The 55,837-nt window shown below is 41.1% G+C and overlaps 3 protein-coding genes across 6 annotated transcripts; all 3 read left to right on the forward strand.

Moving 5' to 3' along the window:
- Positions 1-966: 966 nt before the first annotated feature.
- Positions 967-17,074, forward strand: LOC125405899 (membrane-spanning 4-domains subfamily A member 12-like). 3 transcript variants are annotated; one of them, XM_048442690.3, is made up of 7 exons: positions 967-1,120; positions 4,360-4,641; positions 13,073-13,210; positions 13,723-13,779; positions 15,671-15,787; positions 16,440-16,550; positions 16,713-17,074. In XM_048442690.3, exons 2-7 carry the CDS (start codon positions 4,366-4,368, stop codon positions 16,827-16,829), a joined length of 816 nt encoding a protein of 271 aa, XP_048298647.3. In that variant the 5' UTR covers positions 967-1,120; positions 4,360-4,365; the 3' UTR covers positions 16,830-17,074. The 3 variants fall into 3 exon arrangements, with proteins under 3 accessions (XP_048298647.3, XP_085549763.2, XP_085549762.2); XM_085693637.2 differs by having other exon boundaries at positions 16,440-16,490; XM_085693636.2 differs by lacking the exon at positions 967-1,120 and adding an exon at positions 1,363-1,443.
- Positions 17,075-28,953: 11,879 nt separating this feature from the next.
- Ms4a13 (membrane spanning 4-domains A13) lies at positions 28,954-54,525 on the forward strand. 2 transcript variants are annotated; one of them, XM_048442685.3, is made up of 7 exons: positions 28,954-29,147; positions 30,716-30,831; positions 31,292-31,432; positions 35,949-36,008; positions 37,416-37,535; positions 48,766-48,861; positions 53,941-54,525. In XM_048442685.3, exons 2-7 carry the CDS (start codon positions 30,781-30,783, stop codon positions 53,998-54,000), a joined length of 528 nt encoding a protein of 175 aa, XP_048298642.1. In that variant the 5' UTR covers positions 28,954-29,147; positions 30,716-30,780; the 3' UTR covers positions 54,001-54,525. The 2 variants fall into 2 exon arrangements, with proteins under 2 accessions (XP_048298642.1, XP_087764239.1); XM_087908113.1 differs by lacking the exon at positions 30,716-30,831.
- On the forward strand, positions 33,724-34,296 carry LOC148121410 (large ribosomal subunit protein mL42-like). The gene has a single exon (XM_087908114.1). The coding sequence runs from the start codon at positions 33,746-33,748 to the stop codon at positions 34,169-34,171; it is 426 nt and encodes a 141-aa protein (XP_087764240.1). The 5' UTR covers positions 33,724-33,745; the 3' UTR covers positions 34,172-34,296.
- Positions 54,526-55,837: the final 1,312 nt, after the last annotated feature.

Below are 55,837 nucleotides of genomic sequence, written 5' to 3' on the forward strand. Positions count from 1 at the left end.
CAGGCTACAGTCCACAGCCCAGACCATATGGATTTCCCTGGGACGGGGAAAAGAAGAGATCTTCTAGATAAACTGGGGGTGGGGTGAGGGATGAGAACATGAGAGATCCGACTGAGCAGGCTAGGAGCTAAACTGAGGGGGAGAGTAATGAAATTTGAGACGTCTTGATGAGGGGGGATTTCAGGGTTAGGAAGAAACCTGGTATCAGAGAAACTCCCAGGAATACACAAGGATGACCCCAATTAAGACTCCTAGCAATAGAGGAGAGGGTACCTGAACTGGCCATCTACTGCAATCAGATTAGTGACTACCCTAATTGTCATCAGAGAGCCTTCATTCAGGAACTGATGAAAGCAGATGCAGAGATCCACAGCCAAGCCCTGGAAGTCCTAATGAAGAGAGGGAGACAGGTTTGTACAAGCCAGGGAGGTCAAGGTCATGAGAGAGGAACCCACAGAGATAGCTGACTTGTGGTACCTTACAGACTCTGGACAAACAGCTGGGAGCCTGTATGGGACCAAACTAAGCAGTCTGCATGTGTGTGACAGTTGTGTAGCTTGGTCTGTTTGTGGGGCTCCTAACGGTAGGATCAGGACCTGCCCCTGGCTTTAAACTTGCTTACGGGAACCTATTTCCAAGCTGGGTTGCCTCGCCCAGCCTTGATGCAGTGGGAGGAGCTTGGTGTGTCCTGCTTCCTTGACCCCCCCATGGGAGGTCTGCCCTTTTCTGAATGGAGTCAGATGAGGAGTGGATGGGTGGGGGGAGGGAATGGAAGGAGAGGAAGGAGGGGAAACTGAGGTCAGGAGTAAAATAAATGAAAAAATAATAATAAATTTAAAAATGTGTTATTTAAAACAAGACCCGGAGCACACTTCCCAGCGTAACTGAGAGGAAACTGCAAATTACAACACAGTCCCATGATTAGAGTGAAACCGGGCAATAAAAGGACTTTGGAATTGTGTAGAGATGGGATAGGCTAGTTTGAAGCAAGGAAGTAAAGGTACTTATAAACTCCAGATAAATATCTGAGGCCAGAACAGATTTTGGAGCTGAGAAAGAAAAGCCAGAGGTGCTGGGAAAGCTGCGAAGTCCACTGAAACCACCCTGCCTCCCTTTCTCAGTGAGTATGAAATGGGGCTGGTCTGACGGGGTGGGTTTGCTGCCACATTCTAGTCTCTGGGCTGGAGTCAAGTCTTGAGTCTGTATTGAGACAGCTGATGAATGAGGGAGAGAGAAACCCGGAGACAAAGACAATTACTACAAAACAAGTTAGAGGCACTTCAAGTATATCTATTTACATATGCGTATCTATAAATCTCATGCTAAGAACAGTGGGTGCAGTTGTATAAAATTCCAGGGACAGTAACCAACAAGTGGGAATCCTTGGAAATAACGTGGTGACCATGGGACCACACTGAACAACAGAAACACTGAAGCACTTGGGTAAGACATTAAAGATGCTTCTTTCTGGAAAAAGAAGGTGGGGAGGGGGGTCCTTCACTGGGTCAGCATTTTATATTTGCTGAAAGATGATGCCTTTAGATGTATGTGCTGCATGATCCTGTGAAAATATCTGTGTGTGACTCTGATGTTTCATTCTATGCTGTAACACATTGTAAATGATAGTATCAACTCCACTCTGTAGTACACTGAATGATAGTGCCAATTTTACCCGGTAATACATTGTAAATAATAGTATCAACTCCACTCTGCTCAAAGCAAGACAGCAAAGAGGAACAAAGAAATTGCAATTGTGGTTTTCCCACCTTTATTTGAAATTAGCTTATTGGCTAGTTTTTCTCTTATTGTTGTGGTCCCCATGCATGCTTTAGAGTTCATGAAAACTTTGGTGTTTTATGTATTCATGTGCTTAAAAATTAGTTGTGGTAGTTCTCATTTTTTTAAAAAAGACAACTGATAATAAATAGCTTATCAATTGCTAAGTGAAAAAACTGAGCTAACTCTATAAAAAACATGACTCATGACTGAACTTACTGGTTTTCCCTTCTGTGCCTCCTCATTGGGACTGGATAATCAGTTAATCGTCATCCTGCCATCACTTGTGCTTGTGCACATCATATCTATGCATTACGTCATTTTGGTATTAACCAAAAAGTACAGACTGGGTCATTTCTTATCATTTTCTAAAAAATAGCCTGATATGACACAAATACATCCTGAGGCCAGCATGGGTTTTATAGTGTCAGATAAAGAAATAGAGTCTGTATTATGTATGAAACTTACATATGCAGAAACTAGGTAACAGATATAAAATCAGAAATAGATGATAAATAAACATCTTGAAAATTGCCTAACAAATGTAAATGATATATTTAAAAATATATGCAAAAATATGCAATAATCTGCAACAAAGACAATAATGTTCTCTGTGTGTCTGTCTCTATCTCCACCCCTATCGCTCTTTCTCCCTCACTTTCTCTCATAGGGCAATCATTTCAATGGATTCAGTTTTTAAGGCCAGGAAAATTTTTGTCCTGACTTATTACTGTACCCCATCTCCTGTCTCCTCCCTCTTTGCACTGATCTCTTGAAATCCAACCCTTCTTGCCAAATGGGCTTCCATTCTCTACATGAAATATGACTTTGGGTTCTAATTCCACGATAGTCGCGGCTGTTTTTCAAGCTCTTGCTCTGTGCTGGCAAGTCTTCAAACGGCTTTATGAAAACTGCCATCCTTCAAACTTTGTACCAACTATTTAAATGGCAACATCTGTTGTTTTACAGCTTAGATGCAGGAGCTAACAGGGATTTAATTGAGAAAGATGCTCAAGGTACCACAGTTAGTGAAGTATCAGGTTGGAGACTAAAAAGATCTGGAATAATATTTAGTCTCAGAAACTCAGTCTTCACATGCATGGTTCCTGTTTCAATAGTTATTTGCATGTTGTGAGGAATCACTCCTCGTAGCCCTAGAAGAAAGATATTCTTTTATTGCTTTTCGCACCATATTGCAGAGAAATAGCAGAAAAGAAAGTTCAACAAAACTTTAGCTAGTGTCAGAGCCAGAATTCTAACCCCAAACTGATGCTTATAACTGAACACAGTACACACCTCCTGTAGTATGTAATGAATGTTATCCTAAAGAGTTCATTTGAAGTCTGAGGAGAGGCTTACTCTTACTGCTAATCTGTTACAGCAACAGATAGAAAACAATATTGATATCAATAATGCAACTCGATGGCAAGGAAGGTGGTCCAAGATTAAAATTATTTGTTAGGGAAAGTCACTAGCTCACATATGGCCACTGATGTTATTTTATTTAGATAAACTACTCTTGAGGGTTCTTATTCATTCAGTATCTCAGACCCAATGTGCTGTTGGAATTCCTTTTCCCTTCTCAGGTTTTTGATAGGACTGAAGACTAGATAGTTGTAGTTACTTTTGTCTCATGACTTAGTCAAGCCATTTCTAGCATAAGATTTAGAATCCTTAGGATAGAATAACTATTGAAACATTTAGCATATGTTTCTTGATTGATATTGTTTATGCTGGTTGGAATTTTAATTTTTATACTTGGTATTTGTTCTTATTTTATGTAGTTTTGTATTGGGTTTGGAACTCTCTTATTTAGACAAAAGGGGGAGGTGCTGTGGGACCTCCTTCAGCCAATGGCCTTTGAGGTGCTGGTCCACTTTGGAGGTGGTCTCAGGTCCCATTCTGGGCTAGTGTGGAACTATTTTAAATTCCAATACCAATGTGGCCAAGGAAACTTCGATGGAAGTAAATCTCTATGATTAAATGTGGACAAAAGTCACTAGCAATCCTTAAAGAAAGAAGAAGAAAACTGCACACCAAAAACATTGTGTTCAGTATTCTTGGATTCATTTTTGAGATCTTTTCTGCAAGCCATATTCTTGTATTCACAGATGTCAAAGAGCCCTGGAGAAGGAATGCCTTTATCCTTTGTCGAAGTATAAATTATATAACCAACCTACTGATATATCAAACCACGGGCATTTTAATAGGGGCAACTGTTCAGACCATGTGTTCAGAGTCCTGATACTTCAGTCCCCCATGCCTTCTGATGCCCTTCAAAAGCAATGAACTTAGAAAAACACACATGCATGTGCACATGCACATGTACATGAACACACTGCAAAATTCAATATGAAGAACTGAAAACGAAATGTATTCCCATCATCCCTCCTTTACTTCTTTTGAGCCCCAGGATATATGGGATCCCAAGGTCAAATGAGAATTATATTTTTATTGCTTGTCACTAGCCAGTATCTGCTCACTTTCTCTCTCCCATTTGCATAGAAAACTGACACTTGACAAAGTGTCCTTTCATTTCTTATCTTGGTAAATGTGTTATTTTGTATATTTTCTGCTTCTTAGGACATAATGACGTCTTCCCAGACAACTACCTACCCTGGAATGCATGTCACCATTCCCAATCCTTACCCACCACCAAGTTCCATGGCTCTTCATCCTCAACCACCTTTGGGTTTTCTAAACATAGGAAACGAAGTACAGACTGGGCAAATTTCTTACATTACACCTCCAGGAATCCTCACTACCCATCAGCTCGGTCTGGAAAATGTGCCAACAGGGCATCCAGCTTCAGGAACAACAACAACAACCAACCCCAAATTTAAAGATGCAGCAATAGCTCTTGGGGTAAGTGTATTTGCCACTAGAGTTTAAATGTTTCATTTGCAAGGTTTTCATGCATCTGTCAGTGACAATAGCATATTGTCAAATGAGCAAAAATATTGGAAGATTGTTCTGATAATTGTATCTCTCCCTGAAAGAAAAGTTCAATCTGTGCATGAGTTTTTCTGGGTTAATTTATTTTAGATTCAGTCATGAGTCTAACAGTTGATAGAAGACATTTCCTAGCAGGAAGATCCTGTAATCGTGATGTAACAGGAGCCCAACTACTTCTTGCTTGATCTCACTGCTGTGAAAGTCTTTTTAGACAACCTCACCTCTGTCACAGGATTGATTACACATGTATATTTCTATAAAGATGAATTAACTTTAAAGAGATCATTTAAAACTGTCTTAAAGGGAATAGAGCTACTAGCAAACTGTCTGGAGAAAGCAGAATGTGAAAAACCCTTGGAAATTTATGTCTCTGTTGCTTTACTTCACAAAAGTTGATTTGAACTGGACACCCACAGTCTTGTTTCTATCAGCACTGGAAAGCAAGCCTGACTTGTAGTAAAGTCTCCACGTGCTTACCCAGAAGTCACCACCATTTGTTACCTTTCCCCGTACCTCTTCAGACACTCCGGCAATGTGTCATGTCTCTTCCTGGGTACAGCTCCAAAATCTTGGCTACGGGAGTCAGTAGACAACAGGTGCCTACTATGTATTTGAATTCTTCTAGCCATCTTACCAGCTAGTGCTTTTTGGTAATTTAGTCAAGTCACCGTGTTTCAGGCAAGTAAAAATAAACAGTACTCCACCCCACAGTCCAGCAGCTATTCCACACTGGGAAGGTGGCTCCTTGGATCTCACCCTGCCAAGTGGAGTACATTCCCTGCAAATGCATAGCTCACAATGCCACTTCACACAGTTGCTGAAAATATCTGGGAGGACAAAGCAGGAACAGCCTCTGCCTTCAGGGCACCCATAGCCACGCTGGGGAAATCGGGCTGCACACACAATAAAGATGCAATCTAGAGAGTGTGTGAGAAGGTAAAAAAATAATACACAGATATTGACTGAGGCAACCCAGACTAAGGAAGACAAAAATCTGTGTTCTCTCTCATACGCACATCCTGTCTTTTACTGTTGGGGGGTGGCAGTGTGTGAGGAGGTAGAGAGGAGCTCACGAGAAGAGAAAAAGAGGTGCTGAGGAAAGGGATGGGCGATAGGGCACATGGAAACAGAAGGGAGGCTTGTAGGAGCAGAAGGGTATGCAGAGGGTGCAAAGAAACAGATGAGAGGAGAGGAGAAAGAAAATATCAATAATTTCAATAATTTCATTTGAAAATGTCATAACAAACCCTAGTACTTTATATGCTAACAAAACTTAAGTAATTAACATACAGAGTGTAAGAGGGAGAAGAAGAAGCAGGCAGTAAATGGGTCAAAACCTGAAGTTGATCAAGACGGGCACTCCAAAAGCATGAAGTTCAAAGTGAACCACACAGCTATCAGGACAAAAAAAATGACCAGTGTAAAGGCTTTAGAAGAACATTGCATGTGGTGTATTTGATGAGCAGGAGGAGGCCAATAAAATAGAGCAGACTGCACAAAGGAAGGAACAGCTGGAAGGAGGTCAAAGAGGAAGTGGGGGCAAACCTGGTGGTACATCTGGAGCAGACAGATGACTTTTACTATGTGGAACAAAGATTCATTTGAAGCATTCCTCCTGGCAGAAAAAAACATATGCAACCAAAATATATTTAAAGAAAAGGCGAAGTTCTGCTAAAAATAAAATAAAATAAACACAGTTAGCAGAAGCTGGGTCCTCGCCACGAAGACTCTGAAGCTACACCCCAAGTTACCACAATACTTTGGGGACCACAGACGGTGGGGGTAGAATATTTGGTTCCCTCTGCTCAACACCTCTGTGATAGTTAGCTTTAACTGTCAGCCTAGAATCACCTGAGAATAGAGACTCGATGAAGGATTTTCTGCATTGTGTTGCCCAGTGGGTGTGTCTTTGAGGCTTTGTCTTAATTAAGTTCATTGATAGGAGAGAACCCAGCCCACCATGGGTGACACCATTCCCCAGGCAGGGATTTCTGGGCAATATCAGAGTGGAGAAACCAATCTGAGCATGAACAAACAAGCAGGTATGCATACATTTCTATCTCATGTGATATGATTAACTTTTTGAAGTATCTGCCTTGACTTCTCTACAGTAACAGACTATAACCTGGGATTGTGAGGTGAAAATAAACCTAATCTAAATTACTTTTTGCCTATGATATTTTATCACAGCAACACAGGAAACTGGGGATGAAATCAGCTGGGACGATCACCAAAACCACAGAACAAGTTGAATGTGTAAGTGGTTAGGGCTGTAGGTAATTTTAATCAATTAAGTGTAGAGCCAGGGTTATATGGGCAGAAAGGAAGTCAGTACCCAGATTGTGCTCCTAGAGAATGACTTGTGGAAACAAATCTCAAGTCATATGCAGGAGTTTCCAGTCTGAGATGTAGCATTGGCTAAAACGGGTCACCAGCTCTCAGAAGCTGTGTCTAAAGGATGATGAACATATGTAGATGTGCAAGAAGAATTGTTCAGAGGGAAGGTTCATGGCTTTCACAAGTCTCAGTGCATTTCAACAATGTATTATTATTATAGCATATTTATGAAATTGTTGTTTTCTTTTAATTCATTTTAATTTTATTCATTACTATTCATTGAGAAAATAAACACAGAAATTTCCGAGGCTCTAGTCTTCCTGGATAGATAAGATCAAGCATAAACTTGAGAAGAAATGAACTATGGATATGGCACTGAGCTTTGAACCAATACAGCAGCTGTTGCTTCTCAGAAAACCATGTTTACTCTACAAAAGAAGTAGTGATAAGAAAGTAAAAGGTTTATCCCTTATCATTGGTGAAATCCCTCTCACCTGGTGTGAGAAAAGTTGCATATCAGTATTTTAAAAACACATAGTACAAGGCCTAGAACGATGGTACTGGGGTTAAGATCACGGGTTGCTCTTGCAGAGGACCTCAGTTCCATTCCTAGCACCCACTTGGTGGCTCACAGTTGTTTGTAACCCCAGTTCCAGGGGATCAGACCCCACTCCTCAGGCATTCTGGAGCACCACAAGGCATCCTGGAGCATCACCAGGCATACAGATGCTGCACAGACATGCATACAAGAAAAACACCCAGACATAGAAAATAAGATAATAGTAACTTTTAAAATTAAAAATATGAAAAATATAAAAGCAAATTATGCCATGTGGTTTATATCTTAAATCTTAAAATAAGAGGAATTTACAAAGCAAAGGTTCATTTGACTAGCATAATGACCAAGACAACACAGAATGGGTGGAACCAAGCTAAGCCTGAAAGGACAGAGTCCAAATGTGTTTTGGAGTCAGTCCACTGCCATGCATTCTGGACATCTGCCCCTTCATAACTGTGTGCCCTTGGGCACTTGATTTCTTATGGCTTTGCATCTCCACCTAGTTGTTGGTAGAGTGACAGGCAAGATGTTTAGAGCATTGTCAAGTGTATGATTGATACTCTAGGAGTGACTTCATCTCTATTGACTCCTTTTCTCATGACGAGCACTGGCTGGGCAGGAAACTGTGCTACTTTTGCAAGACAGTCACTGTCACCCCAATCACAGCATTCTTTACAAACTAATAGACTCACAGCAGACACTACGAGATGCTTAAGGACTCACATTTTCTAAAGATTTCTCTGGAAACTATTCGGAAATCAAACAAGGTGCTTCTTAAAAATGTTTAGTGTGTGTGTGTGTGTGTGTGTGTGTGTGTGTGTGTGTGTGTGCAAGCACATACATGGAGGTCAGAGGGCCTCCTTGCAAGACTCAGTTCTGATGTGGGATTCCCCTCTGTATGCTATGAATATGTTTCATTACCATTGATGAATGAATAAAGCTGCTTTGGCCTATGGCAAGGCAAAATATAGCCAGGCTGGAAGGGATAGAGAGAGAGAGTAGGCAGAGTCAGGGAGACGCCATGTAGCTGTGAAAAGGAGAAAGACACCAGACCTTACAGTAGGCCACAGCTTCGTGGTGATGTATAGATGAATAGAAATGGGTTAATCTAAGATGTAAACATTAGTTAATAAGAAGCCTGATCTAATAGGCCATGCAGTATTGCAACTAATACAGTTTCTGTGTGATTATTTGGGTCTTAGAAGTCAGAAATGAACAAGCAGTTTTGGTTTACAAAATGGCATGCCAACGTGAGGCAACTATATCCACATAAAACCTGAGAGAGCTTGGGTAGGCACAAAAGAACAGAGTTAGCCAGGCAGTGGTGGCGCACGCCTTTAATCCCAGCACTTGGGAGGCAGAGGCAGATGGATCTCTGTGGGTTCAAATTCAGCCTGGTCTAGAAGAGCTAGTTCCAGAACAGGCTCCAAAGCCACAGAAAAACCCTGTCTCGAAAAACCAAAAACCAAAAAAAAAAAAAAAAAAAAAAAAAAAAAAAAAAAAAAAGAACAGAGTTAAGCACAGCTTCTTGGTAACAGCATTTTCTTGGGTGGGCTCTGTTTGCTAGAAGGAAACAGAGGCACAGATCCTTTAAGAGAAGGCTTCCTGACTCAGTGGTGGCAGCAAAACCTGCGCAGCTTATTTAAGAAGGCTTCCTGGTATGGGCTGAGTTGCATGGACAGCGATGGCTCTTTCAGAGGTTCTAAACTGAAATTGTGAGCAGCGTGCTAGTTGCTTAATGGCGACACAGACCAGCTGCGTTCCTGGAGCTGGGGCAGGGAGCGTACCTCCACCACATTGCATGAGGAGGAGCAAACAGACAAAGCCACGGAGTAGATCCTAGCCATGGCCCCTTAGCGTTAAAAAGAAAGGTCAGAAATTGATTAAAGATACACAATAAAGACAGATTCAGACATAAAAAACCTCTAAATGAGACACATTGTATTTTTAAAATGTATGAATGCTTGGGAGAGGAAAAAGAGTATACACAGTTATAGGAAGAAAGAAATAGTTTTAAAGAGACAGTAAAAGTAATATAAGAGTCCAGACAGTCATATATTAAAAGAGTAAAGAAAAATGAGCCATGTAAATGTAGAATATACACAGAAAGTCTGGATTATGCATATTACTGTGGGGTTTTTTCTTTGAATTTTTTGACTTCAGAAAGATATTTGATTCTGGGGGCTGCAAAGTTAAACCAACATAAAGGTATCCTGACTTCAAAATTTAGGTCTAAGAATATGTTGCTTTAGAAAAGAGGTTTTGCTTTCGTTTCCACAGAAGATGAGAATCTGTGGATTTCTTCCAGGCTAATGTGATTTTATGAAAAATAAAATCCCCCCAAAGGTCTCCATGAACCCTAAAATTACTTTGCCCGACAAATAGCAGAAAGTAGTTTGAAAAAAACTACACCCAAATTCCCAAAATGATTGTTTATAAATGTTTATTTTCATTTAAAGGAGGTTAATTATAAATGATTAATGGTTACAGTCAATTTCTAAAAGAAAAAATAAGGGGCATATGATGTACAGTGATGAATATATTGGTATGGACTTTGGTCTACTGATACAAATTTAAGGTCAATGTGTTTCACTGTGCATATATATTTCTGCTCTTGTTTAAAGTGTTGTGTTTGTGCAGTTCATTTAAAAGTAAAATGCATAATTAAAATACAGATTAATAGATAGTCATTTAGAATAGTCAAACTTGTAGTTATGTTAGTTAGGTTTTCTAGATATATAGAGATATGTTTCACTTAGATAGATATTCTTCAAACCTTTCAAAGACTTACAGAATATGGCATTTAAAATGCTTTAAGAACTTAGATTTTTCTCAACAGTGGGACATGTCTACTTCTGGCAGTACCAATTACTTCAGAGAGGTTGGTGGGTATTGAAGAAATTCATTATGGAATTTGCCCTCAATGGGACAAGGTTGGCCATTTGAGCACAAAACTGTTCTTACCAGGACTGGGTAATGTTATGCTAAATAAACTGGACATGCAGGACCCACAGAAAAGTGACTGCTAAACTTTCCGAAAGATGGAATGGTCCTTCCTGCTTCATAGACGAAACTGCCAGACGTTCTGCAGGACACAGAAGAAAGCAACTGATAAACTTTGCCATCACAAGGCAGAACAGATCTCACATTCCCTGCTTTGTGGAAAAGTCCACTGGATACTATGGGCCTGTAGGCTCAAGATGGATGCCCCAGTGGTACAGAAGAACTCTTGGTGACTTTCCAGGCAGTGAGATGTTTCTGTCAGTTCTAGAGTTTTAGAAGTCGCTTACAATGCATTTCCTGTTAACTGAGATAATATTACATCCTTCTGGAGTCTTTGATGGAGTTGAAGATTAGATGGTTATAATTTTCCTCAGTTATGACAAAGATAAGTTAGTTATTAAACTTTAGATTCACAAAAATAAAATAGATGATAGAATATTTCTTTAATTTTGCCAGGTACAAATAGACTAAATATTATAACCATAATTCTTGCTTGATGTCTATTTTGTTATATGTAATTTTACTATGGTAAAGTTAAAACTTTCCTTTTATTTAGACAGAAAGGGGGAGATGATGTGGGATTCCCCTCTGTAGGCTATGAATATGTTTCATTACCATTGGTTAACGAAGCTGTTTTGGCCTATGGCAGGGCAGAATACAGCCAGGATGGAAGGGATAGAGAGAGAGAGTAGGTGGAGTCAGGGAGACACCAAACAACTGGTGAAGAAGAAAGATACCAGACCTTACTGGTAGGCCACAACCTCATGATGATACATAGATTAACAGAAAGGGTCAGCACTCAGGGGCTGGACAGCCCCGAAGACCAGGATAGAATCAAACATGACTGGCAAAAAAATAGTCAATGAAATGATTTCTAATAATATTCTGCTATACTCATAGATCATTGCCTAGCCCCATTGTCATCAGAGAAAGTTCACCCAGCAACAGATGGAAACAGGTACAGAAACTCACAGCCAAACATTCGGCAGACCTCAGGGAATCACATGGAAGGGGAGGAAGCATGAGAGCCAGAGGGGTCAAGGACAAGAAAACCACAGAATCAACTAACCTGGGCTTGTAGGTTCTCACAGGACTGAACTGGCAGCAAAAGAGTTTTCAGGAGACTGATTTGGGCCCTCTGTACATATGTTACAGTTGTGTAGCTTGGCCTTCTTGTGGGACTCTTTAACAGTGAGAATAAGGGCTATCTATGACTCTGTTACCTGCTTTTGGGACCCTTTACTCCTACTTGGTTGCTGGTAGTAGGAGAGGAAGTGCCTAGTCTTCTAGATAGATATCTAGATTTGATATACCATGGCTGGCTAATATACATGGGAGGTCTGCCCTTTTCTGAAGAGAAAGGAGAGAAAGGGGGTAGAGTTGGATGGGGTAGAGATTAAAGAGAGGGACTGGGACGCAGAGTGGGAGGGGAAACTGCAATTGGTCTGGAAATTGACTAATTAAATAAATAGACCCTGTTTGAGGGGCCAGTGAGATGGCTCAGTGGGTCAGGAATTTGTTGTCTAGTCAGATGACCAGAGTGTGATACTTAGACCCCATGTGGTGGGAATAACTGTGTAAACAGAGACTGCACATCCGTTTCCCAGCTGCCCAGACTCGAATAATCACACAGAAACTATATTAATTACAGCACTGCTTGGTCTATTAGCTTAGGCTTCTTATTAACTAATTTTTACATATTAGATGAACCCATTTCTGTTAATCTATGTATCATCATGAGGTTGTGGCCTACCAGTAAGGTCTGGTATCTTTCTTCTTCACCAGTTGTTTGGTGTCTCCCTGACTCCACCTACTCTCTCTCTCTATCCCTTCCATCCTGGCTGTATTCTGCCCTGCCATAGGCCAAAACAGCTTCGTTAACCAATGGTAATGAAACATATTCATAGCCTACAGAGGGGAATCCCGCATCATCTCCCCTTTTTTAAAGAAAAGTCTTTATTAGACTTTTCTGTCTAAATAAAAGGAAAGTTTTAACTTTACCATAGTAAAATTACATATAACAAAATAGACATCAAGCAAGAATATAGCTGGGTCCTGAAGCAGGTCAATTCTCAGTTTTCTGAGAAACTGCCATATTGATTTCCAAAGCATCTGTTCATGTTTGCACTCCACAAGCAACAGAAGAGTCTTCCTCTTATTTCCACATCCTCACCAGCATGAGCTGTCACTTGTGTTTTTGATCTTATTCATTCTGATGGAATCTCAGAGTCATTTTGATGTGCATTTCTCTGACAGCTAAGGATGCCAAACAAGGGTTTGACTTGAGGCCCTTCCTCCCCCGCTATTTCAGTATACATCAAATCATTCACTGTTTGGGTGAGTTCTCAGAGATTCTGGCAAGATGGACAGTAAATAAACAGGAGTTTCATGGACTAGAAATAAAGAAATCATTTTAAAATACCTCTTTGTTTTCCTTTTCAGGCAGTCCATATCACAACTGGATTGATGCACATTGGTTTTGGAATTGTTCTTGGATTGCTGAGCACCAATTACCATATGTCTTGGGGATTTTACTCTGTTGCTTTTATTGGTGGATATCCATTCTGGGGTGGACTCTCTGTGAGTAGATTGCTAGGACATCTCTCCCTTATAGCCTATTCACAGCTCAGTTCTTGATAGATGATGTGTCTGAGGGCTAGAGAACTTTGAGAAATAACAGCTCTGCTTGAGCAGGAGAAAGGAGGGCTGTCACTCCCCACTACAGACTGACAATTTAAACTCACTGTAAATGCAAGAGCAGATCAAGAACCAATATGCTGGATGGAGAGTCGTGAGAGGGAGTGATCAGAAACATGGCAAGACTAGGCCATTGACAAGATGAGGTTGAGAACAAGATGAGGCTGGGCAGGAGGCCCAATCATCCATGCAAACTCAGAGCCACCTGTAACAGTTCTTTACATGCAAGAAAACAGGGAGGGGAATCAGAGATGTATCCCCAAAGTGAATCTTAAAATAACTGAGTGGTGTGTGAGGGAAACAAAACATAGGCAGCTAGGGCAGCCTCCTGTCTAAGGAGACAGTCCCAGGCACAGCAGAGAACCTACCGGTCACGAATCTGTCTGTTTCTACAGTTCATTGCTTCTGGCTCACTCTCCGTATTGGCATTCAAGAAGCTCGCCCCCTCTCTGGTAAGTTAGAAAACAGTCTACCTTTAAATCCTTTTAAAGACTGGTTTGATTTACCAGCAAGGACAACTTGAGAGAGTAGATTCAAAGAGTGGGGATGGAAGCTTGTTCTCAAAATATCTGCCAGCTGCCAGGTAATGTCTGTGCTGGTGCGGGGGAGGGGTACAGTTTGCCACCAAGAAAGGCAGAGCCCCACATCCAGGCTCTGGAAAGCACAAGAGTGGGCATGAGTACAGGTAAGTGTTGTTTAAGCTTTAGCCCAATGGCTCCCTGGTTCTGTTGGGTCACACAACATTCAGGTCCAAGGAAGAAACTAGGAACCAAAACCCACTGACATGCCTCTTCAATTACAAAGACCCGGGTGCTCACGGCCAGTTCTCAGCTCTGTCTTGTATTTTAGGTGTGTAATTCCTATTCTTACTCAAATTGTCTCTGTTGTCAGTTCTTTAAACTGCCATTGAAAACATCTGGTTCAAAGGATAAGAGCGCACAGAAATGTCCACAGAGATGGGAGTTCAGTTCTCTCAAGCCACAGCATGCCCCTTGTTGCGATTTCCTGGCTTAACGGCAAACCAGGAGAGAGATATTTTTCCCCTAAACCTAGAGCAGAAGTGGTTTCGAGATATGAAGCTATGTGCAAGAACAAAGATAGGGGAGATGGGAAGATGGAATCATGTTGTCTGTGCACTCCAGATAAAATAGTGGATCAAGCTAGAGGTAGACCCAGCCTAGCTCTGATTAGTCATATCCACTGAAATCCACAAACGAAACAGCATCCTTCTCTGTATAGGGCCCTGCCACTCAGAGGTTGTGTAGAAAGAGAGTCTGTCTTTGGGGATGATGCAATTAGATAGGAATGTGTAAAGTTAATACTGGGACTGCCTCCTGTGTGATAGCTATAAGAGTTAAAAGTGATATCATTTTAAATATAGAACAAAATACCTATCAGAGAATAATGCCCATTAAAAGTTTGCTCTTGTGACTGGAGAAATGGCTCAGAAGTTAAGGTCACTGACTTGACCACTCCTCTATAGGGCCTGTGTTTCATTCCCAGCACTCACCCAGTGACTCATAATCTCTGTAACTCCAGTTCCAGGGGATTCAGTGGTCTCTCCTGGCTTCCTTGGGCACTGCATACTCATGATACATAGATATAACGCAGGCAAACACCTACAAATTAAAAAAAAATAAATCTCAAAAAATAAAAATCTTGTTTGTCCTTTTATTGTTTTTACAAAGTAGAGTTGCTTTTTATTTTTATTTTTATTGAGACAGGGTTTCTCTCCATAATAACCCTCACTATCTTGGAACTCACTCTGTAGACCAGGCTGGCCTCAAACTCACAGAGTGTCACCTGTCTCTGCCTCACAGGTGCTGAAATTAAAGGTGTGTACCACAACACCTAGCTGATTTTTAATTTTTTACTTTCATTTTTTTCATACAATATATCTAAGTATATTCTTTTATCCCCAAATTGTCCCAGATATTCCCAACTTTCCTACTCATTCAACTTTATGTTCTTTCTCTTTCATAAAAAAAAGGAAGGAAGGAAGGAAGGTAGGTAGGTATCGGGAACAAAATAACAAAATTGTCCCTCTAGATCCCTGACCCCTGAGAGGAAGGTTTTGATGAAGACTTCTCATGTAGAGTTGAGCGTTCCAAAGTCTCTCACTCTCTGTCCAGTTGTGGATCTCACAAATGTTGTTTCATGCTAGGGACATACTCAGTGGTAGAGCATTTGCTTAGGGTGCACCAGACCTTGAGTTCATCCCTCAGCACAATGAAAACTAAAATAAGATGTCAAGGATTAAGAACCATTAATTCGGATAAACTCCCACTCCCTTTAAAGTCACCTGTCTTCTATATGGTTTTCTGTTCTTACTGCCTCCAACAGTTGAAAAGCACCCTGGCAACGAACATTATTAGTGTTATCTTTGCCTCTGTTGGCGTGATTCTGTTTGTGTGGGATCTGAACATCAACGGCTACTATTATCAAAACTACTGGATGGTGGTGAGTATCCTGCCATGGACCATGATGACTGCTCTCTCCTCAATGCCAGTGTATATCTACCGTCTCCTATTTACTATACAGCAGCTCTGTTGAGAAAATTCTCTGTGTTTCTAACCCTACTCCCAGGAATGTGATCGCTAAGACACAAGGTGAGAAAATTACATTTGCAGATAGATGGCATCAGAAGACCAACCCCGTGTCCACCTCAGGAGCACTGGGTAGAGGGTGGCAGGGTGTCAGCTCCTCCAAAATGCGCAGGATTCCTTTTGAGCACTTTATAATTCTGCATAAATAAGGTATCAAAGTGTGAAGTGGCTTTTGTAGGATGGAAACAGAGGAAGATTTCTGCTCATGTGCAATCAACTCCCTCTGAATATTTCCTTATTGTCATCAAATACTTATTTCAGAGAAATACAAATTAATTTTGATTTTTTTAGAAGACTTTTCCTCTCAGCAAGTAGACTGTTTAGGAATATTAGAAAATGAGTATGTGGGGTTTTTTTTCTTTGTAATGGTCTCCTTGCTGTTGTGGAAAATATCACAGAGTGAGTTGAACATGAGGGAGGCAGCACTTTTGATGAGTCAAGACATTTCTGAAGTCTGTATTAGATCCTCCCGTTCAGTCTAACATTCTATATTTTTCTTATTTCAGCTTTCTGGGAGAGGAATTGTAGGCGTGTTGGCAATATTTTCCGTGTTGGAGGTCAGTATAGCATGTGTCATGGTCCACTTTGCCTACCAAACCCTACTCCATGGCAAAAGGGTGAGTTGAGTCTCTTTTTTGTAAAAATAGCATGAATCCCTGCTGCAGAAATGCGGGTTGTAGCGTGGGCTGCTTCCAGAGCTCTCTGTTCTCCAGTGCTGAGACAGAGGCGAACGAAGGGACTGTGCTCATAATGCTGCCTGTTTTCCTTATCCATTCTAGTCTGCCCTGGCTGTTCCAACCGTGCATGTGGCCAACCCCTTGATGCAACAGCCTTTCCCAGATCCTGCAATACACGAGAGAGTACCAGCTTATGCTCCTCAACCATATCAGGCATAAAGAATCACTGGGACAATTTCATGTAGTAAACCTTCTCTGAAAAAAAAATTAGTGCTTGTATTTGGAATTTGTTCCTAAGCTAACAGGCACTGGGTCTTCAGTCTGTGCCTCTTTCTGCTTAGCATTACTGTGCCTGTTAAGGGGGAAGGACAAGAGAGCTGAAAACCGACTCTGCAATGCTCTCAGCATTAGAAACCTTCTGCTTGTGTTACCTTTTCCACAATAAAAGGTCCTGAAGAACATAAGCCTCTTTCGATATCTTTCTGACCAACACTAGCAAGGCTGACATTTCATGGATGGGCGTTTACATAGTGTCCAATCACTGGAGTTCCTTAGTCATCTTCCCACATTCTGTTCAGAAACAACAGGTCCAGTGGCACTTGTTGGGGGCCACTTTGTTTTACACATCAATATTGCCAACAACAGCTGACTGGTATTTATATTTTTTATTATTTTTTTATTTTATAAATTATCATACAATTGCTTCTCAGCCTTTTGGTTAAGATCAAGTATAAATTACCATAGAAGGTATTAGATATCATTATGGAATTTTGGGGGGGTGTTTTTAATACATCTTTAATTAAAATATAATTACATCACTTTTCCTTTTCTTTTCCTCTCTACAACCCCTTTCAAGTCCCCTCCCTCCAACTTTGTCCCCATACTCTCAAATTGATAACCTCATTTTATTATTGCTGTTACATATATTATATACACACATATACAAACATATGTATGCACAAATACATAAATATAACCTGATTAGTCTGCTTGGTTTGTTTGTGTGTATATGGTTTCAGGGCTGACCACTTTGTATGGATAACCGATTAGGGGGTTCGTTCATGAAAACAGCTAATTCTTCCTCTCTGAGTAGTCATTAGTTCCCTGTAATTCTGTGTCTAGGAGTAGGACTCCATGAGATCTCCCCCTTCTACATTAGCATGTCAGTTGATGCTGCTGCCGTTCCAGCCCTGTTTACATAGCCATACCACCAGAATTGCTGCACAAGCTGCTAAGGGAAGGAAGCATTTAACAATCCTACCCAGCTGTGACCCTTGTTAACCACAACAATGACCATCATGGCAAGATATCCACAAAGTAGAAGAGAGTGGCACGTCAGTGGAAGCCAACAGCTGTGTAACTGGACCGAGGCCCACTCAACAGGAGGCAAGTCATGCCTACCACTAGAAACTTAGCCATCTTCTCAGGACTGGTGAGGTCGTGGATCTTAGAAGAGAATCAACTACCGTTATTTTACTACGCCAGCATAATTCCTAACTACAGCCTAAATCTTATGCTTATACCCACCAATAAGTGCACCTCCCTCCCCAATCAAAAAATTTATAGCAAATGAAGACCATCACAGAAAACCACATCTGGACACAATGCAGAGATCAATGGTTGGGTGTCCCCAACCCCACTGGATGCACCTTTATCATAGATCATACATCTGAGGCTCAGGGAACATGGTGGAAGAAGGGGTGGAAAGACTGTAAGAACCAGAACACCAGGAAGTCTGCTGTGAAACAGTCTCTCTCTCTCTCTCTCTCTCTCTCTCTCTCTCTCTCTCTCTCTCTCTCTCTCTCTGGCATTTTTGAACAAAGTATGTTTTAATAGTCTCCTTCCCCTGATCTCTCCCTCCCACTACCCTTGACTCCTCCTTCCAAGCCCTTCAGTCTCTTTGCCTCTTTCATGTCCCGTGTGTCCTTTTGCCTGCACCCATCCTTCCTTTTCACTTACCCCTCATCTCCTTTCTTAGTCTCCTACCAAGTTTTGAAAGCCTTACTCACAATTACATCTGTATTGTGGTGGTATACATTTGGACATCACAAGTCAGGATCTGCATATGAGAATGTGTGGCTTCTGTCTTTATGAGTTTGGTTATCTCATTTAATATTGATCTATCCAAATCCCAAGCTCCCTTTACTTTATGCAGATGGAAGTCACGGAAAGCAAAGGGTGGCTTCTTCAGCACAAGAAGTTCTGGGTCTTCGAGAGCCCAGGAGCCATGGATGGGACTAACTGATTCAAAGACCTATACCTCTTAGTGCTAAAAAATAGACGATCATGAATCCAAAGGAATAGACATATGGGTCTAGGGGCTTACAGCTCTGTGTCCACACTGTCAGCAGCGTGGACACACTCAGGAACTAGCAATCGATGGCACTAACAGGCAAAACCTAGTGTTTTGGTTTTCAGATCCCAAAGCTCCTAAAAGCAGTTGTCATTACAGCTCTTTGACCTCAGAGATTATAACTTTGGCCCCTCATGGCTTGCTGCCTCCAAGTTGTGCCCTCAGTCTCTCAACCTTTAACTTTCACAGCCTTCTACCTTCCATGATCTCAGCTTTCTAGTTCATTTTTCTTTCTTCCACCACCCTGCTGTCTCAGCTGTCTCAGTTGTCTATGTGGATCAGTTTCTGCCTTTGATCATCCCCTGGAACTTTGTTAACTGTGCTCTCTGCTAAGTCCCCTCTTCTTTTCTGTTATTAACTTAGCAGGCTCTGCTCATGATAAAGGTCACAAGCAGACAAGATAAGATCGTTCTAAGAGAACTGTTTGATGCAGTCCTACTGTTAAAAAACAAGGGTACAGCCTGTACTGAGGAGCTCCATCCAGAGGGGTCCTTGGCCAGCAAGAGGACCTACTCCTGCACTGAGGGGATCCATCCAGAGGGGTAAGTGTGTGCCCACCAGGCCGGTCAGACACACAGGGAACAGAGTACAGGACTCCTTCGATTTCCTAAACGTTTCTGGCCATCCAGCGGGGTGTCTCCCAGCTACTGGTACTGGCTTTCTCTTTTTATCCCATCCTAGCTTGTCCCCAAGCACCTATTTCCAACTGTGGGGTCCTAGGATCCCCCAACTCAGCCTACTTCAGGGCTGAGGGTCTGGAGACCCAGTGGTGAGTGCTCTGCCTCAGGGGTTTCTTTGTTCCACACAACCCTGCCTGCCCCAAACCTACCCTTTTGTCTGTGAGGTCCAGCAAGAGGACCTGCTCCTGTACTGAGGAGACCCATCCAGAGGGGTAAGTGTGTGCCTGCCCAGCCGGCCAGATGCCCCGGAAATGGAGTACAGGTTCCCTCCAATTCCCTAAACATTTCTGGCCATTCAGCAGGGTATCTCCCTGGCTACTGACTTTCTCTATTTCCCCCATCCCATCTTGTCACCAAATACTCCTTCCAATCTGTGAGGTCCTTAGATCCACCACCACAGCCTGCTTCCAGGCAGAGGGGATCTGAGAGCCAACTCCAGTGCTGAGGGGACCTAAGAGAGGGCAGACCAAGAAAAACCCTCAAGTACACAGACACAGACAGAACCAAGACACCAAGACTCTCCTGACCGCATTTGAAAGAAGAGATGGGCAGGCGCCAAAGCAAGAATTCCTCCAACAACCTCAAAAGCAACATGATAACACCAGAATCCAGCGAACATGCAACAGGAAGACTTGAATAACCTAATCCAGAAGAGGTAGAAGAAATCGACTTTAAATGTAACATTATGAAAGTGATAGAGATGCTTAAACAGGATGTGAAAAACTCCCTTAAATAAATGGAAGAGAAGACAAACAAAAAGTTGGAAGAAATTAATAAATCCCTCAAAGATAACCAAGAAAACCAAGAAAAAACAATCAAACAGGTAAAGGAAACAGTTCAAGACTTGAAGACCGAAATGGTAATGAATGAAGAAAACACAAACCAAGGGATGGCTGGATATGGAAAATCTCAGTAAACAAACAGGAACTACATAGAGAAATATAACCAACAGAATACAAGAGATAGAAGAAAAAATCTCAGACACTAAAGATACTATAGAGAAAATAAACTCATTGATCAAAGAAAACAGCAAATTCAACAAATTTTTAACACAAAACATCCAGGAAATCTGGAACAGCATGAAAAGACCAAACCTAAGAATAATAGGGGTAAAAGAAGAAGAAGAATTACAACTCAAAGGCCCAGAAAATATATTCAACAAAATTATAGAAGAAAACTTTCCCAACCTAAAGAAGGATATTCCTATGAAAATACAAGAAGCATACAGAACACCAAATAGGCTGGATCAAAAAAAATCCCCTTGCCTTATAATAATCAAAACACAAAACATACAGAATAAAGAAAAATATTAAGAGCTGCAAAGGAAAAGGTCAAGTAACATATAAATGTAAACCTATCAGAATAACAACCTGACTTCTCTATGGAAACCATGAAAGTCAGAAGGTCTTGGATAGATATGTTACAAACACTAAGAGACCATGGATAGAAACCCAGACTACTATACCCAGCAAAGCTTTCTTTCACCATTGATGGAGAAAACAAGATATTCCAGGACAAAAACAAATTTAAACAATACATAACCACAAACCCAGCCCTTATAGAAAGTACTAGAAGGAAAACCACAACCAAAGGAAGCCAACAACATCCATAATAACATAGACATCTAACAACCCTCTACCAACACAACTCAAAGAAGGGAAACAAACAAACACTACCACCAAAAAAAAAATAACTGGAGTTAACAACCACTGGTTATTAATGTCACTTAATATCAACAGACTCAATTCACCTGTAAAAAGGCACAGGTTAATGTATAGGAGGTTCTTATGTTTATGTGTTGCTTTCATTGGTTGAATAAAGATACTGCCTTAGCCTTTTGATAGGGCAGAACTTAGGTGGGCAGGGAAGACAGAAGAAAATTCTGGGAAGAAGGGCAGAGTCTGGCAGACACCATGATTTTCCTGCCTGAGACAGATGCTGGTTAGACTCTTTCCCAGTAAGCCACAACCTCGTGGTGATATGCAGATTATTAGAAATAGGTTAAACTAATATGGGAGAGTTAGCCAAAAAGAGGCTAGAACAAATAGGCCAGGCAGTGATTTAATTAATACAATTTCTGTGTGGTTATTTCGGGGGAGGGGGTTAAGCTAGCTGGGCAGTGGGACATGGTCTGCTCTGCACCTCCCTACAACAGGTTAAGAGAATGGATACAAAAACAGGATCCAACATTCTGCTGTTTACAAGAAACACACCTCAACCACAAAGACAGATATTACCTCAGAGTAAAGGGTTGGGAAAAGGTTTATCAATCAAAGGACCTAAGAAACAAGCAGGTGTGGTTTTAGTAATATCTAACAAAATTGATTTCAAACTAAAATCAATCAGAAGAGATGGAGAAGAACACTTTATACTCATAACAGGAACAACTCATCAGGATGAAGTCTCAATCCTGAATATTTATGCCCCTAATATAAAAGTACCCAATTATGTAAAAGAAACATTACTAGAACTCACAGCACACATCAAACCCCACACACTAATAGTAGGAGATTTCAACACTCTTCTCTCACCAATGGACAGGTCAACCAGACAGAAACTTAACAGAGAAATAAGAGAACTAATGGAGGTAATGAATCAAATGGACTTAGCAGATATCTATAGAACATTCCACCCAAATAGGAAAGAATATACCTTCTTCTCAGCATCTCATAGAACCTTCTCAAAAATTGATCACATAATTGGTAACAACACAAACTTCCACAGACACAAAAATATTGTAGTAATCACTTGTGTCTAATTGGATCACCATGGAATAAAGTGAGAATTTAACAATAATTCTACCCCCAGAAAGCCTACAAACTCATGGAAACTGAACAGTCAACTAATAAACCACCCCTGGGTCAAGGAAGAAATAAAGAAGAAATTAAAGTCTTCCTTGAAAGAAGGAAAGCATCTTTAACAAATGGTGCTGGCATAACTGGATGTCAACCTGTAGAAGAATGGAAATAGATCCATATCTATCACCCTGCACAAAACTCAAGTCCAAATGGATTAAAGACATCAACATCAATCTGTCCACTTTGAACCTGATAGAAGAGAAAGTGGGAAGTAGTCTACAAGATATAGGCACAGGAGGCCACTTCCTAAGTAGGACCCCAGCAGCACAGACAATAAGAGAAACAATGAATAAATGGGACCTGCTGAAACTGAGAAGCTTCTGTAAAGCAAAGGACACTGTCAGTAAGACAAAAAGGCTGCCTTCTGACTGGGAGAAGATCTTCACCAACCCCTCTTCAGACAAAGGTCTGATCTCCAGAATATACAAAGAACTCAAGAAACTAGACACTAAAACTCTAATTAACCCAATTAAAAAATGGGGTACTGATCTGAACAGAGACTTCACAACAGATGAACTTCGAATGGCCAGAAGACACTTAAGGTCATGCTCAACCTCCTTCGCGATCAGGGAAATGCAAATCAAAACCACTTTGAGATACCATCTTACACCTGTCAGAATAGCTAAAGTTAAAAACACCAATGATAACCTATGCTGGAGGGGATGTGGAATGAGGGGAACACTCATCCATTGTTGGTGGGAATGCAAACTTGTGCAGCCACTTTGGAAATCAGTGTGGCGGTTTCTCAGGAAACTGGGAGTCAACCTCCCTCAGGACCCAGCAATTCCTCTCTTGGGAATATACCCTAGAGATGCCCAAACATACTACAAAAGCGTTTGTTCAACTATGTTCATAGCAGCACTATTTGTAATAGCCAGAACCTGGAAACAGCCTAGGTGTCCCTCAATAGAAGAATGGTTAAAAAAGGTGTGGAACATATACACATTAGAGTTTTACTCAGCGGTAAAAAATAATGACATCTTGAATTATGCATGCAAATGGATGGACATAGAAAACGCTTTACTGAGTGAGGTAAGCCAGACCCAAAAAGAGGAACAAGGTATGTATTCACTCATAAGTGGATTCTAACCATAATTAAAGGTCTTTGAGCCTATTATTCGTGATCCTAGAGAAGCTAAATAAGAAGACGAACCTGATGAAGATTTTTTACCTATCCGCCAGGAAGTAGGAAATAATCAAGAGTCCCAGGTAACCTTGGGTGCATGGGGGGGGGTGGGAGGGTTGATGGAAGGGGAGAGGGTTAGAGAGAAGGGAGTAGGGGAGGAATGGAGAAAGCTCGGTTGACCGGGATGGGGGGAAGGGAGGAAGGATGAATGTGGGATCAGGGAAGAATATATTTCAACTAAGGGAGTCATATTAGAGTTTACAGGAAACTTGATTATATATGGGATCCCAGGTCCAAGGAGAGATCCCCAGATTGTTCTCTGGACAGAGGAGGGGTGCCTGAACCGGCCTTGGCCCGTGACCATACTGATGAATATTTTGCTTATCACCATAGATCCCTCATCTGGCGTTGGATGACGATACAGATGGAGGCCCGCGTTGGAGCACCGAACTGAGCCCCCCAAGATCCAAACGAGGAGCAAAAGGAGGAAGAAAATGACGAAGGACTGCGAGGGATACTATCACCCACTGATACAAGGGGTCGGATCTAATGAGAGTTTACCAAGGCCAGATGGACCGTGACTGAACGAGCATGTGATCCAACCAGATTCTCTGAATGTGGCCGGATTTTCTGAATGTGGCTGGCCTGCAGTCTTTCTGAGAAGCCATTGACAATGACACTGGGACTGGTTTCCTCTGCATATACTGGATTTTTGGGATCCAGTCTGTTTGGATGCTCACCTTCCTGGACCTGGAGTGAGGGGGGAGGAACTTGGACTTCCCACAGGGCAGGAGACCCTGACTTCCCTTGGGGACAAAGAGGGAGGAGGAGAGGGAGGGGGGGAGTGGGAGGGCGTTGGAAGGAGGGGCGTAAATGGAAACTTTTTATAATTTAATAAAATTACTAAAAAAAATAAATAAATAAAGTCTTCCTTGAATTCAACGAAAATAAAGACACAACATACCCAAACCTATGGGACACTATGAAAGCAGTGCTAAGAGGAAAGTTCATAGCACTAAGTGCCCACATAAAGAAAACAGAGAAAGCTCACATTAGTTACTTACTACCCAAGTAGGATTTGAACCCAAGCAGTCTGGCACCCACATACACCCATTTCTCCTAACTTTTCCTTTTCCTTATTTGGAAAGAATGAAAGATTTCTAGCTAGAAAACAAATAAGTGGGAAAAGCTTGTTTCCCCACAGCAGATTTGTAATAAAGTTGGAAGGTCTAGCCCACCCTCCTCAGGGTTCTTATGTCAGATAATACGATATCACTGCTTCCAACACTTGCTTTCTGAAAGCTACCATGTCCTGTAAATCTCTCCTAAGAGTCTCCAGCCTAACTACCTTAGAACAGTGTTCTCAACCTGGAGGTTGAATGACCTTTTCACAGAGATCACCTAAGATCATCGGAAAACATAGATACCTACATTATGATTTTTAAGAGTAGCAAAATTACAGTTATAAAGTATCAATGAAAATTGTATAGCTGGGGGTCACCACCACATGAGGAACTGTACTAAAGACCTGCATGCAGCATTAGGACAGTTGAAAACCACTATCTTAGAATGGCAAATGGCCTCTCAATTCTCAACTTACCAACTTCTCTTTGTACTGAATCATCAAAAGATGCTAAAAAAAGTTGGGTCTCAAACACCTAAGAATTGCAGCTGCTATTTTTCAGAGTATGATAAACAAGGCAACCTAGTCTACCGATTAAACCAAGGTAGAGGGTTAAACTTCTTATATGACCATGCATTTGTCTGGATAGGAGTCACAGTCAGCCATTCATCACTGAGTATTTATTGAGTTCCTACTCTAGAGGGCAGTATTTCTTGTGCTGGAGATAAATAGACAAGGTTCGCCATCTTTGGAAGCTTATACCACATAAGTGTTAAGCTGCTACCGGAAAGTAAAGTCAGGTAAAGGGTAAACATATATAATTAAAAATTAAACAATAAAATTTACATTTTATGTAATATATTACCACGACAAACAAATATTACATAAACATATTAAACAATAAAATCAGGTGAAACATTTAAATGTGTCTAAGCTTTCTAAACTTGTGTCTGTGAGTTGATACCCGAGAAGGTGACTGAAACAGAAACATGTCCCAACATAGAGGTTACAAAATAGTTCCTAATTTCATCCTGGAATTCTTTAAGAAAGCATTCATTTATATTGTACTACTGCTTTCTGACCAAATACCACTACATGAAATTTACCTATAGGTATGTGTTTAGTATACTACAAATATATGAAAATTCACATTGGTATGTGTTAAACATACTATAAACATATATGGAAATGTACATAGGCACCTATGTAGGCATACAGTAATTTGAGTTTTCCTGCAGTTTCTCTATTACTTATATGCTGTTCTGTAATGAAATGCTGACTACTGATTTACAAACTACTTTTCTCCTCCTTCTTGGCATCTACACTGGGAGGGCAATATGCTGAGTCCTACATGTTGCTTATTTTATTTCAGCGGTGCATCATTCCTGTGATGAATACATCACTGATTTTTTTTCCATGTTTGAAGACGAGAGATTTGAGAATATTAAGGGAGTTCTCCACAATCATCTAGTTTATAGATACTTGAGAGTCCACTCCAGCCATTTGAATGGAGTTCCAGAATTCACACCCTTCCCCTTTACTTCCTCCAAGTCATCCTTAGGAGAAGCTCTGGCCTGTGACAATCATGGGCTTGTGTAAAGAATACTGTTGAATCGTACAGTCCAGGGATGGCTCTCCACACCAGTTCTGGTTGTGTGTGCTCCACTGTGTTACTCTCTAAATTGACTTTCTCATCTGTAGAATTAGGATTATAAACTAGGGGTGAGTACTAAATGGACATGTGAAGTGACACTGGGCTTAAAAGCCCATGTCATCTTCTCAAGTGCTGCTGAGTAACTGGAGGATCCGGAGGAGTGGTGAACTATGAAGTTAAATTGTAGGAGCAGTGACTACCTGGGAACAGGTGGGTGTAGCAGCGAGCTTGCCTGGAGCATGCCTGAGCTGGCAGGATTCAATAAACCATTTATTTTTAAAAATGAAGCCAGGTGGGGCTGGAGAGATAGCTCAGAGGTTAAGAGCGCTGGCTGCTCTTGGAGAACCTGGGTTGGATTCCCAGCACCTACCTGGTGACTCACAGCCATCCACACCTGGTTCCAGTGGATCAGGCACCCTCCTCTGGTGTCTGTGAGCATGGCACATATATTACACAACCTCCAGTCTAGGTAGGTTGATTTCTGCTCTCTTAATGAGAAACTTCTAGCTTCTTTTACACAGACAAAATGTCTGTTTTCTCATGTGAATTTGTAAAACAATGTTCCTCCTAGTAATGAGGGCAAGGTTGTATATCAGGACTGACCCTCAACAGAAGCCTAATAGTGACCCCTTACACAATGACATAAAGGACACCACAGAGACATGGTGGTTCCAGTACATTCTTTCTTAATGTCTTTTGTATTCTAGGGACCAATTCAAGATAAGTTAAAAATATGACTCACAGGAAGAAATATTTAAGATGACAAAGGTTAAAAGTAAGTCCTCCTGCTGGTCAGACTATGACTGTCCGGCTCTTCATCATTAAAGGATATAGAACTTTGCAAACCCAAATGATAAAAATAAAAAAGACATGAGCTATAAATCCCCAAATCTAGGTGATAGGTGGAGACAAACCAGTGTTATTTTATTGACCTGTATTAGGACCACAGGAATTTAGAAGCACTGAGGAATGCTTAACTGTTTCTCTCTGTGCAGCTCCCTTATTCTTTCCTACACTCATACTGAATACGGATTTGGGCCCATGTAACCAAATGACCAGATCTAAGTTCATTTCCATATAGTTTAGATGAAAGAAAAAGAGATACCAATCTTGACAGAACACGACAAGATCTATTCAGAACAGATTCTACTTGAGAGTTCTAGTAAATCCCTAACTTTGAAATTGAAGATGCTCTTTCTAGATCACAAAGAATACCTAATATTGCTCATTCTCATACACAAAACATAAAGGAACACTTGTGTCCCTGTGGGAACACTAATGTACTATATATACTACTTAACGATAAAAGCAAACCAGAGTCTGTGAGATGATGGCTCAGCAGGTAAAGGCATTTGACACCAAGTCTCAGTCGGCTCCCCCAAGGTGAAAAGAGAAAACCAACTAGCAAGTTGTTCTCTGAACTGGACACACGCCTATGGCATATGTGTGCACATATGTATGTACACACACACACACACAAAGAGAGAGAGAGAGAGAGAGAGAGAGAGAGAGAGAGAGAGAGAGAATCTAGGTGTTTTATTTTCTCTTATTTGAAGGGTCTTAGAGTCTCAAGGTAAGGAAGTTAGCTAAGAGGATAAAAGACAAAGTTGTTCAATTTCTAGTCCATATTTTCACACTATTGAAAGTACAGTAAGGATCTCAGTAACTTTAAGCCCTGCTCATTGACTCTTTTGAGCAATTAAGCTTTAGGAGTGTTAGAAATATTTAGAAAAAAAAATATTTATATGATAAAAGAATTTACTGAATGGTGGTGGCATAATCCTTTAATCCCAACACTCGGGAGGCAGAGGCAAGTGGATCTCTCTAAATTCGAGGTCAGCTTGGTCTACAAGAGCTAGTTCCAGGACAGACACCAAAGCTACACAGAGAAACCCTGTCTCGAAAACCAAAAGGAAAAGAAAAGGAAAGAAAAGAAAAGAAAAGAATTACCATCCTCATTATCCACTAAATATTTGCAATAAAAGCAGGAATTTTAACTTTTTCAATATGCCTAGTTAAATCTTCCAGGAATAAATGAAAGCTCACAGCATGCTGTGGTTGAAAGAGCTTCCACGGCTCCGTGTCTTTCACCACTCAGGAAGTCCCTGGTGCTCTGTCCGGGGACCTGTGCTCACCAGAGAACACAGCTTTCCCTCCCTCTCCTAGTCCGCCCTACCGGATCTGACTCTTATCTTTACACCGTGTGCAAAGTACAACTTCTCCAAATGGGTAGGCCAAAAAAGACCTTTTGGCCATTTCCTAAACAGTCTCTCTCTTAGTCATTTATATTGGGAGGAAGTGGGAGGAGTGAATTATTAATTCAGATACCTGCCTTTTTAGAAGTTGTAACCTTCTGACCTGTGTGATAAAGGGCTACAGCCGTTCTACAGTGGGAGAAGTACCCCCTCAAGAAGCGGTCTTGGATCCGTGCCCAGGAAAGCCATTCCTAGAGACTCCAGAAGGAGGTTGAGGGCTTGGCCCTCCACCGGGCCTGCAGGCTCCAGTGAGTCTGCGCACTAGTACTCATCTCTCGACCCTGAGGGAGGGCTGTTGCCCTTGACAACCCAGGCGGCCTGAGGAGCTTGACCACCAGCTGAGCGCTAGACTGCGCTGCTGCCTCTGATGGCTATGCAGCCAGGTCCAGCACTGAGAGCACCGTCCACCGTGATCTGTCTCTTCAGCCTGGGCCTGGGCCTGACAGGGTGAACTGGATCCTTGGGACTTGGAACAAGTGAAATGTGAGGTAATGGTGAGACGCTTTCTTTTGCTAAGTGTCCAGATGGACACTGAGTCTGGAGAAAGGACTCTACGGGTGAGGAGGGGAGGAAGAAGGAGAGCACATCTCCATTCTCCTCCGTCTTTTATGCCCTCTTATTTTGACCTTCAGAAAACTTTATTTTTATTTAAGTTTTGGGATGTGGAATCTCACTATGTTGTCCAGATAGCTCTTGAATTCCTGGGCTGAGCAATCCTCCTGCATCACCCTCACAATCAGCTCCCAGGAACTATTTATTCCATTCATTCTCACCCACTCATTCTAGAGTCCCAGTATATGGCTGTGCCGTGAAGTGAGGTGGAAAGTTAAATATTTACCATCACTATAGCATCAAGATTACCCACCAATCACCTTAAGTAAAATATTCATTAAAATTATCAGTCAGAAAGGGGAGAAGAGGAACGGGGCAGCTGGATGCATCTGGCCAGGGAATTAAGCAGGACTCGTCATAAACACATAGAAAAGAATTTCTTGGCTTATGGGGACTCAGAGTGACTTGAGCTGGTCCTGGGCGTCTTAAAAGCACATGCACACACACTTTTTCTGATTAGCATTTTATGAGCTCTTTTCTTGGATGACTTTCCTGTGGACCTCCTCAAGATTACAGTCACAGTAAATATTTACTCCCCAACTTACTACATTCTGCCTCCCCTGAAAGTGACAATTAACAACTTTCTTAACATAGCATTTCATTATTTCCCTATACAAGTTCTGTAGTTCCGTGGCTATCCAGCCATGGTAGAGAAATTAAACTTGGCTGCCTTTAAGTCTCAACTCTCGATTGCTTCTTGGAGAAGCTGTGTGAAAGCACAGAGCTTATTTCAGTCACATGGTTTCTTTCCTGTTGCATTAATGGACATGGAAAAAAATAAATTTTAGGAAATAAAGATTCATTAAAATAATCAAGTCATTAGATTTGAACTTGCAGCATCATTTTGTCAAAACTGTCTTCTTTCAGATAAGATCAAGGAAAAATAGTCACATGATCAGTCATGTGTCATGACCTCTATTACTGACTTTCGCATGTATATGTATGTATGTATGCATACATGCAGATCATCAATAATTATAAAAGAAGAGGTCATGAACTCCAGAGAGCATTGGGGGACACAAGAGGAGTTGGAGGGAGAAGGGAAGATAGAAATTGTGAAACACAGTATATTTATGTTTGAAATTCTCAAACTTTTTAAAGAAGAAAACGCAAAATATGACTAGCACTAAGTTGATTGTGAATGTAAAAGAATCATTGAAGCTTTACTGAAAATTTTCTAATAATGTTCTCTAGTTGACTTTTATTCTTTTTATCTAGAAATGCTGTGAAATAGCAAAAGATAGCATGTTCAAAATATCAGTATTTCCTAGCTATAGAAAGACTAGAACTGGTAGGTAGCACTTAAGGTTGTGAGAAGGAAATGTATAAAAAGAAAACTCCTGTGGCCTCAGAGTTTGGGAAGAAAGTTTTCAAACAATAAGAGTCAGATGTATGAGTTTTCTCTGAGAAAAAGCATGCATACGTGTTTTATATTCTTTTGTAGAAATCTGTTAATAAAGATATCACCGAAGGTTAGAAACAAAATCAACCAGAGGAAATTCTGAAAGTATGGGATGTAGAAATTCAAAAATATCTTCATCAAATACTGTTGTCTTAGGGGTGAGTGTCATACTTTCTCATAACTGAGATCAAGTTCCCTCTAAATAACTGAAGGCAAAGGAGTGTGCTTCAGCAGATCATTCCTGAGGGATGCAGGTCATCATGGTGGGGAGGAAATGGCAGAAGTCAAGGGAGGCAAGCTGGGAGGAGGAGGCGGCTTTGGACTTGGTGGTCTCATTGCACATGCATCCAAGAACCGGAGAGTGAATAGCAAGGGGCTGGGCTCCAAAGACTCATGCCTAGCTCTAATACCTAACTTTCTCCAGTGATCCTCCACCTTCCCAAATAGCCCCATCAGCCAGAGTTCTTCTTGGACAGACACTGTGTATGGTACAACCAGTGAAAACCCCATTGATAATGCATGACTAGCTTACTTCCATCTTTCATAAAGCTGTTGATGTTTATTGAAATTGTATTTTCCATTACATCATTCAGTACTAACAGTTCTCTCTTCTCACAGGTTATCCAGATTATGCTTGGCGTCTATCATGTACTCATGTGGTATTTCCTATTGCTATTGTATATGGGACAAATTAAAGGAGTATTTGGGACTTATGAACCTTTAACTTACAAAATGGGAACTGGTTTGTGGGGACTTGCTGTGAGTAGAATATATTTGTGTTGATTTTATTAATTCAGTAAATAATATTGATTAGTATTAACAGATGGTAGGAGCCAGTTTCTAAACAAGGTTTTCAGGAGAATCATATAACTCAATGCCATTTTCTGACGTATTCAAAAATCCAATTTCTTCTATCAACAAATATGTATTGATCATTTAACCTACAAGCGCTATAAAAGATATGTGGATATGAGAGCAAATGACAACCACAATATGGACTATAGCATAACCCTAGATATGTCAAAGACAAAGACACTTTCTTAGCCATCAAATCCATTGTAGTGGTTAATTTTTAATGTTTGCTATTACCTGCATTCTGGTGTGGTTTCTAGACACCCGTCGGGCAGAAGAAAAAACTCAAGAGTGTGGGGGATCCCTGGAAGTCAAAGAAAGAATGCATCACAAGACATAAAGAAAGATCTGGTCTATCATCTTCTATTGGTTTGTCAGTATGATAAAGGTTGAAAACTGACTACTGGGCTTATTAATATGGTAACCAATCATAAACATGACAAGTAGTTTCAGTAAAACGATTACATGAAATCTAATTGGACTTGGTTTAGGAAAATGGAATGAGAGCTGAGGGATTTTTTTGTATTTTTAATTTACTTTTCGATAATTCTATACTTGTGCACAATGCATTTGGATCGTATCTACCAGACTCCCTCCCTCCAGCTCCTCTTGGAGTCCCCAACACATTTCCCTTTCAACTTCATGTTGTTTCTTTTCTATAATCATTTGCTGATGTGGGGGTGGACCCAGAATAAAAAGCAATAAATGTTATGAGGTAATAAGGGGAATGTTGCAATCATGTATGTATGTAGGCAAGAAATAATGAGTTTTAGTGAGCAAATAGCTATGGTCATGTTCCCCAGTGGTGGTTCTCAGTTAGTGTTCTGTTTACCCCTTTAGAGAACATGTCATAGTATCTGGAGATGCTTTGGAGTTTTAAATCTAGTAAGCAGAAGTCAATCATGCTACTAAGCATCCTATAATGCACAGGACATTATTTGCAAAATATATATAAGCATTAATGTAAACAGTGCTAAGGCAAGGGAACAAAGAACAAAGAACAGGTCAGCTTCTGGTTTGATTTTGGAAGCATGTGGGCAATTTCCTACGAAAGCTTAAAGTATCTCAATGTATCAGAAAGAAACATATGGGCTGAAAGTGAGAGCAGGCATTGGACCAGAAGAGAGGAGAGCATGTGAAGTGGTCATCTGAGGAAAGTATGAGAGAGTATGCGGCTTATGGAAAAGTAATTTGATCTTTAAACAGCATTAAGGACTAAAGGGTTAGGTACATGACTGCATAGTGAGATAAGTCTTTATGCAAGCCATGTTTATCTGCATGGAAATGCTGCAGGAGTCAAACACTACATTTCATCAGGATCTTGGTTAAAAGATCTCATTTTGATTTTTTTTAAAAAGTGCACTGGAGTTGAGAATGGTTATAAAAAGTATTTGTAATGGCTGATCATAGAATTGTAGAATTGGTGCTGGTGGTGACAAGAATTCAATAGGGAACAGAAGATCTGAGAACATATATAGGGTGGGGAAAGCATTGCTAGAGCTCAGTGCCAGAGGGCATCCTCCACAGCAAGTAGTGGCAAGAATGAATGTGTAGCCCTGAGATGTAGAAGGACCAACAAAGGCAAGAGAGTGAGTATGGAGATCAAGTACTTCTTATGAAGGATTTGAGGGGGAAAAATTCAAAGACTCATATACCCAGAGTAAGTAGAAGGACACACACATATAAATCACTGAAGATTAAATGGTTTAGGGGAGTCTTCAAAGGGTCAAAACTTCAAATCACCTTGAAAGGAGTGAATGATAAAGCAGTCAGTGAGTGACCTCAAGTGCAGGGATAGTGGATGATGGAACTGAAACAAAAATCTAGAGGGGAAAAACTAGTGGTGAAAATAGACAATGGGACAACAAAAAAAGAAAGAAGAAAACCGCTGCCCTTGTGCTGAAACAAAGATGCTCCCTCAGCTGTCTCAGAGGAGGTTAGGTGGTCACTAGAAGAAACTGTGACCTTGAAGACGGCTGCCTTTATCCACGAGCTGCTGCAGACTGTGAAGGACAAAAATCCAAACAAGTCGTGTTGATAAGCAACCCACTGCCTCACCAATAAGAAAAAGTGCACTTGGCTCATAAATAAAAAGCATATGGAAGATTGAAGCAAGATGGCGGGCCGGCGGTGAGTAGGAATGAAAATCTGTGTGCCTAGAAACAGATGTGAGAAGCGGTTTCTCCTCACAATATCTTTGTCCACGTCACCTGATAGATCATGGCCGCAGTAGCGAAATGGGTGACATCAAGCAGGACTGTCTGCAAACATTTATTTCCAATCCAAAATGGAGCCTTATCTAGCGTTTGTCGAAAGTCTACCTACTCTTCTCTTCCAGATGACTACAACTGCAAGGTGGAGCTTGCTTTGACGTCCGATGGCCGGACAATAGTGTGCTACCACCCTTCCGTGGACATCCCGTACGAGCACACGAAACCTATCCCTCCACCAGGCATTTTGCGTAATAATGAAGAAACACATGAACAAGTGCTGAAAACCAAGTTAGAAATAAAAAGCGAACGACTTGAGCAAGGGCCCATGATAGAACAACTCAGCAAGGTGTTCTTCACCACAAAGCACCGCTGGTACCCGCACGGACAGTATCACAGACGTCGTAAGAAACCAAATCCTCCCAGAGACAGGTGATGGCTCTTGACTTCCCAAGCATAAGGAAGTTTTGCTGTGTGTCTTATTTGCCAGCTGAGAAAACGCACCTGGTGTATTCATTAAGATATTATGTAAGAAAATAATAAAAGTACTCCTTCATATTTTTTTAAAAAAAAAGCATATGGAAGAAAGAAGAAAATAAAAAAATTTGAAAAAAACAGAATTTTCAGACCAAACTCAGAGAAATGATTTGTGTTCATTGTGTTTCATTTTATACTATAAAGATAACTTCAGGGGTCTAGAGAGGCAGCTCCGTCAGTGAGGTCACTGCACAAACACGAAAACCCAAGTTTCACTCCCCAGGGCCATGTTTTCTTTGTGCTTTTACCATGACGCTTTTGGTACAGTGTTTTGTTTTATCTTGTTTGTCTTTTTGTTACGGGGTATAGTTTTGGCTTGTTTACTTGCTTGCTTATTTGTTTTGAGAGAAAAAAAAACATCAATTTGGATGAAAAACTTGGGGGAGGAAAAGACTATAACAAAATGTACTGTATGAAAAAATTAATACAATTTTTAAAGTATGAAATACAACTGCTACTTTTTTATAAAACCTAACTTTTGCTAAAGTCAGTAAACTAGAAGAGACAAAGGTTGGAGAGATGGTTCAGTCATTTAGAGCACTTGTTGCTCCCTCAGGGGACCAAGGTTTGGTCCCCGCACCCACACCAGGGGACTCACAACTTCTTGCAGCTTCAGCTCCACTTTTGATCTCCGCAGGAACTGGAAGCACACACATATATACTCATAAGTAAAAATAAGAAGACTGAAGACAAACAAAGACTATTTCAGGGAAGTTGTATAGCCTGTTTTTAAATAACACAGTGGTGCTTTATACTTCCGGGAAAATAGAAATCCTAAAAGGAAATAGTGGAATGTCTTCTAAAATAATTTTTATAAAAAGCAAGGTGGTTGGGAAGATGACTCAGCAAATAAGAGTACTTGCTCTGCATGCAATCATAAAAACCTGAGTTCAAATCTCCAATATCCACATAAAAAGCCAGGCATGGCTGCACATACCAGTAACAGCAGCAATGAGGGGCAGAGACCATCAAATTCCAAGCGTTCAGTGGTCAGCCAGCCTAGCTGAAACAGCAAACTTCCAGTTCACTGAGAAACCCTGTTTCAAAACAATAAAATGAGAAAAAATAAATGAAGACACATACGTATGATTAGATGCTTGTATCTGCACACTCACATGCATGTTACACACATACACCTAACATGCATGCATACATAAATAGATAAACAAAGTGAAAGCCTGTGGATCCTGTGGCCTTAAAGGTGACTATTGCCTCTCAGTGAAAAGGTTGTTTTTTACAGTCATGATGTCTAATGGATGTATGAACCACTTCTCCACATCTGGATATATACACAGTCATTATAGTCCCAGGTATCTCACTAGAAACAAAAGAAGTTGGAGTAACAACTGAATGGGTTATAGAAGAGATATCATATAACCAAACATGGTCCCTGGTTCAGGAAGTCTTAAGAGGACTTGCTGTATACTACAACCTAAATCCTACCCACTGTCCCCTGCTGGTACCTGTTGTGACCTCCTGTTATTTTCAATATCTGTCATCTTTTGAAACCATGATTATCTCATAATGGAAGCTTGTCCCAACCCTGTCTACTAAAACTTCTCTCTTTGCTGCTATTAATATTCTGAAAATCTTGTTCTGAAAGATAGTTGTTTTAAAGTATACTTAAATTACTGAGCACTATCAATGAGTATTTACCAATGCATGTTTGTGTCTAGTTTATCTTTTCAGGAACCTTCACAATAAGAGCAGCAAAGGTTCAAAATAATAAATATTTGGTAAGTTGAAATGTTTGATGTCTTGTATGAACTTTCACAAAACAGAGAAGGGATTTAAAAGAAAAATAGTGTTGGGGAGGGAGAAATGGCTCAGCAGTTAAGAGCACTGGCTGCTTTTACAGAAGTCCAGAGTTCCGTTCCCAGTGCCCATGTTGACTTGCAATTTCCAGTAGCTCCAACTCCAAGAGATCTGGCTCCCTCTGATGGACTCTGGAGGCAACTGCACTCACAGGCATATACACATGTGTGTGCACACACATGCATGCACTCACACACAAATATACACAAATCTTTAAAATAAAGAAAAAATAGTCTCTAAAACATAAAGAAATCTACCATCCTTATAAAATAAGTGAGACAAATTACTTAATGTAGACCAGATGTATTACTTAATAATCATGGTTGTTAACTTCTGCTAAAACATGTAGATTTAAATAACAATTTTGTTTGGATATTCTACCCTTAACATTTCATGAATACTGTGACAAAAATTATTTACAGGATCTAAAGTCTGTGATTTTAAAGTTTGTGATTTCTGTGATTTAATACTTCATTGTCTGTTCTACTCACTTTGGGAATACAGTTGTACCTTGTATGAAAGTAGGGAGTTTTCAAAAAAAAAAACTAAACCCTGCATGGTGTAGGTGGAAAATTTTTAGAATAAAATAGAATTTTATATTCTAGAATTTTATAAATCAATTCATCTAATCTTAAATGCTTATACATCAAGAAATCTGGGATTAGATAGATGGCTTGTGAATTAAGAGCACTTGCTGCTCTTACAGAGGACTCAGGTTCAATCCTCAGCACTAACATAGATGCTCACAGCTGTCTGTAACTCAAGTCCAAGGGGCTCTGACATTCTCTTCTGTCCGCCATGAGCTCTGCATGAATGATACACTGACAGGCGTCCATGCAAAATACCCATAAACATAAAAAGTCTCAACTTTCAAAATAAACAAAAATCAAATCCTGATGTCTGTCCACAGACACTGACAGATGGTGCCAGCTAGTAAAAACCCAGGATTCAAGCATATTAACTCCTGTTGACTTTATCTCTGCAAGCTGCCACCATTTCCCAACAATTGTTTTTATTTTTTAAGTATCTTGGTCAGTCTTGATCTTTCCCACACCTGACTCACAAGATTCTAAAATACAAAAGTTTTGAGCATTTGTGAAATTCAAAACTTGGCAGTGTCTGATAATGAAGTTATGTTTTCTCTAAATTAACTAGCTTTTATGTAAACCAGGAAATGGACAGCAGAAACACACTTGTAAAGCTGCACAAACTGCAAGGAAATTTTAACTCAATTGTTTTCTGTTCAAAACAAAACAAAAGCCTCAAAAACAATCCAAAGTACTTACCCTGTAAAAAAGTTTTAAGTTTACTCCTTGCCTCCTTTGCAGCTTCTCTGCGCCCTGTCCCTGAACATACTCTGTATAATTGTTACGATCATTGCGGCCAGCCTGACAATCGTGGAATTGGCTCATTTCCGGTCTGTGTCATATAGGAATTATGGACAAGCAGTGAGTAACTGATTTCATAGAAACACATTTCTTTTTATGTTTGTAATGGTATTTAATTTGAAGATTCCCTACAATATAGTTTGATCATATCACCATCCCCATTTCTCTAGCCCACTTTCATCTCTGTGTTCTATTTATTTCAATAACCAGAGAAGCCTATTTTGTGCCGCCCTTATACTCACAGCTGTGAGACCATCCCCTGACCATCCCCTGGAGTGTGATTTATCTAGCTAGGGCTGTACCCTTAAGAAAACTGATTCTCTTTGCCCAGAAGCTGTCAGCTGTCAATAACTCCTCAGTTAGGGATGGAGACTCCTGAGTCGCCTCTCCCCAGCCTCTTTCAGTGCTAGAATGTTGACTGGTTTGCTCTTGTGTGGCTTTTGTGCAGGAAAAGACAGGTGCTGTGAGCTTCTGAGTCTAGGAGCCCTGACTTGTCCAGAAGACGCAAGGACACTATTTCATATTGGTCCTCTGTGATTTATGGCTCTTAACAAGCTCTTTGCCTGCTCCTCTAAGATGATCCCTGAGCAGCGTGTGTGTGTGTGTGTGTGTGTGTGTGTGTGTGTGTGTGTGTGTGTGTGCTGCATATGTGTATGTAAAGGCCAGAGAATAACTTCAGGTGTCATTGCTCGGGCACTGTCCATCTTGGACTTTGTGATGGTGCCATTGCCCTCAAACTCCCCAAGTAGGCTAGGTTAACTGGCTAGTGGACCACAAACATCAGCCTGTCTCTGTCTCCCCAGCACAGTGTGTGCACCCTCAATCCACCCCCCCATGTCCCCACCTCTCTCTCGGGTTCTGGAAGTGGAAATTGAGCTCAATTTCTTGCGCCTGCAAAGCAAGCACTTTGTTGACTGAGCCATCTTCCAGTCTCTTCACAGATGACATCTTAATGCAAAAAGGGTGCATTCTTGGACCACTAAGCCTTTCAGCAAACCAGCAAGAGAGCTTTGTTGTTGCTCTAATATGTTTAAACCATGAATACCTAGTCATTTCCAGTCCCACGTAGGACTTTCATAACAGCCTGCTTTTGCATGTTATGCAGATTTTGTTTTAGCTCCTCACTACTAAATGTAAGTCAGCATCAGTCTTGTTTCTTTGTACCCCAGACATAATTACTTAGAAGTACAACACATCATACTATAGTAAATGTGAATAGCCTTGTTGATAACATAAGAGATTTCCTTGAGTTGTGTTGACTTGGAATTCAGAATCATCAGAAGATGGAAAGGCCTCCCATGCTCTTAGATCAGTAGGATTAGCATATTAGAAATAGTCATCCTACCCAAAGCAATATACAGACTCAATTCCCATCAATATCCCAACACAATTCCCATCAATATCCCAACACAATTCATTACAGACCTTGAAAGGACAATTTTCAACTTCATATGGAAAAACAAAAAACCCAAGACAGCTAAAACAATCCTGAACAATAAAAGAGCTTCTGGAGGTATCATCATCCCTGACTTCAAGCCGTGCAACAGAGTTAGAGTAATAAAAAAAAAAAGCCACATGGTGTTGGCATAAACACAGACACCATTGATCAATGGAATTAAATTGAAGACCCAGACATAAAATCCACACATTTATGGACATCTTTTTTTTATAAAGAAACCAGAAATACACAATGGTAAAAAGAAAGCATCTTTAATAAATGATGCTGGTGTAGCTATGTAACATGAGGGGCCGGCTTGTTGGGGTATCTGTCCTGCCCAGTACCCCACAGCAGGCAGGCCCCAAAGAAAATCACGCACAAGACTCCATAAGGTTATAAACTGATTGGCCCATTAGGTCAGGCTTCTTGTTAACTCTTATAACTTATATTAACCCATTATTCTCATCTATGTTAGCCATAATGGCTCCATACCTTTCTCAGCTGGGCACGTTACATGCTGCCTCTTCGGTGGTCTGCGCAGGAGTGGCTGAGGAACCTCCCTGCTTCCCAGAATTCTCCTGTTCTCATTGCTCCACCCCTACTTCCTGTCTGGCTTTCCCGCCTATACTGCCTGCCTGGCCAATCAGCGTTTTATTAAAATATGATTGACAGATACAGACAATTCTCCCACACCATAGCTAGATGTCTACATGTAAAAGAATGCAAATAGATCCATATTGATCATCCTGCAAAAAATTCAAATCCAAGTGGAGCAAAGGCCTCAACATGAAAACAGATACACTAAACCTAATAGACAAGAAAGTGGGGGATAGTAAATCTAGTAGACAAGAAAGTGTGGGATAGACTCAAACACATTGGCACAGGAGACAACTTTGTAAACAGAGAACTGAAAGGGCAGACGCAATGGTCAACAATTAATAAATAGGACCTTGTGAACCTGAAATGCACTGTAAGACAAAGGACACTGAATGGGAAAAAATTTTCATCAACTCCACATCCATTAGAGAGCTAATATCCAAAATAAATAAAGAACTTAAGAAACTAGATATCAACAAACCAAACAACGTAATTTAAAAATGGAGTACAGATCTAAACAGAGAAGTCTCAAAAGAGGAATCTCAAATGGCTGAGAATTACTTAAAGAAAGATTCAACATTCTTGACCATCAGAGAAATGCAAATCAACTACTTTGAGATTTGACCTTACATCTGTCAGAATGGCTAAGATCAATAGCACAAATGACAGTTCATGCTGGTAAGGATGTGGAACAAGGGGAACATTTCACCATTGCTGGTAAATGTGCAAAGAGTCACTGTGGAAATCAATATGGTGGTTCCTCAGAAAAGTAGGAATTGATCTACCCCAAGACCCAACTATACCATTCATGGGCATTGCCTTGTTTTGAATGAAAATGGCCCCCAAGGGAGTGACACTATTAGGAGCTGTGGTTTTATTGGATGGACTGTTTGTGGCTTTGTTAGAGGAAGTGTGTCACTGTAGAGGTAGGCTTTGAGGTCTTATAGATGATCAAGCCACACGTGTCCGGTGAGACAGACCACTTCCTGTTGCCTGTAAGTCAAGATGTAGAACACTAGGCTACTTCTCCAGTTCCATGTCTGCTTGCATGCCAACATGTAGCATCATGATGATAATAGACTAAACCTCTGGAAATGTAAGCCACCCCAATTATATGCTTTTTCTTTATAAGAGTTGCCTGCTGTGGTCATGGTGTCTCCTCACAGCAATAGAAACCCTAACTAAGACAGGTATATACCCAAAGGATCCTCCTCCCTACTGCAAGAACACTTGTGTCCATAGTGGCTTTATTTATAATAACCAGAAACTAGAAACAACTTAGATGTCTCTCAAGATAAGAATGGATTAAGAAAATGTGGTACATTAACACAATAGAGTATCACTTGGCTGCTTAAAAAAATAACATCATGAAATTTGCAGGCAAATGGATGGAACTAGAAAAAAAATCATCCTGAGTGAGGTAACCAGAAAGGAAAATATGGTATGTACTCACTTATAAGTGGAACTTAGCTATTAAGAAAATGATAATCAAGTTATAATCCACAGACCCAGAGAGGTTAGCTTAAAAGGAGGGCTATAGGGGAGAAGCATGGATCTCCCCAGGAAGGGGAAATAGAATAGATTTTACCAGTAGACTGGGGGAAAGAGGGATGGGGAGGAGTGAAAGGAGAGAGTGTGGGAAAAGACAGCTGGAACTGGTGGGAGGCACTTGAGGGTACGTGGAAACTTAGTGCAGTGGAAACTTCCTGGAATCTATGAAGGTGACCCTAGTGAGGACCCTAGTGAGGAGGAAACGGACATCTTTTTGTAGCCAGACAGGGCTCTAGTGGTGGGACCAGGTTACATCTGGTTGAGTTGTTGACTGAGGCGATACCATAGAGATCCCTAAACAACCCAGGCTGATGCTAAGACATGGCATCTCTAAAAACTGTCAGCAGAGGTCCTATTGCTGAGGTAGAGAGGTCGAACTGATGCCTGCTTGGAACTCTTACTCCAATGTTCTTAGTCTCTTTGGAAAAGAAGGTTCTCTGCAGGTTATGGAAGAAGAAACGTGGACACCAACCCAGCCACAAAATCATTTCCTGTCTGCAAGATGTGCTGGGGCAATGGTGAGGCAGAACTTGTGGGAGTGGCCAACCAATACCTGATTTAACTTAAGCCCCTGCCACAAGAGGGAGACCATGCCCTGTACTTACTGGATGGCCAAGAACCAGAAACTGGATACCCCGGAGACCTAGGGTAGAACCAAATAGGACTTGACCTTTTAAAAAAAATCAATTAAATGATTCGTGATGATACTCTGCTGTATTCACAGATCAGTGCCTTGTCCAGTCATCCTCAGAGACAGTTCCTTCGGCAGCAGAAAATGGGAGAAGGTGCAGAGACCCATAGCCAGACATTATGCGGAGAGTTAAATTGGAGGTGTCCACTGGGTCCCTCCTCTCAGAACTCAGGAAACTCCACAGAAGAGGGAGAGGAAAGACTGCGGGAGTCAGAGCACATGGAGAACTCTAGGAGAACATAACTCACTGAATCAGCTAAGCAGGGCTCACATAGGCTCGCAGAGACAGGAGCAACAAGCAACGTATCTGCATGGGTCCGCACCGGGTCCTCTGTGTATGCTACAGCTGTTAACGCGGTGTTTTGTGGGACTCCTAACAGTGGGAGCAGGGATGTTTCCTACTCTTTCGTCTTCTCTTGGGATTCCTTTCCCCCATTAGGTTGCCTTGTCTTGTCTTGATAGGAGGGATTTCACCTTGTCTTGTTGTGTCTTGTTTTGTTCTGTTTGGTTGTCATCTCTTGGAGACCTGCTCTTTTCTGAAGGGATATGAAGGGGGAATGGATCTGGGGGATGGGAAGCGGGTATCTGGAGGAGTAGAAGAGGGGAAACTGGTCAGGATGGATTATATGAGAGAAAAATCTATTTTCAATAGAACAAATAAACTATTGGCACTTAGAAAAATAATTAATAAAAACATTTCAATGTAAAAAAAGAAGCAACACCAAGTTGAGTTGCACCTGTTTGTCATTACCTCTGTCACAGAGTACCATGCCAACCCTCTTTGTATAGGCTCCTCATTTCTTGTTCCCAACTGCCCACAGTTTGCATTCCTCATAATTATATTAAATTAGATAGATTAAAATCTAAGCAAAACTAATTTTGCTTAATGTTCCAGTTCATTTATACTGAGTTTCTAGAACCCTCTATGCTTTCTCTCTAGGCGTCCAAGTAGCTAATTATTTACCCTCCCAGCAGCCTTTGATCCTATTTTTAAAACAGAGAATGATTCTATTTGAGTAAGAGGGGAACAGTGCCCACAGCTTTCCTGAGATAACATGAAAAAATCCATCTATGCAAAAGAGACTGCAATTCATGCTCTACAGACTTCCCCTGATCCTGAAATAATGAGTACTGGAGCACAGGCACATGGTCATTATATCCCAGATTTCCTCATTTGTAACATTGAGCACCATTCTGTAACATGAGGCCTGCTTGTTGGGGTTTCTATCCTGCCGGGTTCCCACAGCTGTTTAGCCCCAAAGAAAATCACAGAGAGAGTCTACATTAATTATAAACTGATTGGCCCATTTAGCTCAGGTTTTGTATTAGCTCTTATAACTTATATTAACCCATTATTCTAATCTATGCCAGCCACATGGCTCAGTACCTTTTTCAGCAGGGCAGGTCACATCCTGCTTTTTCGGTGATCTGGGCAGGACCGGGAGGAATGGGCTTCCTCCTTCCTAGAATTCTCCTGTTCTCATTGCCCTGGCTCTACTTCCTGTCTTGTTGACCCACCTATACTTCCTGCCTGGCCAATTAGCATTTATTTAAAACATGATTGACAGAATACAGACAATTCTCCCACACCATCAATTCTTAAATGTTGGGGATATGCAAATTCAATTATTTTTGAACTGCAGAATAATAATGATGCTTTGAGACTGTATTAGCATACCCGTATGGAGCAGACTTCTCCCCTAGGTACTTGCCACTGTTCATCCATTTCAGCCTCATAGAACACCCATCCAGGTCCACATATGACAGTGGCAGAGTGACTTAACCTATTACCAGGGGAGGCTGTGAAGTCACAAGAGAAAGTCAGATCTTAGCAGTATACATCAGAGAGAAGATAAGAGCTGAACAATCCTCAGCCAGCCAGTCACTGGATATCCTTTAACAGCACATGCTGGCAAACAAAAACCATTGGAATCTAATTAAGAAGTTTCTTTTCTGGGTTTTGAGGGACCTATACAATGAATGACAGAGAAAATGCTCTTAACTACATGGTGCTCACTGTGAAAGGTCGTGGAATTTCAGTTATTTTCTATTGTTATTTGTAAATATTTCTGAACCACAAAAAAGTTCTGTTGTTATGGTTCTAAAAGAGGAGAAATCCATTCAATTATTCATTTGATCTTAAACTGTTCGCAGAGAAAAACAAATGTGTTGTACTTCATCAATCCTTCACTGACTCAGAATCTTCCATACTGGCTGAGGTTAATTGTTATAATTGTTATAAGTATAGATGGTAGAGGAATGGGTGACAGTAACATAGATACATGCATAAATTAATAGATAAGTAGATAATAGGCAGCTATTAACACATACATATTAATATATAGATAGATGGCAGATGTATACAGTAATACATAGATGATAGAAAGATATATAATAGCCGGGCGGTGGTGGTGCACGCTTTTAATCCCCACACTCATGAGGCAGAGTCAGGTGGATGTCTGTGAGTTCAAGGTCAGTCTGGTCTACAAGAGCTAGTTCAAGGACAGGCACCAAAGCTACAGAGAAACCTTGTCTCAGGAAAATATATATATAATAAACATATAGATACTATAGATACACAAATTCATGCACACATTAATACACAATAAATATGTATGCATAGACAAATAAATGTATGCACATTAAAACATAAACAAATAGGTGATAGAATGGTAGGCATGAAAATAGATAGATGATAGATTAGATCGATAGATTGTAGTATATATAAAGATAGACAAGGCATATGTATTAATAGATATGATGGATACATGTATAGATACATAGATAATAGATAAATAGATAAACATCTGAGAGGTAGATAGAAGATGTATAAATAAGTACATAGATATGTGGTTACATACACAGCAAGTGCTTTACCAACTGAGTCATCATCTTCCCAGCATTGGCCTCTGTCTCTTTTTTAAGCTATCCTTTACTCATAGGGCAGACAGTACACATGTTAACCTATGTACCTGCTGAAGCACAGTCTTCCAAAACCCTTGATATCTCACATTTGCTCTCCTTAGCAATGAGAATACCTGAAAGCCTATCTGGAAACCTTGTGGAAGTCCCATGATGGAAATGAAGGCAGGAGTTGGGAGGTTCACAGACACTTGGAAGGAAATAGAAAACAAGAGATGAAAATAGAAAATGCAAAACAACAGTCCAATACTAGAATGGAGAGACTAATGATACTGCAGAATTAAAGAACAAAGGAAAAGAGACAACAAAGAGTAAGCTAGAAGAGACTGGAAGATTCTTTTCCAGTACCAATTTAAATGATGTTTTTACATTCAGTTCTAATACACTAAATATGAATGGCATTCTATTTCTTTACCCCTTAAGGAAGTATTATTATGGTATAATTTAATTCTGTTTGGATATGGAGATACTAAATTGATTAGGGTCATAGACACTTGATTTTTATTATTCCCATAAAATGCAAATTAAATTCCTCTAACTAATTTTTTTAAAGAAATACTTGTTTGTTTGTTGGACACCTTCTATATGATTGCTTTTAGAATGCAAAAAGTCAGCAGAAACTATCCTATCCCTAGAAGCAAACATGAAGAGAACACCTAGGGGAAGCCCAGCCTTCGTTCCAAGGGGTCTCTCCTGCAAGACTCAGAAAGGAGCCAAGATGATGTAATATAGATCTCAAGATGGTGAACTTCTCCATCCCACACATATGCAAACATCAGAGAAATTCAGAAAGAGGGACAGTCACTCAAAAAAATGCTGTAAGAACATTTCCTAACATAATACCTCCCATGATCAATTTAAATGGTGGACTCACATTGAGGTTATTTGGTGAGACAAATACAGTTTTACTTTTGCTGCTTCCTCAAAATTGCCTAGTAAATAAAATCAGGAGCTCTGAAATTAAGCTGTCTGCATTGAAGACATGGATATGCAGTTCATGGGTTCATTCCCTGAGTGAGTCATAGCTCTTTTCCAAGGCTTAGTTTCCTCATCGAACCAGAAATGAAGAAATTAGCACCACCGCCAACTAGCTCAACAATGCCAAAGCCCCTGAGTTCGATGCACAGTCATCATAAATAGTACATTGCCACATGGTCAGCTCACTATGGAAGGCATGACAATCATATGAGATGATTTACAAGGTGTCCCAAAGAAAGCCACATAAACCACATCCTGAAAACCGTGTTGGAGTTGATGACAGGTGAACTTTGTAGGAACAAGTGTCTAATCGTGTAGGCAAAGTGGAAGATACAGCACAGTTGAAGACCGCAGTGGGTAGAACCAGCTCGCAGAAAGCTTCCTGAACAGGGAAACTCAGATTCTGTAGGATGTGCAGGGATGAGGAAGGATAAGAGGGGACATAGAGGGCCTGATAGAGTTGTTGCAGCTAGATGCTGCACATCTGGGAAAGCTCTCGGACTAGAACAAATAGCAATGTTCCCAATTGATAGATCTGAGCTAAAGTCAATCAAGTCAACCCTTATCAGAAAAAAATCAGAATCACAAATATTAGTATTGGAAAAGAAATATTCCCACACTTAAGCTAGCATGCTGGTGTCTGACTGCCACCAAAGCACTGTAGTGAGCAAGGCTGCAAGATCAAGAGTTGCAGGTCCTTCTGAGATGCACAGAAAGTTCTAGGCCAGCCTGGGCTACGTGAAACCCTGTCTCAAAAGGAAAAACTATTTATCAGGGCTAAAAAGATGACTCAGTGGTTAAGAGTGCCCCGAGTTTGGTTCCCAGCATCTATGTTGAGTGACTCACAACCAGGAATATTATGAGCTCCCCTTCAGCTCGAAGGAATCTGAAGCCCTCCTCTGATCTCAGAAGGAACCTGGACATGTGTTTACACACACACACACACACACACACACACACACACACACGCACGCACACACACACACACACACACACAAATAAAAATAAATCTTTTAAAATATATTTTAATTAAAATAGAATTTGAATATTTCCCTCTTTCCCTTTTCTCCCTCCAACCTCTGACTCCCCAAATCCCTCTCAATTTGATGGCCTCTTTTTCTTTAATTATTATTGTTACATATAGATGAAGAGAGCACAAATATATAAATACAACCTCATGAGTCTATGTTTTGTTATTTGTGTATATATTATTTCATGGCTGGCCATTTTGTATTGGATAACCAATTAAGGGGCTCATCTCTGAAAGATGCTAATTCTCTTTCTCTCTCAGCCATAATTAGCTGTCTATAGTTCTTTGTCTTGGGGTGGGAACCTGTGAGATTTCATCCTTCTATATTAGCATGTCTGTTGTCATTGCCACTCTTCAGGTCTTGTTTAGGCAGCCATTTCTGGGAGACACACTCTATTACCAGACTTCCTGGCCCTCTGGCTCTTACAGTCTTTCCACCCCCTCTTCCTCGGCCTCGGGTGCAGAACTTGTGTTTCAGATGTACCCACTGGCATTGAATTTCCCATGATTCATTGATCTCTGTATTGTACCCAGCTGTGGTTTTGTGATGGTCTCCATTTGCTATAAAGAGAAGCTCTTTGATGAAGGGTGTTGGTTGCACTTAGAGTGGGCATGAGGATGAATTTTAGAATGTTAGGGACTATGCTGGTCTAGTAAAGCGATGGCAGTAGCTTCTCTTGTGAAATCCATAATCTCACTAGTCCTGGCCAAGTTGACCAGGGTTCCGGTGCCAGGCATCATTTCCATCCAGTTAAATAGGCTTTAAGGCCAATTAGAGAGCTGGTGATACCAACACGTAAGTACCACTATTGAACCTTTAAGGATGTCTTGCCGTGTTGGTCACCGTTGTTGTTTGTAGTTATCACGGCTGGACAAGAAAATTCATAGTGTTTTCACCCACTCTCATGGCAGCTTACATAGAACTTTCTGGTGCTAGACTACAAGAAGAAGGCTTTCAGGTTAGCCTCTCTTAAATAGCCTGAGTCCTCATGTGTGACCTTATGACTACTAAATGTGTGGTACCCTAATGGAGGTAAGCAACAGAGGCTCACCTCCAACCTCTGAGGAGCACCCAGGGGCTGGGAGCTGGGGAGATAGCCTGGTGGTTAAAGAGCTGCTGGGCAAGTCTATGAATAAGAGTTCGGATCCCTAGAACCCACAGAAAGGCCAGGAAGGCCTAGTGGTAATTCCTACCTGTAATTCCAACCTGAGAAGGCAGAGTCAGGGAATCCCCAGAGTAAACTGGCTAGCAAAACCAGCCAGAACAGAGACTTCTGAGTTTGATTGAAAGGACCTGTCTCATTTAATAAGGTGGAAAAACCATCAAGGGTGTGTCCTAACTTCGGTCTCAGAAGAGCACCCACACATATGCATGTATGCATAATACACACACGTACACACACAAGCACCCACACATATGCACATTTGCATAATATATACACACACAACACACACAAGCATGCACATATATCCACATTTGCATAATACATGCACACACAACACACACAAGCACCTACACATATGCACATCTGCATAATACATACACACACAACACACACACACAAGAAAATGGAGCAAAAACTAATAGTAGTGGTTTTTTTTTGTTTTTTTTTTTTTTAAGGTGGGCTTTCCTTACAACCTGATGACCTAAATTCAGTCCTGGAACCCACAGTGGAAGAAGTGAAACTAGCTCCTGGAAGTTGTCCTCTGACTTCCAGATGAGCAGTGTGGCATTCATGTACCCATAGACATACACATATGCAGTAATAATAATAACACCAGACTAACTGAAAAGTTTAGATAGTGGATGCACTCATGAGACTAGACAGTTGCCGGGAGAGCGACCGCAAAGCTAAGTGAGAGTGGTGAAGTGCAGAGCCCCAGCCACTGAGTTGGGGAAGAACGAAAAGATGACAAATGAAGCTGAAAGCCAACAGCTAGACAAGCCCAGGGAAATCAAGCTGGGGAAGAAGGTCACCTGCCCCATGTTCCTCCTTCCCTTAACTCTTACTCCAGGGACCTCTTGGGGAGGGGGCACTCTATACATACAATGATACGTCATCTTCCTGTTTCCTGGTTACAGAAGCTGGGGAGGGAAGTGTCCCGTGTTTTGTTGTTCTCCTACCCCCTGGAATTCGTGATCGCCCTCACGTACTCAATCTGCAGCTGTTCAATTTTGGTAAGTGTTTCTTCGGGCAGTTCAGAGGCTATCAGTTTCTATTAAGCAAATGTCTGGAACTAATATCAATGTAATATATGAGGTTTCCTTTACCTTTTGTTTTCTTTTGTCATAAAATATGGGTGTAAAACAAGATGACAAGAGTAATATATGAAACTGTAAATTTAAAAATTAAAGACACACACACACACACACACACACACACACACACACACATATGGGTGCTTCTTCCCTTAACATTGTCAACACATTCAGATCAAACATGCACACACACAAAGCTACAGAACACACATTGCCTCCACAGTAGGACGTTGAGAGAGGTGAATACTGATGCTCAGCTGGCTGGCTTGCTTCCTTACATAGGATCCAGGACCTCAGCCCACAGTACGCTGCCAGCCACATTCAGGGTGGATCTTTCCTCTGCTAACCCTCTCTGAAAACATCAGTTTAACAAAAATGTCCAACAGTGTTCCTCCTAGATGATTCTAAATTCCATCATTGCAAATTAGGATTAACCATCACATCCCCATTTCTCCAGCCCTTACATTCAATTGTAAAGAACTTTACCTTGGTAAGCAAAACTTGAAGGACTGTGGTACCCTTACTGCTTGAGAGCTGATGTTACTTGAGGCATAATATGGAACGTTTCCTCAGGGAGGGTTAATGAAGCAACAGAGAGCACAGCAGCAGACAGGCAGGTAAGACTAGGCCACTTGTCCTAGCTAAGACCATAGAAGACCATATTACTGCTGGAACAAGAAATTGACAGGAACTCAATAGAGACATTCAGAGAAGAGAGAAACCGCTGTGAACTGTGCTGAACTGTGCTGATAGCTTGGTCATTCCTGTGTCTGAAAGAATGAAAACATGTTCAGGGCTTTGCGTGTGCTAGGAAACTAGAGATATTCCTAACTGAGTTACCCAACTTGGCTTATAAAAGAAAAAAAACTCCAAAAACAAGGTGAAAGCTGGAGTATACATAAAAGATCCAAACTGCAAAAATTTCTCAAGTGCATCAAGAAGCCTTTATTGACTGAAGATGTGTCTTATTTTTCTACTTCTACCACAGCAAAGCAACAAAGATTATGTGGTTTAAACATGAAAATGTATTCTCTCACAGTTCTAGTCCAGAAGTTCAAGACCAAAGTGATACAGGATTAGTGACCTCTACAGCCCCTCCCTTACTCGTTACATTCAGTGTCTTCCCGTGGCCTCCCCTTGGATGAGTGTATGTCCTGATCTCTTCTACATACACCAGTCCTGTTTGACAACAGCCCAGCCAAATGACACTTTTATAGTTTCATTGCCCCTTAAAATAACTTATTTCAAATATTTTCACATTCTAATATGTCAGTGGTCAGGATTTTGAATTACATGTTTTAAAGACTATAATTCAGACCACAACAAAGCATTTTTAGTATCACCTCTGTCTAATGACAAGCTGAGCTATTGTGCTAACCCTGGGAAGAAGACTAGAAAATCTGCCTACAAAGAAGGACTAGGAATCAGAAAACAATGAAAATGTACAGATATATCAGAGGCAAGTTCCAAAGGAAACAGACTCCACATAATTAGTATAAACAAATCTCTAGAAAGAAAGCAGCATCCACCATTCACAAGGAAAGATGTAACTATTTAAATCGGTGGTTCTCAACCTGTGGATCTTGGCCCTTCTACAGGACTGTCTAAGACCATCAAGACCATCAGAAAACACAGGTATTTACATTGTGATTCATACAGTATCAAAATTACAATTATGAAGTACCACCAAAAAAATTTTATGGTTCGGGTCACCAGAACATGATTAACTGTATTAGGTCACAGCATTAGGAAGACTGAGAACCACTGATTTAAATTGTCTAACATTTAACTAAAGTATATAACAATTATCTAAGATGCCCAGTTTCAAAAACTACAGAAACACAGGGAACAAAAGTAACGACATGTGTGATAGTTTGGATGAAAAGAGCCTCCATAGGCTCATAGGGAGTGGCACTATTAGGTGTAGCCTTGTTGAAGTAGGTGTGGCCTCGTTGGAGTAGGTGTGGCCTTGTTGGAGTAGATGCGGGCTTCTTGGAAGAAGTGTGTCACTGGGGATGGGCTTTGAGGTTTCAAATGCTCAGGCCAGGCCCAGTGGTACTCTCTTTTCCTTTGACTTCTGATCCAGATGTAGAACTCTCAGCTCCTTCTCCAGTTCCTCATCTGCCCATGTGCCATGCTTCCTTCCATGATGATAATAAACTAAACCAAGACATCACCAATTAAATGTTTTCCTTTATAAGTGTTGCTGTGGTCACGGTTTTTCTTCACAGCAATAGAAATTCTAAGACAACAGAAAACTTGAAAAGAACTCTCACGACCTGTAGTCTTGGTGGAAGGTGAGAACAAAGGTGAAAAAGACAAAAACTTCAAAAAGCTAAAATGGCATCTGAGTGACAGCAGTGACTCATTAAATAAGGTGATCAGACAAGGGGCCTTAGCTTGTCTTAGCCTGACTGCCGGACAGTGAGTGTCTGGATTCTCGACTGGAGGACCCAACTCTCTGGACCCTAGTCCCTGGAGACACATCTCATGCCCCACCCCCACCTAGTGTAGTCTCAGAGACCTGGAAGCAGCCTTCCCACCCCCACAACTATCCTCTACTGCATCTCTGAGCACCTGAGCCTTGGCCCTGACTGCCCTTGGAGAGGTGAGTGTCTGGGTTCACAGGTGAATGTCTCTACTCCACAAGTCCTAGCACAAGGAGGCACATCCCATGCCCCACCCCAACCACTAAACCCCAGGGACTCCAGAGCAGTCTCCCCATACCTGCAACCACCCCCCACTGCACCTAAGACCACTGGAGCTTTGGCCCTGACTACACCTGGAGAAGAGCACCAAGAGTCACATTAGCGACCCCCAGAGGTATGGCCCTGCCTACACCAGGAGTTAGAGTGACCACATAAGCCAGAGGCCCCACCTATACCAAATGGAGGAAGAGATGGGTAGGTGATAATGAAAGAATGCATTCAACAACCTCAAGAACAATATGGCAACACCTGAACCTAGGGGTTCTACAAAAGGAAGACCTGAACATCCTAACCAAGAAGCACCAGAAGAAAATGACCTTAAATAAAACTTTATGAAGAAGATAGAGATCCTTAACGAGGAAATGAGGAAAAGAAATAGAGGAAAAGACAAACAAAAAAATGGAAGAAATCAATAAATCTCTTAAAGAAAACAAGGGAAAAAATAGCCAAACAGGTGAAGCAAACAGTTCAAGACTTGAAAACTGAAATAGTCAATTTAAAAAAGCACAAAAAGAGGAAATTCTGGAAATGGAAAATCTGGGTAAACAAACAGGAACTACAGATGCAAACATAACCAATAGATTACACGAGATGGAAGAGAGAATCTCAGGATTTGAAGTTACAGTAGAGTAAATTGGGAATTAATCTACCTCAAGACCCAGCAATATCACATAAACCCAAAAGATATATACCCATACCACAAGGACATTTGCACAACTATGTTCATAGCAGCATTATTCATAATAGCCAGAACCTGGAAACAACTTAGATGCCCCTCAACTGAAGAATGGATAAAGAAAATGTGGTAATTTACACAATGGAATACTACTCAGTGGTTAAAAAAACAATGACATCTTGAAATTTGTATGCAAATGGTGGAACTTGAAAAAAAAATTCTGAGTGAGGTAACTCAGATCCAGAAAGACAAACATGGTATGTACTGACTCATAAGCTGATATTAGATGTAAAGCAAAGAATAACCAGTCTATAGTCCATGACCCCAGAGAAGCTGGATAACAAGGAGAACCCTAAGAGACAAATACATGAATTTCCCCAGGGATGGAAAAATGGACAAGATCCCCTGAGAAAACTGAGAGCATGGGGGTGGGGGAGAAGGGAGGGCAGGAGGAGAGGGGGAGGAAAGAGGAGAATATAAGGGAATGGGACAGTCAAGATAAGGGAAGGACAGGATGAGAGACAAGGAAAGAGATATATTGATTGAGGGAGCTATTATGGGGCTAGTGTGAAACCTGAAACCAGGGAAATTCCCAGGAATTCACAAGGATGACCCCAGCTAAGACTGTAAGCAATAGTGGAAAAAATGCCTGAATTGGTCTTCCCCTGTAATCAGATTGGTGACTACCTTAATTGTCATCATAGAACCTTCATCCAAAAACTGATGGAAGCAGATGCAGAGATCCACAGCTAAGCACTAAGCATCCAGAGGCCAGTCGAAGAGAAGGAGGAGTGATAATATGAGCAAAAGGGTCAAGGCTATGATAGGGAAACCCACAGAGACACCTGACCTGAGCTAGTGTGAGTCAACTGACTCTAGACTGACAGAGGGGGAACCTGCATAGGACCAAACTAGGCCCTCTAAATGTGGGTGACAGATGTGTGGTTGGGGCAGTCTAGGACCACTAGTAGTGGGACCAGGATTTATCCCTAGTGATTGAACTGACTTTTTGGAGCCCATACTTTGATCAGCCTAAATATAGAGGAAAGGACCTTGGTCCTTCCTCAAAGTGATGTGTCAGACTTTGTTGACTTTCCATGGGAAGGCTTACCCTCTCTGAGGAGTGAATGGGGAGGGCTAGGGGGTAGGTGGGAGGAGCAAAAGGAAGGGAGGGACTGGGAGTGGGCTAAGTATGTAAAATGAGAAAAGATCGTTTTAAAAATAAATTAATTAATTTAAAAAAAAGGTGATCAGACAAAAACAGAATTTATAAAAGAGGAAGTTGAATCCTGGGATTTAAGTTTAATCATGCATTATCAGAAATGTAGGTAAGTACACTTGTATCCGTCCACAATGTCAGAATCTATTGACTAACAATAAATTCACAAGGAATGGTGATTTCATTAACAACACTGACTGCTTTTACAGATGTCCCAGGTTCAATTCCCAGCACCCACATGGCAGCTCACAACCATCTGTAACAGAAAAAGAACAAATGGCACTCTGGAGAAAGTACCAGTGCAGCCTGTATTCTTATTTTATATTCATTCTCTGACGCTCACACGATTTGAAACACTGGATGTCATCTGAAAGTGGCTGCTTTTTCTGTTCCAGGGACGAGCACAAGAGGATAGTATAGAGAGTGTTACAGAAGTCATGGAGAGCGCAGTCTGAATGCTGGCAATATAAGCAACTTTCCCGACTGCAGACACCTGATGTATGTGCCAAGGATATTTCCATATAACAAGGCTGCTGCACAATGCATGCATTTTGTGCAAAAGGAAATTCTCAACAGGTTAAAAGTTACCCCTTGCTATTTAAGGAATGTCTACACACATACCAGCTAGGTTCCAGAGAGGAACACTTTTCCTATGTAAACGAGAGACTATCACAAGGGAGCATTTGCTAGCTAGCCACTCTGAAAAGCCCTTAGCTCTCCACAGCAGATCTTCTGCGGTAGATCATAGAAACCGCTTGTAGCCTGTTGAGTGCAGGCTAGGAAATTTGGAGCACAGTCTGTAACTCAGAGGAAAACTTTAATTTCTGACCCTGCGAGTGAAAAGCACATTCCACATTCTGCATTCTTCTCCTCAAGCTAGCTTCCACCTCCACAAAACGAGGATCCAAAGGTCATCAAGTCAGTACCTTTATTGTCCCATGGCTTTCCCTGTCCTCATTAAAGTTCCTTTCTGCCCTGTATGTCTCTGCTGCCTTTTTCCCCTCTTATTTCCCTGCTTCCTTCTCATTATTTGAGTTGAGGCTCAATCCATGGCAAAGCAAACTGCTTTCCATGTTAAGGTACATTTCCCAGGAAGCTATTCTGTGTGTAGTTTTCCTGTTCTCCTAACGTGAGCATGGCATCAGAGAAGTTTCCTCAGCAATGCAAGCAGTGCTAAGCTAAAGAACACTGGTGTTTTCACGTCCACAGTGGACCGTTCGTTTCCTCCCCTGTCTCACAAGGCATTACACTGGTTGTTCTCCATGACAGTCAAATAAGATTTCTTGAGTCTACAAATTTCAGTGCGTAGCCCATTTCTGAATGTCTTCTGTGTGCAAGGAAAGTATTAAGCCCTGGGGAGTCAGAGATTGGTGAGGCATCTTGTGGCCGTTCTTATTTTAGGAGAGGAGCAAGCAGATGAGAAACCACCACCATGAGGGATTCACATATTAAGAGGCATATGAAAAATGATAGCATGACAGAACAGAGAGGGCTCTTTTTGGTGTAAAGATGATGCTATTTTGTGAAAACTCTGAACAAGAGATTAGTGTGGGGTGGGGGCTTGAAAGGTGAAGGGGGACATTTCAAATGAAAGAATTAGGGTGGCTATTTTTCTACAGAAGACAAGGACAAAGAAGAGAGGAGAGAAATGGGGGAGTGGGAAGAGGAAGAAGAAGTTAGAAAAGAAGAAGCAAGAGGAGGAAAACAGTGAAGAGGAAAGAAGAGGGAAGAAGAGGAGAGAGAAAGGAAGGAGGAATAGAAGGATGAATAGAGAATAGGGCCTGAGAAGGTCATACATGACTAGAATGCAGTTTGATCATATTAGCCCTTGATCTTTTCTGACTCCAACTCTTCCAGGATTGTCTCCCTGATATCCCTCTCTCAAATTCATATCCTCTGTTTTTAAAAATGTATAAGCTACTGAGTTCCGTTAGTGTCGCCCAGATGTACTCTCTCCCCAGATAGATGTTGGCTACCTGTATCTCCTCAGGTAGAAGCAGAGCCTGGGACCCTTTCAGCCATTCATTCTGAAACAGGTTTGGGTTTGTGAGTCTTCTGCTGGTTCTGGGTGCAACACTGCTGTCATGTGTAAAAGCCACTGCTTTGCAGCAATCCTCCTGATCCTGTGTTGTCAAGGGAAAATCCAGGAGGCCTCAACCCTACACAAAGAACTACAAGCAGCTAAGAAATGCCAAGAGTGGAGAAAATGGCCTTCCCTAGCAAAAAGCACACTACTTTGCTGTCTAATACCAAATGGTCAGCCCTAAAAGCACATGTACATGTGACAGTGCA

The sequence above is a fragment of the Myodes glareolus genome, chromosome 7 (assembly GCF_982192425.1).
Source record: "Myodes glareolus chromosome 7, mMyoGla1.1, whole genome shotgun sequence".
NCBI classification, from domain to species: Eukaryota; Metazoa; Chordata; class Mammalia; order Rodentia; family Cricetidae; genus Myodes; species Myodes glareolus.

What these genes read in the sequence shown, in the direction of transcription:
- Ms4a13 (XM_048442685.3), top strand. Translation starts at nt 30,781, where the DNA reads ATGGGATGTAGAAATTCAAAAATATCTTCATCAAATACTGTTGTCTTA. An exon ending in ATAGGAATTATGGACAAGCA is followed by an intron (nt 37,536 to 48,765) that starts GTGAGTAACTGA and finishes TCCTGGTTACAG; the next exon opens with AAGCTGGGGAGGGAAGTGTC. An exon ending in TCTGCAGCTGTTCAATTTTG is followed by an intron (nt 48,862 to 53,940) that starts GTAAGTGTTTCT and finishes TTTCTGTTCCAG; the next exon opens with GGACGAGCACAAGAGGATAG.
- LOC125405899 (XM_048442690.3), top strand. Translation starts at nt 4,366, where the DNA reads ATGACGTCTTCCCAGACAACTACCTACCCTGGAATGCATGTCACCATT. An exon ending in AGAAGCTCGCCCCCTCTCTG is followed by an intron (nt 13,780 to 15,670) that starts GTAAGTTAGAAA and finishes TGCCTCCAACAG; the next exon opens with TTGAAAAGCACCCTGGCAAC. An exon ending in ATCAAAACTACTGGATGGTG is followed by an intron (nt 15,788 to 16,439) that starts GTGAGTATCCTG and finishes TTCTTATTTCAG; the next exon opens with CTTTCTGGGAGAGGAATTGT.
- LOC148121410 (XM_087908114.1), top strand. Translation starts at nt 33,746, where the DNA reads ATGGCCGCAGTAGCGAAATGGGTGACATCAAGCAGGACTGTCTGCAAA.